Source organism: Lactuca virosa, chromosome 8 (genome assembly GCF_052849685.1).
Source record: "Lactuca virosa cultivar CGN04683 chromosome 8, Lactuca_virosa_CGN04683_v6, whole genome shotgun sequence".
NCBI lineage: Eukaryota > Viridiplantae > Streptophyta > Magnoliopsida > Asterales > Asteraceae > Lactuca > Lactuca virosa.
Window position 1 is genome coordinate 243,816,132 of NC_136433.1, and position 72,089 is coordinate 243,888,220.

General features: G+C 40.1%; 2 protein-coding genes across 2 annotated transcripts in view; both read right to left on the minus strand.

Annotated features, from left to right (window-relative positions):
* Nucleotides 1–45,999: 45,999 nt before the first annotated feature.
* On the minus strand, nt 46,000–49,414 carry LOC145133200 (disease resistance protein At4g27190-like). Its single transcript, XM_079068134.1, has one exon. It carries the CDS (start codon nt 49,394–49,396, stop codon nt 46,490–46,492), a length of 2,907 nt encoding a protein of 968 aa, XP_078924260.1. The 5' UTR covers nt 49,397–49,414; the 3' UTR covers nt 46,000–46,489.
* A 21,118-nt stretch (nt 49,415–70,532) lies between these two features.
* The window catches only part of LOC145131375 (disease resistance protein At4g27190-like), a 2,907-nt gene continuing 1,350 nt past the window's right edge, over nt 70,533–72,089 (minus strand). The window contains exon 1 of the mRNA XM_079066066.1: nt 70,533–72,089. This exon is cut by the window's right edge and continues 1,350 nt beyond it. Within this exon, the coding sequence (XP_078922192.1) occupies nt 70,533–72,089 (1,557 nt within the window).

Sequence of the window (72,089 nt, forward strand, 5' to 3'; positions counted from 1 at the left end):
CTCCAAGTCACCTTCTCAAACTGATACCGTACATGCTCTCTAACAACGCAACCAAATCCACTAAATCACTTCCTAGGCTATCCCAGGTTCCCGAACCCACCCAGTCCTCAGCTGTTGAAGGACTTCTCACTAATGTCAACTAGCTACCTCATGAATATAGCCACATGCGGCAGAGATCAGATAATCCTTCGAGTAACATACTCAATCCTAGAACGGTTAGACTCAAACGAGAGCTGCGCAATAGGCCAAGTCCATCACTATAAGATTATCCAGCCTGTGCCACATGTGGCTTAGCATATTCACTTAGTGGCTAGCTCACATTACTAAGAGTCCCACAAAGCACAAAGCAAGCAGCATTCAGACAATGGAAAATCTAACCAACATATTCCAATCAATCATTCTATCCTCTTATCAGGGATCTATACATGCATGAGATTGTAAGGCTCATACAATCATGCATAACCTAAACAATCTATCCTATCACTAACTAATCGATACTACATGCGGCTCAACAAGCACATACAGCAGGCATATAAGGCATCTTCCTAGATCCTTAGCCCCAGTCTAGCATGTAGTTCTTATTCACATATAATAGGCATATAAGACATCCTTCCTAGATCCTTAGCCCTAATCTAGCATGCAGTTCTCATAATCATATCATATCATAACATAACATGTATGCGTATCTTGGGGAAAACTTACTTAAGCTCGGCTGATTGCACGCATCACACACATTGCTCTTTTCAAAGTTCTTTTCTCTTTCCAAATTCTTTTTCAAATTCTTTTTATAAAAATGATTTTCTTTTGAAAATTTTCATACCAAGTCCTTAGTTTGAGTTCAGACACACCCGAGAGTGTGTCCGAATCCCTCAAACCAAGGCTCAGATACCAACTTGTAACATCCCAAAATTCAAGACCAAAAATTTCTTTTTTAATTAAGTTATTATAAAACCAATTAGTATAGAAACATTCATAACACCATCCTATGTCAAAACCAAAGTGTAAATAATCAAACATATCATAAAGCAATATCAGAGTGTAATCCCAAAGATCTCAGGTGCGGAAAACATGGTGTGATGCGTTGCGATCGAGCCAACTCCTTTCCTTTGAAAACAAGTACCTGAAACCAAAACTGAAAACCGTAAGCACGAAGCTTAGTGAGTTCCCCCATCATACCACACACCACATAGTGAACATACCGCCAGGAAATTATGGGGTGTCTGGCCTACCCAGGTCGAGCCATTATGGGGTGCTCAACTTACCCAGCTCAAGCTATTCTAGGGGTGCTTGACTTACCCATGTCGAGCCATTCTGGGGTGCTCGACTTACCCAGGTCAAGCCATTCTGGGGTGTTATCGGTTTATCTCAACCGACTACCGAGGACTATTTTACCCCTACCATTACCACCTATAACATAACATAAACATACTGCTAGGCATACATGGGTACTGACTACCCTTTGGTATCTTTCAACCGGTATCCGGAGACTATTTCACCCCTACTACTAACACATATAACAGAGCATCCTAGCACATAAAGCATATCAGATTGTAGCAAACCAGACAATTATCACAATGACAATCATCTCATACATAATCACCTACTGGAGGGCCGACATTGGTGCCTTAGACCCACCTCTACTGGAAGGTAACTCACCTCACACTGCTGAAGTCCCGCAGACAAAACCCTAGCTACTGGATGACAGCTTCCTAAACTATCAATATCAAAACAATACCCAATTAATAATTGGGTTCCATCACATAACCATAAGTCCATGCTTGGGGTAAAAGACTGTTTTACCCCTATCTTAACTTGATTCAAGCCCAAGGCCCAAACCAAAGGCCCAAAAGTCAACTATGAGTCAAAGCCCAACATATGGCCCAATTTTCCAAATTGGGCCCAAACCTCTACCTGGTCTTCCTATAAGGCCCCACCATGTAGTCCATTCCGAACATTTGGAATTTCTAATGGCCCAATATCTCATAATCATAAAGGCCCAATTATGGCCCACTTATGGCCCAATTTTCCAAATTGGGCCCAAACCCTCACATGGGCTTACCCTAAAGCCCGTTAAAGTATTCTAGTCCATTTGATTGTTCTTGGATGGCCCATTATTGGCCCAATCACCAAAACCCAATAGAAAGGCCCAACTCAAGGCCCAAGTGAAAATAGGGTTTCACATAAAATGACAATTAGGATTAAGGGTTTCTTATTCAACCCATGGACTTAATCCATTAAGTCCATCACTCTACTAGGTAAGTTATATGGTGTGATTGGGTGTAATTCACAATTCCATTCCAATGGCCCAAATGTGGGTCCCGATAAGTCCAAGGCCCATATTGTGACATCCCCATTTTCACGGCCAGAAAATACCGTTTTTGTTTATGCTTTATAAAAATCAGAGTACCTCTTTTAATAAAAATGTTGCGGAATTTGTTCCCTGTAAAACATGATAAATACGTTATCAAAGCATTTCCGAAGAAAAATATTTTTATTTATTTTAAAACATTTGGGATGTCATCGTCAATACAGAAACATAAGCATAAACAAAACTTACATTCGTTATCACTAGTGATTTATATCTCCTTAATCTCTCAGTGTAATATGACTTCATATCAACACTTGTGATATAAATAAACTGAGTGGGTCAGGTTGGGAAACCTGGTGAGTACATAAGGTTTTCAACCCACAATAAATAAGTTTATTAACTTTATCAAACCAAACAAACCCGATTACCCGTTCCCGTTATTTTCACTTTACGTCCCTAAAACATCTAACACAAGGGACCTAGTCTAAGGACTTCCATCGGGGTGACAACACATGCTTCAGGGGTTCCTCGGCAATTCATGTCAAATAAGGCAACTATGTGGGGGATGGAGTACTGCTGGTGAGCACACAGTTCAAATAAACACCTACAGGTTGCGAGCCTGCTAGCGTTCCACTGGACTGTCTAGAATAGTCCGTGGTCGTCATCTATCCTCCACTAGATGACTGGATCATCAATAACATCTATATCGAGGCCTCTCTTTATTTTAATTGGTCACACAACAACTATTACATCTACCCATGTTTTACCCAACACATTTTGTAGATATAAAATACATATACAGTTTAAATCATTTAAAACGTGTATAAAAATATTTCACCCAGCATAGACAGCAAGTATTCAGATAATATGCACACATAACACGTAATTTATATTAAATACTTCATATCTATGTGTAAGATGAAAGGGACCACGCACTCACTTGAAAAGGTGGTGATTCCGAACTCAGACAGCGCTTCGCTTCTTAAAAATAATTTCCTTCGACGAAACCTAGTATTATTACCACTAGAGTTTAGTCTATTATTCACCGAGACTAATTAATAGTCTAGCTATTATTATTATTATATAAGCGTTAAACAATACTTATATAACCCATAATAATAGCCCAAGTACTTATTATAAGTTCCTAATAACGTTACTATAATTAAATAAAAGCTATATTAAAAGTAGCGTATGCGTAGCTCACTTACAGCGGGTTTTATAGAAAATCGGGCTTTGCTTGGAGCAGCGTTCCCGAGCCGAAAAGCTCTTCTTCTCGGAGCCGTCGATCACTCTGGGGCTTCCGCCTCGTGCTAGGGAGGTTCCCTAGGCTTTTCGGGGGGTTTCGGGGCTAGAGAGAGGTTCTAGAGAGAGAGTAAAGAGAAGAAAGAATGGGAAAGGTGTAAAGAAAATGAGGGTTAGAGAGGTTCTATTTATAGGGTGAAATATGGCTGAACTTGGTGCCACATGTCACCATCTGGTGGCAAGACTTGGGGAGAAAGCAATGGCCAAGATTGTGCCACGTCACCCATTTTCGCACAGCACACTTCCGACTTCCAAAATCCGTAACTTTCACATACGAGCTCCGTTTTAACGTTCTTTATATCCACGCGTAGGTAAAAATAAGATCTACAACTTTTATTTTGACTCCGTCGGCTAATTCTCGACCGATCTTAAATTTAACAGTACGAGGAGATTATACTGTTAAATGTCCGCGTAAAATTCATAACTTCTACATACGGACTCTGTTTTCGTATGTCTTTTTACCATTGAGTTCCTATTAATGAGATCTTCAATTCTCATTTAGGTCGCGTAGGCCAAAAACCGCTCGATCTAAAATTCAAGTTTCGGGCTGTGCACTGCTAAGCCAAATCTTAGAAAATTCATAACTTCCTCATACGAAGTCAGATTTGGGCGTTCTTTTTCTGTATGTTCTCGGTTTAACGTATACTACAACTTTTGTTTAGATTTCTAAGGCTAAAAAGTCCTCCATCGTAAATTCACTATTTACGTCTCCCAATGTCGTGCCGGTTTTGCCGTAAAACTTCGACGGGCCATAACTTCTTCGTTATAACTCGGATTTCGGCGTTCTTTATATGTACGAAACCCTTGAGATGTATTCTACAACTTGGTTAAGCTTATTTATTCTAAATAATCTTTTGTCGAAAAGTTGTTTTCGACCCCAATTATCTCTAAATTGACTAGCCCGGATCTACGGGCGTTACAATTATCTCCCCCTTAGGATGATTACGTCCCTTAATCTTGTTGGCAACTCTTCCCTTAATCATATCCTCCACAGACTTGGCAGCCCAGATAGCTGCCTCCAGAGTAGGTGCCTGACGCACTGGCACCGCGTACTCCCATGGAAGTCCCTTTGCGTACTTGTCAATTTTCGTCAGCTCATCCGGAACAAGACGCAAGGCGAACTCCATCTTCTCTGTGAAGTTGTTGGTGTATTCATCGATTGACATGCTTCCTTTCTTCAAGGTCATGAACTGGTTCTCTAGCTCGAGCAGGTTTTGGGCTGAGCAGTACTTGCGTTTGAACTGCACCAAAAACTTTGCCCATGTCAGTTGCAGGGGCTCATTGGGGCTCAGAGTCTTCCCCAGGGTATTCCACCAGCGCACAGCACCTCCTCGGAATTGACGTACTGCAAAGGTGGTCTGTAACTTACCTCTGCAACCACACGTCATGAAAGCTAACTCCATCTCCGAGATCCAATCCATGACTTCGATCGGATCTTCCTTTCCAGTGAAAGTCGATGGCTTGCAAGTCAGAAAATCCTTGTACTTGCATCCATTCATCTCGACTCCGTCATACTGGTTGTTTTTTCGAACTATTGGTGGGTTGGCTTGACCAACGGTCCCACTGTAGTTCCCTCCTTTTGACTGCCCATCGTTCAATTCGGGCTGTTCAACTGGCATTGTAGGTTCGTCCCTGTTTTCATGCAACATCTGCCTCATCTCTTCCCGTTGTTCAGCCAACATAGCTCGTATCATGGCTGTACTCCGGCCATTGTAATTGGCTCAGGACCATCTGCTACAACAGGTATTTGTTCAATCACTGGTGGTTGATTCCTGTTCCCATTTGCATTCCCGGCTTCTGTAACAACCCGATATTTTTAAATCAATGTAACATTCAAAAAGTCAAATGTAATGAACTATTTGGAATCAACAAAATTAGCGTCAAAAAAATGAAGTGTTCTAAAATCTAAATTGGGATGCATGAAGCATTAGACATCGTGCCAAGGTTTCCAAAAACATAAAGAATACTCAAATCCGAGTTATAATGAAGAAGTTATGACCAATCGAAAATCCACGACACACCCGGTAAAACACTGCTAAACGTAAAAAAATGAAACTTCGATAAAATACTTTTTAGCCTTAGGTATCTAAACGAAAGTCGTAGATTTCGTTAAACCATGAGCATACATAAAAAGAACGTCCAAATCTGACTTCGTATGAGGAAGTTATGATTTTTCTAGGTTTCGGAACAGCGGTAGACAGCTAAAAACTCGAAATAAAGATCGAGCAATTGTTAGCTGACGCAACCTAAACGAGAGTTCAAGGTCTTTACAATAGTAGCACAATGGTAAAAAGACAAACGAAAACGGACGTCGGATAAAGAAGTTATGGATTTTTAACGGAATTATCGTGTCCCGGCCTATTAAATAAAATATAATTAAAAATAAAGTCAAAATTAGCCAACGAAGTCTAAATGAAAGTTGTAGAGTATTTTCTCACCTTCGCGTGCATATAAAGAACGTAAAAATCGGAGTTCGTATGCGAAAGTTACGGATTTTACAAGTTCGAAGTGCACAAACCGAGACGATTTACGCCCAGCGTACCCTCGTACGCCCAGCATACTCGGATGCTAGGCTTCGGATCGTCCATGTCGCCCCCTACGCCTCTACGCCGTCCCTTCCGAAGTCCGGCAGTCGAAGATGCGGTCATGCATGACGCACGGGTACGCCCCGCGTAACCTCGTACGCCCAGCGTACCGAGGGTCTTCAGCCCCTATAAAAGGGATGCGAGGGTTCCGGGCATTTGTGCTCATTTTCTCTCATTTTCTTGCGTTTTTACTCTGTTTTGCGTGCAAGAAATATACCGAAGCCCCGGTCTTCACACCCAAGTTCCGAAGGAAGGATTTACACCCCCGAGATTCCCGATAACCCCGAGAAATCCGCTTTCTCCTATCAAAGTTCTGCTCGGTTTTCGTCTCACTTTCTTCAATCTATCAGGTGAGTTCATACCCCTACTTTTTACGTCTTTTTCATATTTTAGGGGGGGAATACAAGTGCAATACGGGAAAAACTTATCATTTTATACGGATTCAAATACACCATCTACATTTTATAAATGTTAGAATAACTTTTATATCAACGTTATACTTTACATGCAAAGTTAATATTACATCGAGTTTTTATCACCAAACGGAACACACTTTCGGAAAAACTATAATGGGTATAGTTTGCGGGTTATTCATTACATCTTTACGTAAACATTGTGAAAAATGAAATACTTTCATCTACATGAGTTATAGACTTTCTTTTCGTAAATCTATTAATACTAAGTGTTGTGAGACATTCAACTTCAACGTACTCACAAGTACGCATTTCAAGTCCTGTATTATATACCATAATCTCTTGGAGGGAGAGCGTGATACTTGTGTATAGATCTATACGGGATTGACAATCCCGCACCTTAACTGTTAGCTACAGTTAGACCGGCAGGTCTGGGGTGACAAACGTCATAACACTACAACGCCTGAAGAACGTTGTTACAGGCAGTCTGGGTCAATAGCATGGTTATAAAACTCACACGGAAGTATTAATATAAGTTTGATTTACGAGACCTTTTTGATGCATACACATTGTTTGATTTTAAATACACTTTCACCATTTGAATACGAAGGATACTATTGCAATACCAGTCTTTGGAACTTTTTCAGACTACATGTAGAAAATATTGGATTTTCTGGAAAACACGTTCGGTTATTTTTACTAAAGGACATACAAATTTTTCAGTACAAAACTCTTATGAACTCACCAACTTAATTGTTGACACTTTTTCAAAACTACTTGTATTTCTCAGGGAATCAGTAATACAGGTAACCATCAGCTTCTGGAGAAGGAACGCTAAGGAGTCTATTATCAAAACATTTTAAATCATCATATTTGTAATATTCTTTTGAAACATGTATTACACGCAACAATGTTAGTTTTTATTATATTTATGATGGTTGTGTTTACTTTCTTTACAATATTCAACTGTTATGATACTACGTGAAGTCATCCGCCCCCGAATGTTTCCGCCATTCTGGTTTGGGGGTGTGACAGATTGGTATCAGAGCATTGTTTATAGTGAACTAAGTATATCGAACCACATAAGATATACAAATTATAAATGCAAAGGGACCAAAAACCCTCTGACGGAACGTTTTCATAAACGATACTTTTAATAAATTAAAATGATATATATATATATATATATATATATATATATATATATATATATATTTAAAAGTATAAGTACACGCATGCATCGGCCTCGTATCATAGCAACAATTTTATAAAAGTATTAAGACAAGTTGCGACACTACGACTAGGCCTCGGGGTATGTAATCAAATCGAGAATAAATATAGCCTGATCAACTATATTTATCCTGGAGATGACCAACGTATGTCGAGGAATGGTCGTAGTAAGCAACAAGTCGAAAACTTACCAAATTAAATACTAGAATCAAACTCACAAATTTGAAATACTATAGGAGTATTTTGTAAAAACTAAAAGAACTGTTATAATCATGCGAATCTCGGTATTTAATTAGAAATAGAAATCGTCGAATAAAATTTATCCTTATCGAAAAATTACCCTTCTTTTAAAATTCTCTTGCCCCTATTCTCGATCAGACGAAATGGCAGGTTTTCACATTCCCGGGGATCCCTACTACCCCAACCAGGGTAATGGAGGCTGGATTGAAGAAGACCCAGAAGAGGATTCCGAAGAGGAAATTCCTGAGGAAGAACCCAAAGAAGAATCCGAAGAGGATCCTGAGGAAGACCCAGACGAAGATACAGAAGAGGAAGGAGACGGTGGGAGCACAGACTCGGAGCCTGAGATCTACAATCCTCCCCGAGGAGCAGCCAATCCCCCAAGGAACTTTCAGGGCCCGGCGCCCCGCTGGGCTGTGGATCTGAAGCGATGGAGAAGGGAACAAGGGCAACGCCCACCCTACGGCATGGCCCGAGGCTTTTATAACCTCCGCAACGGGGGTTCAGCTGACAGGGCACTCCCTGTCATGGTCCGCCGCATTGCCAACCAAGGTGAGCAAGCAAGAGCAAATGCCAACCAACTCTTGGACATTGGGGCCACCGCTGTTGTCACCGCGGTACGTCTTCGTCGTCTGGACGAAGAGCATGAGCGAACAATAGAGCACACCTTTTCCCTGCAGAAGGACATCACTGCTACTAGAACCGAAGTGAGGGAGCTCCGTAGGAGCCAAGCCGCAATGGAGAGGCGCGTCATCGAGGACGAACGTCAAGCAGCCCGAGCTCAGGCCTCCACAACCACATACCATGGTCCGCAGCGTGCCACCCGCTCAGAGTAGAGCGCGTACTTCTGGCGCTATGTATATACCTAACAAATAAGTGTTGGTGCTAATCTTTCCTTTAAGAATGTAAACCCGACGAATTGTGAGAACACAGTTCGGGGGTCGGAATGCGGTCAAATTTTCCCATTTTCATTGATGTACCCTAGACCTATATAAGGTCAAATTTTCCTGATTGTTGTATCATATACTAATATCAATGAAATTTACACGCGTTTTGTAACAACCCAATTTTCACGCCCAAAAATTTCATTTTTAAATCAATGCTTTGGAAAACATTTGTAAATAAACGTCATCCGATCATATCATTTCGTAAAAACATATCTCGTGTCTGAAAGCCAAATCATAAAAATATAATAATGTCAGAGTACAATCCCAGAACATCTCATAATGCGGAAAATCAATGCGTGTGTGTATGATGTGCCGCTACCGCGCCAGCTCTTTCCCCTTCGCTGAAGAGGTACCTGAAAACAAAACTGTAAACCGTAAGCACAAAGCTTAGTGAGTTCCCCCATCGTCCACATACCATACAATCATATAGCATACATACTGCCAGGCATTTCTGGGGTGCCCGACCTACCCGGTACGGCTATTCTGGGGTGCCGACCTACCCGTACGACCATTCTGGGGTGTCGACCTACCCATGCGGCCATTCTGGGGTGTCGTCCTACCCGTGTCAAGCCATTCTGGGGTGCTGACCTACCCATGTCGAGCCATTCTGGGGTGCTGACTACCCTTCGGTCATAACAACCGAACCTCGGGGACTATTTCACCCCCTACTACTACTATCACATATATCATAGCATAATCTATTGTCAGACATATCTGGGGTGTCCGACCTACCCTTCGGTCCTAACAACCGAATCTCAGGGACTATTCCCCCTCCTACTACCTCTATCTCATATAACATATCATGCTAGCAGCTAAACATATCATAACATACTGTTAGGCATATCTGGGGTGCCTAACCTACCCTTCGGTCCTAACAACCGAACTCTATCACTAACACATATCATATCATGCTAGCATATAACATATCAGGTAGTAGCAATACAAATGAATATCACAAAGACAAACATCTCACATACGATCCCTACTGGTGGGCCGGCATTGTGGCCGTAGACCCACCGCTACTGGAAGGTAACTCACCTCGTAGTAGCTGCTGATCTGTGCGGGAACTCTCTATCTGCTGCTGCTGCTCCGGAAATCCTCCAGCTATAAATCCCACAAAACACACCATCAGAATCTGATATCTACTCTTTGGGTAAAATGACCATTTTACCCCTGATGAAGTAAAGTCAAAGTCAAAGTCAACTTCCAGTTGACCCGACTCGCCGAGTTGGGTCGTCAACTCGCCGAGTCCCTCACTCTCTACTCGTCCTCATCCGTGACCCTACTCGTCGAGTTGGGCCGTCAACTCGACGAGTTCTTCTCTCATTCGAACGCCACATGAAAACTCATCCGACTCACCGAGTTGATGAACAACTCGTCGAGTTTACCTTCATCTGATGAACAAGATCTGTCCTCAACTCGCCGAGTTCTAAGGAGATTGCCTTGGACTCGCCGAGTCCGTTCATGCACTCGCCGAGTCCCATGAACTTCTAGAATAATGGCTTAGTCCAGAACGTTGGGTCACTCCCTGGGAACCCCTTAAAACCTTTCCACACTCAACTGGGTTCTTTTGACACTCAACAGAAAGGGGCAAAACCCTTAGACTCGCCGAGTCCAATAATGGACTCGCCGAGTTGGTCACGTCCATACCCTAAATCTTTGCTTTCTGATGTACATCCTTTGATCAAAAGATAGATCCAAGCTTCTACAATCGATCTAGCACGTAAAGTTACAACCTTTACGTGCTTGCATGGGACTTTGAGCTCAAATGGACATAAAACAAGCTCATATGGCACATGGAACCTTTCATGGGTGCAAAAGCAACCCAAATCTGCCTAGTGACTTCTTCAATGATGTGATTCAGAAGCTTAAACCCCCAACCATGTTTGCAAACATGGTTGGCTACCAAAATGGCTCATAAAAGCCCTAAACCTCCCCAAAGAGGGATCTAACAAATGAATGAGCAAGGTTACAACCTTTTACCTTCAATGAGCTGTAGAAGGTGCACAAACTCAGATTCTCTTGATCTCTACTTGCTTCCTCAAGCTTCTCTCCTTCCTTTTAAGATCACAAGCACCAAATCCACCAACAAGGCTTAGATTACTTCAAAAACGGCCAGGGTTTCAGTGAGGGGTGTTTGGGAGCATAAAGGGGCGATGGAGGCTGCATAAGGTCGTTTAAATAGGGTGCAAACCCCTGGATTAGGGTTTTTGTCCTGACAGCGGCTACTCGTCGAGTCCGGGGACCCGACTCGGCGAGTCCATTACTTAAACCCCGCGTTCCTTTCTGCTTCTACTCGGCGAGTTGGTCCTTCAACTCGCCGAGTCCAAGGCCAAAATTGCATAATACTTAAAGAATTAAATAAAAGAATACGTACCGAGAACCAGGTGCTACAAATCTCCCCCACTTATTTTAGACTTCGTCCTCGAAGTCTGCCGCTCGATCCTGGAACAGCTCTGGGTAATGCTCCATCATCTCATCCACCGGCTCCCAAGTCCATTCTGAGCCCTTCCGGTGCTGCCATTGCACCTTTACCAGCTCAACCCTCTTGTTCCTCAGATCCTTCGACTTCCGGTCGAGGATCGCCACTGGCCGCTCAATATAATTCAGGCTGTCATCAACCTGAATATCCTCCAAGGGTACCACTGCTGAGTCGTCCACCAGGCACTTCCGTAGCTGGGAGACGTGGAAAGTGCTGTGGATCTGACTGAGTTCGACTGGCAGATCCAGCCGGTACGCCACCTTGCCCACCCGGGCTACAACCCTGAACGGTCCGATATACCTGGGACCCAACTTGCCCCGCTTCCTGAATCGGATGACGCCCTTCTAAGGTGACACCTTCAGGAGGACCATATTCCCGACCTGGAACTCTAGGTCTGATCGACGCTTATCGACATAACTTTTCTGCCGACTCTGAGCAGTCTGAAGCCTGCTCCGGACCTGCTGAATCTTCTCTGTCGTCTTAAGCACTACTTCGGTGCTCCCCATGACCCTCTGGCCAACCTCGCCCCAGCATATCTGGGTCCTGCACCTCCTCCCATACAACATCTCGAAGGGAGGACGGTCGATACTCGCATGATAGCTATTATTATACGAGAACTCCGCCAACAGAAGGTAGGTATCCCAGCTACCTCCGAAGTATAAAACACATGCCCGCAGCATATCCTCCAGAGTCTGGATGGTCCGCTCGCTCTGGCCATCCGTCTGCGGGTGAAAGGCGGTGCTGAAATGCAGACGAGTACCCAACTCGTCGTGGAATTTCTTCCAAAACCTGGAAGTGAACCGCACATCCCTATCCGAAATCACCAAAACTGGCACTCCGTGCCGCGCCACCACCTCCCTGATATAGATATCGGCCAATTTCTCGGCCGAGATGCTCTCCTGAATCGAGATAAAGTGGGTGCTCTTGGTCAATCGATCGACGATGACCCAGATCGATTCCACTCCCCGCGCGGTCCTGGGAAGCTTGGTGATAAAATCCATCGTGATATCCTCCCATTTCCACAGCGGAATATCCAACAGCTGCATCTTGCCGTGTGGTCTCTGATGCTCAGCCTTGACCTTCCTGCAGGTCAAGCACCGCTCTACGTACCATGCCACATCCCGCTTCATGCAGGGCCACCAATAATCCAGACGAAGATCCCTATACATCTTCGTCGCCCCGGGATGAATGGAGAATCGGGATTTGTGTGCCTCCTCCATCAGGATCTGGCGCACACCTCCATGATAAGGGACCCACACCCTACGGTGAAGGGTCAATAACCCTCGGCTATCATAGTCGAAGGAGGAAACCTGTCCCACAATCCGCTCACTCTTCCGATGTTCCTCCTTCATGGCCTCCTGTTGGGCCTCCCGAATCCGCTCCAAAAGCGGAGTCACCACTGTCATCCTCAGACAGATCTCCCTGATCGGCGCTGCCTTGCGGCTAAGTGCATCGGCCACGACATTGGCCTTCCCCGGGTGGTAAAGGATCTCGCAATCGTAATCCTTCACCACGTCCATCCACCTACGATGCCTCATGTTTAGATTCTGCTGATCCATGAGGTACCTCAAACTCTTGTGGTCCGTGTAAATGGTACAGCGAACCCCATAGAGGTAATGACGCCAAATCTTGAGGGCGAAAACAACGGCCCCCAACTCCAAATCATGCGTCGGGTAGTTCGCCTCGTGAGGCTTCAGCTGCCTCGACGCGTAGGCGATGACATGCCCTCTCTGCATCAATACTGCGCCCAAACCTAAGATGGGCGCATCGCAGTACACAACAAAATCCTCCATGCCCTCTGGCTGGGCTAAGATTGGCGCGTCGCACAATCTCTGTCTCAATGTCTCGAATGCAGCCTGCTGCTCAGGCCCCCAACGAAAAACCACGGCCTTCCTCGTTAGCCTTGTCAGGGGTAAGGCTATCTTGGAGAAATCCTGGATGAATCTCCGATAGTAGCCAGCTAATCCCAGGAAACTCCGAATCTCAGATGGAGACCTCAGAACCTCCCATCTCATCACGGCCTTAACCTTGGCCGGATCTACCGAAATCCCGTTCTGGTTGACAAGGTGCCCAAGAAACTGCACCTCGCGCAACCAGAACTCACACTTGGAGAACTTGGCATACAAGTTCTCCCTCCTCAAAATCTCCAGAACCTCTCGCAAATGCTCCTCATGCTGCTCTCGCGTCTTGGAGTAAACCAAGATATCGTCGATAAACACTATCACAGACCGGTCTAACATCGGTCTACACACGCGGTTCATGAGGTCCATGAACGCAGCAGGAGCATTGGTGAGCCCGAAGGCATCACCACGAACTCGTAGTGGCCATAACGCGTCCGAAACGCCGTCTTCTGCACATCCTCCTCTCTGACCCTCATCTGATGATACCCTGAATGCAAATCGATCTTGGAGAACCAAGATGCTCCCTGTAGCTGGTCAAAGAGGTCATCAATCCTTGGGAGTGGGTAACGGTTCTTCACCATTACCTTATTTAGCTCCCTATAGTCTATACACATCCGATGCGACCCGTCCTTCTTCTTCACAAACAGAATCGGGGCTCCCCAGGGTGAACTACTCGGTCTAATAAAACCCTTGTCTAACAGCTCCTGCAGCTGTGTAGACAACTCCTGCATCTCAGGAGGAGCCAACCGATACGGTGCCTTGGCTATCGGAGCCGCACCAGGAACTAGGTCGATCCTGAACTCTACCTGTCGCTCCGGAGGTATCCCTGGCAACTCCTCGGGGAATACATCCGCGAACTCTCGTACTACGGGCACATCGCCCACCGTCGTTGTACCTGCCTCCCGGGTATCCATAACATAAGCGACATAACCTGCGCAACCCTGCTGGAGGTAACGCCTAGCTCTCACTGCTGAACATAAAGCTGGTCCTCGTTGTGGCCTCTCGCCCTGAACCACCAGCTCTCCCCCACTTGGGGTCCTGATCCGCACCAACTGCTGCGCACAGTCAATCACTGCCCCATTGGGGCTCAGCCAATCCATGCCTATGATCACCTTGTTCCCTCTCAACGGAATAGGAACCAGGTCTACCAGATAACGCTCCTCGAACAATCTCAAAACACAATCTCGGAAGACCTCAGATGCTCGTACTGACCGGTCGTCCGCAATCTCGACCTCTAGAGGGCAATCCAACATGCCCGAGGACTCAAAAAACTTCTTGCTAAGCGCAAGAGAGACAAATGATCGGGTAGCACCCGAATCAAACAATACCTGAACTGGGATACCGTTCACATGGAACGATCCTAAACAGAGCACATACATATCATATCAAAATCACAGCAGCATATCATAGGTATATAAACAAGAGGTCATACCCGTCACCACATCGGATGCAGCGCGTGCCTCCTCGGTAGTCAGCTGAAATGCCCGAATCCTCACCACCGGAGCCTCTGCCTTGCCCTGCCGACCATCTGTAATCTGCAGGGTTGCTGGAGCTGGCGCCTTCACTGGCGCTGCTGCTGTCAACTGGGGGCAATTGGCCTTCTTGTGGCCCCTCTGGTTGCAGTGGAAACACAGCAACTCAGACGTCTGAATAACCGGTGTAGGGGCGATACAATCTCTGCTGAAGTGCCCCGTCTTGCCGCACTTGTAGCAGCCCGACGATCCCAATCTACACGCCCCCTCATGTGGCCTGCCGCATTTCCTGCAGCGACCCGGTCCCGACTGGCCTTTCGGCCTACCATATGATCCCTTGGGCTTCTTCCCCGAAGCCCCAATCGTCTGCCCCTCCTCTACCTTCCTCTTCCGGACATGCTCCAAATCGATCTGCCTCTCCCTTGCCCTGGCAATCATAGAATCCAGGGTAGGGCAAGCTGAAAAACTGACATGCTCTCGAATGTCGGCTCGCAGCATGTCATGATAGCGGGTCCTCCTCATATCCTCATCACCCGCATACTGGGGCACCAACAACGCCCTCTCCCGGAACTTGGCGGTGATCTCCGCCACAGTCTCTGTAGTCTGCCTCATGTCCAAAAACTCCCTGGCCAGCTGCTGAAGCTCTACAGCTGGCGCAAACTCTGCTCTGAACCGGGTCACAAAGTCCGGCCATGTCATAGCCTCAACAGCCGAGGCTCCCAATGAGTCACCAACAGACTCCCACCAATCTCTAGCTCTGTCTCTCAAACACCCTGCTGCATATCTCACCTTCGACCCCTCGGGGCAGAAGCTGGTCAGCTGCGCAGACTCAATGTCTGCGATCCATCGTCTGGCTACAATGGGGTCCTTCGCCCCATGGAAATCCGTCGTATCACTGCCCCTGAAGTCCTTAAAGGACAGTGTGCGAGATCCTGACTGGCCAGACACCATGTCACTCCTGAACGCCCTGAGGCGGTCCTCCATCAGTTCAACTATCCCTTCCTTGATCGACCCGAAAATGATGGGGGTCGACTCAAGGATGCCTCTGGTGATCTCTGACGCGATGAACTCGCGTAGCCTCTCATCCACTGGTTCGGAACCTGAACCCAAACCCGATCCCTCTCCTGAACTGCCAACTACTGGCCTCTGACGAAGTACCACCATTCTGCAATACATAACGACAACCGTCAGTGGTACTGATACATCTAGAGGGATCACATCTACTACAAGGTTCCTGGTCTCGCCTCGACCTTCCTTAATTCGGGTACAGATCCTCTGCTTTCAGTAGTACGGGCCCATACTACCTTCCACATCTATCCGTACCTTCCTCAAGGTCTGCCTTGACTCCACCAAGTACCTTTTACTATAGCTAATTCTCTGCTATTCCCATTCTAGGCTTGCCCTAGGGAAAATCTCTGACTCCACCCAAACCGGTCCTCAGCTGCTGAAGGCCTCCTTGTAATGCCAATTAGCCATTACTTGAATACCATCACATGTGGCGAGGCTCAGATATTCCTTTGAGTAAAAGACTCACCCCTACAACGGTTAGACTCAAACGAGAGCTGCGCAATAGGGCCAAATCCAGCACTTTGAGATTATTCAATCCTGATCACGTGTGACGTGACGTATTCACCTAATGGCTAACTCCCATCACTCCGAGTCTTACAAAGCACGAAGCAAGCAGCATTCGGACACAGGAACTACTCAAGAAAATCTATCCTCATAACGAGAAACTGTACTAGCATACAATGCTAAGCTCATACTATCAGGCATAACCTAAATAGGCTATCCTACTGCTGTCTACTCAATACTAGCATGCAATTCTCATAAAGATGGAACACATAAAGCAGGCACATAAGGCATCCTCCTAGATCCTTAGTCCTATTCTAGCATGCTGTTCTACTGAAACTGAAACTGATAATCATAACATAAACTTGTATGGGTACTCTGGGGAATACTTACTTGAGCACGGCCGGTCGCGCACATCACACACCTTGTTCTTTCTCAAAACTATTTTACTTAGCTTTTAGAAAATCATTTCTTTATAAAAATCCTTTAATCCCTCGATTTGAGTCCAGACACCCCCGAAGGTGTGTCCGAATCCCTCAAACCAGGGCTCTGATACCAACTTGTAACAACCCAATTTTCACGCCCAAAAATTTCATTTTTAAATCAATACTTTGGAAAACATTTGTGAATAAACGTCATCCGATCATATCATTTCGTAAAAACATATCTCGTGTCTGAAAGCCAAATCATAAAAATATAATAATGTCAGAGTATAATCCCAGAACATCTCATAATGCGAAAAATCAATGCGTGTGTGTATGATGTGTCGCTACCGCGCCAACTCTTTCCCCTTCGCTGAAGAGGTACCTGAAAACAAAACTGTAAACCGTAAGCACAAAGCTTAGTGAGTTCCCCCATCGTCCACATACCATACAATCATATAGCATACATACTGCCAGGCATTTCTGGGGTGCCCGACCTACCCGGTACGGCTATTCTGGGGTGCCGACCTACCCGTACGGCCATTCTGGGGTGTCGACCTACCCATGCGGCCATTCTGGGGTGCCGTCCTACCCGTGTCAAGCCATTCTGGGGTGCTGACCTACCCATGTCGAGCCATTCTGGGGTGCTGACTACCCTTCGGTCCTAACAACCGAACCTCGGGGACTATTTCACCCCCTACTACTACTATCACATATATCATAGCATAATCTATTGTCAGACATATCTGGGGTGTCCGACCTACCCTTCGGTCCTAACAACCGAATCTCGGGGACTATTCCCCCTCCTACTACCTCTATCTCATATAACATATCATGCTAGCAGCTAAACATATCATAACATACTGTTAGGCATATCTGGGGTGCCTAACCTACCCTTCGGTCCTAACAACCGAACTCTATCACTAACACATATCATATCATGCTAGCATATAACATATCAAGTAATAGCAACACAGATGAATATCACAAAGACAAACATCTCACATACGATCCCTACTGGTGGGCCGGCATTGTGGCCGTAGACCCACCGCTACTGGAAGGTAACTCACCTCGTAGTAGCTGCTGATCTGTGCGGGAACTCTCTATCTGCTGCTGCTGCTCCGGAAATCCTCCGGCTATAAATCACACAAAACACACCATCAGAATCTGATATCTACTCTTTGGGTAAAATGACCATTTTACCCCTGATGAAGTAAAGTCAAAGTCAAAGTCAACTTCCAGTTGACCCGACTCGCCGAGTTGGGTCGTCAACTCGCCGAGTCCCTCACTCTCTACTCGTCCTCATCCGTGACCCTACTCGTCGAGTTGGGCCGTCAACTCGATGAGTTCTTCTCTCATTCGAATGCCACATGAAAACTCATTCGACTCGCCGAGTTGATGAACAACTCGTCGAGTTTACCTTCATCTGATGAACAAGATCTGTCCTCAACTCGCCGAGTTGATGAACAACTCGCCGAGTTCTAAGGAGATTGCCTTGGACTCGCCGAGTCCGTTCATGCACTCGCCGAGTCCGTTCATGCACTCGCCGAGTCCCATGAACTTCTAGAATAATGGCTTAGTCCAGAACGTTGGGTCACTCCCTGGGACCCCCTTAAAACCTTTCCACACTCAACTGGGTTCTTTTGACCCTCAACAGAAAGGGGCAAAACCCTTAGACTCGCCGAGTCCAATAATGGACTCGCCGAGTTGGTCACGTCCATACCCTAAATCTTTGCTTTCTGATGTACATCCTTTGATCAAAAGATAGATCCAAGCTTCTACAATCGATCTAGCACGTAAAGTTACAACCTTTACGTGCTTGCATGGGACTTTGAGCTCAAATGGACATAAAACAAGCTCATATGGCACATGGAACCTTTCATGGGTGCAAAAGCAACCCAAATCTGCCTAGTGACTTCTTCAATGATGTGATTCAGAAGCTTAAACCCCCAACCATGTTTGCAAACATGGCTGGCTACCAAAATGGCTCATAAAAGCCCTAAACCTCCCCAAAGAGGGATCTAACAAATGAATGAGCAAGGTTACAGCTTTTTACCTTCAATGAGCTGTAGAAGGTGCACAAACTCAGATTCTCTTAATCTCTACTTGCTTCCTCAAGCTTCTCTCCTTCCTTCTAAGATCACAAGCACCAAAATCCACCAACAAGGCTTAGATTACTTCAAAAACGGCTAGGGTTTCAGTGAGGGGTGTTTGGGAGCATAAAGGGGCGATGGAGGCTGCATAAGGTCGTTTAAATAGGAAGCAAACCCCTGGATTAGTGTTTTTTTCCTGACAGCGGCTACTCGCCGAGTCCGGGGACCCGACTCGGCGAGTCCATTACTTAAACCCCGCGTTCCTTTTTGCTTCTACTCGGCGAGTTGGTCCTTCAACTCGCCGAGTCCAAGGCCAAAATTGCATAATACTTAAAGAATTAAATAAAATAATACGTACTGAGAACCAGGTGCTACACGTTTATTATTTCCTTGAGTATTCCATTAAATTCTTAAAAGAATCATACACTTATTTTTGAAGGTTTCCATTAACATGCAAAAACCAGAAATGTTCGGAACCAAAACTTATAATACTAAAACCTTCCATAATCAATGACTTATCAAGAATTCGTCTCTTAACTTGTGGCAGAATTATGCCACCAAGGAGAAATCCCCGACGTTTCAATACAAACGGAGCACCAGCACCACCTCCACCACCCCCTCCATCGATGGATGTTGCTACCTTTCAGGCTGCTGTAACTGCTGCCGTAACCGCAACAATGGCAAAAATGAGTAACAACGGATCAGGAGGAGGAATAAATAGCTCTACTAATGGTCAAAACCATGGTCGATCCGGGGAATGTACCTATAAGGACTTCTCCAACAGCAAACCCATCCCCTTTAATGGAACTGGGGGAGTGATGGCTCTATCCCAATGGATAGAGAAAACGGAAGCTGTGTTTGAGATATGCTCATGCCCCGAAGAAAGCAAAGTAAAATTTGCCGCCTGTACTTTCTCCGAACGAGCCCTGACGTGGTGGAATGGCCACATCAAGTCACTAACTCTGGTGGTGGCAAACTCCATGGGTTGGGAAAACCTGAAGCAAATGCTACTGCGAGAGTACTGCCCAAGGGGCGAGATCCAGAAACTCGAACAGGAACTTTGGGAATTGACAATGGTAGGCTCGGACATCATAACCTATACGAATAGGTTCAGTGATTTGACAATACTTTGCCCAGGGATGATGGCCCTAGAAAGCAAGAAGGTGGAAAGGTATATCTGGGGGCTGTCTCCCCAGCTTCGAGGAAGTGTGCTAGCTTCCAAACCCACGACGTTCGACAGTGCCAAACAACTGGCACAGTCCCTCGTCGATCATGGGGTCTGCAAAGATGTCACGACCATCGTCCCGGAACCAACCAAAGGAAACAACAACAATAACAACAATGCCAACAACAACAACAACAAGAAGTTTTGGAACAAAACGAAAGGTCAAACTTCGCAAGAACCTTCAAAGAAACAAATAGTGGCGGTCCATGCTGCTACTGCCCCCACTGCTGTCCCTGTTACCCCTACGCCGGTAAAACAATATGATGGGAACCTACCAAAGTGCAACAAATGCAATTACCATCACAACGGGAATTGCCGGGAGATGCACTGTAAAAACTGCGACAGGAAAGGGCACACTGCCCGTTTCTGTAGGGCACCGGCGCGACCAATCACCTAAGTTCCTGGTGCTGGAGTGAGACAGGCATGTTATGAGTGTGGGGAGACTGGGCACTACAAGAGGGATTGCCCTAAGGCAAAGAATGCTGGCGGTGTAGGAAGAGTGCTGGCAATAGGGCAGAACGAGGCAATAGCCGATCCCACGGTGGTTACAGGTACGTTTCTCCTCAACGACATTTATGCATGCATACTCTTTGACTGTGGTGCGGAGAGAAGTTTCGTGAGTCATAAGTTCAAGCACTTACGTAATCAAAAACCCCAAGCACTCAATAAAACATTTACAGTAGAAATGGCAAACGGTAAAACAAAAAACACAAATGACTTGTATGTAGGCTGCACACTAGCTCTAAATGAACACTTTTTCCAAATCGATCTTATGCCGATTACTATAAGAAGTTTTGATGTCATCATCGGTATGGACTGGTTAAGCCTTCACCATGCTGATATACTTTGTCACGAAAGGGCCGTTCGCCTCAATCTGCCAAGCGGCAAAACTCTTGTCATTTATGGTGACAAACCCAGTGCAAATTTACAAATCATCTCTTGCGTCAAAGCCCAAAAATACCTTCGCAAGGAATATCATGCCTTTCTAGCCCACGTGGTAGACAAGAAACGAGAAGTGAAGGACATTAAAGACATTCAGGAAGTCTGCAATTTCCCAGATGTTTTCCCAGAAGATCTTCCAGGGGTTCCACCAGAACGTCAAGTCGAGTTCAGGATCGACTTGATTCCCGGAGCAACCCCAGTAGCAAAATCGCCATACCGTCTAGCACCGGCTGAAATGCAGGAGTTATCCAGCCAGCTGAACGAACTTCTAAGCAAAGGATTCATTAGACCGAGCTTCTCACCATGGGGAGCACCAGTTCTGTTCGTAAAGAAAAAGGACGGATCTTTTCGCATGTGCATCGATTACCGAGAGCTGAACAAACTCACGATCAAGAACCGATATCCCTTACCGCACATATACGATTTGTTCGACCAACTACAAGGAGCGAGCTACTTCTCAAAGATCGATTTAAGATCTGGATCTTATGCCGATTACTATAAGAAGTTTTGATGTCATCATCGGTATGGACTGGTTAAGCCTTCACCATGCCGATATACTTTGTCACGAAAGGGCCGTTCGCCTCAATCTGCCAAGCGGCAAAACTCTTGTCATTTATGGTGACAAACCCAGTGCAAATTTACAAATCATCTCTTGCGTCAAAGCCCAAAAATACCTTCGCAAGGAATATCATGCCTTTCTAGCCCACGTGGTAGACAAGAAACGAGAAGTGAAGGACATTAAAGACATTCCGGAAGTCTGCAATTTCCCAGATGTTTTCCCAGAAGATCTTCCAGGGGTTCCACCAGAACGTCAAGTCGAGTTCAGGATCGACTTGATTCCCGGAGCAACCCCAGTAGCAAAATCGCCATACCGTCTAGCACCGGCTGAAATGCAGGAGTTATCCAGCCAGCTGAACGAACTTCTAAGCAAAGGATTCATTAGACCGACCTTCTCACCATGGGGAGCACCAGTTCTGTTCGTAAAGAAAAAGGACGGATCTTTTCGCATGTGCATCGATTACCGAGAGCTGAACAAACTCACGATCAAGAACCGATATCCCTTACCGCGCATATACGATTTGTTCGACCAACTACAAGGAGCGAGCTACTTCTCAAAGATCGATTTAAGATCTGGATCTTATGCCGATTACTATAAGAAGTTTTGATGTCATCATCGGTATGGACTGGTTAAGCCTTCACCATGCCGATATACTTTGTCACGAAAGGGCCGTTCGCCTCAATCTGCCAAGCGGCAAAACTCTTGTCATTTATGGTGACAAACCCAGTGCAAATTTACAAATCATCTCTTGCGTCAAAGCCCAAAAATACCTTCGCAAGGAATATCATGCCTTTCTAGCCCACGTGGTAGACAAGAAACGAGAAGTGAAGGACATTAAAGACATTCCGGAAGTCTGCAATTTCCCAGATGTTTTCCCAGAAGATCTTCCAGGGGTTCCACCAGAACGTCAAGTCGAGTTCAGGATCGACTTGATTCCCGGAGCAACCCCAGTAGCAAAATCGCCATACCGTCTAGCACCGGCTGAAATGCAGGAGTTATCCAGCCAGCTGAACGAACTTCTAAGCAAAGGATTCATTAGACCGACCTTCTCACCATGGGGAGCACCAGTTCTGTTCGTAAAGAAAAAGGACGGATCTTTTCGCATGTGCATCGATTACCGAGAGCTGAACAAACTCACGATCAAGAACCGATATCCCTTACCGCGCATAGACGATTTGTTCGACCAACTACAAGGAGCGAGCTACTTCTCAAAGATCGATTTAAGATCTGGGTATCACCAGCTGCGAGTCCTGGAAGGAGACATTCCCAAAACGGCATTCCGAACTCGCTATGGTCACTACGAGTTTGTAGTAATGCCCTTTGGATTGACAAATGCACCGGCGGTATTCATGGAGTTGATGAACCGAGTATGTCGTCCCTTCCTGGATAAATTTGTGATCGTGTTCATAGATGGCATACTCATCTATTCTCGGAGCAAGGAGGATCATAGTCAACACCTTCGACAAGTCTTGGAAACATTAAGGACAGAGAAGCTATACGCAAAGTTCTCAAAGTGCGAATTTTGGATTCGGAAAGTAGATTTCCTAGGTCACGTGGTCAGCAAGGAGGGGATACACGTGGACCCTTCCAAAATCAAGGCAATCGAGAACTGGACAACTCCAAGGACTCCAACGGAAATCCGGCAATTCTTGGGCCTCGCCGGGTATTACCGAAGGTTCATACAAAACTTCTCAAAGATTTCTAAGCCACTTACCACCCTGACTCAGAAGGGTGTAACCTTCAGCTGGGGAGAGAATCAAGACGTTGCATTCCAAACATTAAAGCGAGCCCTATGTAGTGCACCTATATTATCTTTGCCAGAAGGAACAGAAGACTTCGTGGTCTACTGTGATGCGTCAAACCAAGGACTTGGATGTGTCCTGATGCAACGAGGGAAGGTCATCACATACGCCTCGAGACAACTCAAGACGCACGAGGTCAATTATACCACGCACGATCTCAAACTAGGAGCAGTCGTTTTCGCCCTAAAGATCTGGAGGCACTATCTCTACGGCACGAAATGTACAATCTTTACCGATCATAAAAGCCTTCAACACATCCTCAGTCAAAAGGAACTCAACATGAGACAAAGGCGGTGGGTAGAACTGCTAAGCGATTACGAATGCGAAATTCGTTATCACCCCGGAAAAGCCAACGTGGTTACAAACGCTTTGAGCAGAAAGGAGTACTCAGGCCGCCGAGTAAGAGCATTAACCATGACCATCCACTCACACCTGTCCGCACAAATCAAAGAAGCACAGGAAGAAGCCTTGAGGCCAGAGAACGTGACAGGTGAAGCATTGAGAGGAATGGACAAAAACCTTGAAGTCAGGGATGACGGAGTTCGTTGTCTCATGAACCGGATCTGGACACCAAAATTTGGTGGATTCAGGGATGTTGTCATGAACGAAGCTCATAAAACTCGCTACTCCGTACATCCCGGCTCAGACAAGATGTACTTAGACCTCAAGAAGTTGTATTGGTGGCCAAACATGAAAGCCGAAATAGCTACCTATGTAGGCAAATGTTTGACTTGCGCCACGGTCAAGGTGGAATACCAAAAGCCCTCGGGATTGTTGCAACAACCGGAAATACCCGAATGGAAGTGGGAGCGGATAACCATGGACTTCATAACCAAGTTACCCAAGACGGCAAGCGGACTCGACACCATCTGGGTGATCGTCGACAGGTTAACCAAATCCGCGCACTTCCTACCAATCAAGGAAACGGATAAACTGGAGAAACTAACTAGGACATACATCAGGGAGATTGTACGACTGCATGGTGTGCCAATATCCATTATCTAGGACCGAGATAGTAGATTCACCTCGAGGTTCTGGCAGTCGCTACAAAAATCTCTAGGAACAAGGTTAGACATGAGTACCGCCTACCACCCACAGACCGACGGCCAGAGTGAGAGAACCATTCAAACCTTAGAAGATATGCTAAGAGCTTGTGTGATCGATTTTGGTAGGGCATGGGACACCCATTTACCATTGGTCGAATTCTCGTACAACAATAGTTATCACACTAACATCAAGGTTGCCCCATTCGAAGCCCTCTACGGCCGTAAGTGCAGGTCGCCTCTGTGCTGGGCTGAAGTGGGTGACACGCAATGGCAAGAGGTCAGGTACCCGACAGCACTCTCACTGGACTGGAAATCATAAGGGAAACAATGGAGAAGATTGTTCAAATCCGAGAACGACTGAAAGCTTCAAGAGACAGACAAAAGAGTTATACGGATAAAAGACGGAAATCCTTGGAATTCCAGGTTCGAGACCGGGTACTACTAAAAGTCTCACCCTGGAAGGGATTAATACGTTTCGGAAAACGTGGGAAACTAAACCCAAGATATATCGGACCATTCGAGATCTTTGCCAGGATCGGACCAGTGGCGTACAAACTTCGATTACCGCAGGAGCTAAATAACGTGCACCCTACCTTTCACATATCGAACCTAAAGAAGTGCTTATCCGATGAGACCCTCGTTATCCCTCTAGACGAAATTGAAATCAACGAGAGTTTCCAATTCGTGGAAGAGCCAGTAGAGATCATGGATCGGGAAATTAAAAGAACTAAACAAAGCCGCATACCCATTGTGAAGGTCCGTTGGAACGCCAAGCGAGGACCTGAATACACCTGGGAACGCGAGGATCAGATGAAACAAAAGTACCCACATCTTTTTTCCTAATCCATAAAATCTGTCTTAGATTAAATTTCGGGACGAAATTCCCTCTAACAGGGGGATGATGTAATAACCCGATATTTTTAAATCAATGTAACATTCAAAAAGTCAAATGTAATGAACTATTTGGAATCAACGAAATTAGCGTCAAAAAAATGAAGTGTTCTAAAATCTAAATTAGGATGCATAAAGCATTAGACATCGTGCCAAGGTTTCGAAAAACATAAAGAATACTCAAATCCGAGTTATAACGAAGAAGTTATAACCAATCGAATATCCACGACACACCCGGTAAAACACTACTAAACGTAAAAAAATGAAACTTGGATAAAATACTTTTTAGCCTTAGGTATCTAAACGAAAGTCGTAGATTTCGTTAAACCATGAGCATAGATAAAAAGAACGCCCAAATCTGACTTCGTATGAGGAAGTTATGATTTTTCTAGGTTTCGGAACAGCGGTAGACAGCTAAAAACTCGAAATAAAGATCGAGCGATTTTTAGCCGACGCAACCTAAACGAGAGTTCAAGGTCTCTACAATAGTAGCACAATGGTAAAAAGACAAACGAAAACGGACGTCGGATAAAGAAGTTATGGATTTTTAACGGAATTATCGTGTCCCGGCCTATTAAATAAAATATAATTAAAAATAAAGTCAAAATTAGCCAACAAAGTCTAAATGAAAGTTGTAGAGTATTTTCTCACCTTCGTGTGCATATAAAGAATGTAAAAATTGGAGTTCGTATGCGAAAGTTACGAATTTTACAAGTTCGAAGTGCACAAACCGAGAAGATTTACGCCCAGCGTACCCTCGTACGCCCAGCGTACTCGGATTCTAGGCTCCGGATCGTCCACGTCTCCCCCTACGCCTCTACGCCGTCCCTCCCGAAGTCCGGCAGTCGAAGATGCGGTCATGCATGACGCACGGGTACGCCCCGCATAACCTCGTACGCCCAGCGTACCGAGGGTCTTCAGCCCCTATAAAAGGGATGCGAGGGTTCCGGGCATTTGTGCTCATTTTCTCTCTTTTTCTTGCGTTTTTACTCCGTTTTGCGTGCAAGAAATATACCGAAGCCCCGGTCTTCACACCCAAGTTCCGAAGGAAGGATTTACACCCCCGAGATTCCCGATAACCCCGAGAAATCCGCTTTCTCCTATCAAAGTTCTGCTCGGTTTTCGTCTCACTTTCTTCAATCTATCAGGTGAGTTCATACCCCTACTTTTTACGTCTTTTCATATTTTAGGGGGGGAATACAAGTGCAATACGGGAAAAACTTATCATTTTATACGGAGTCAAATACACCATCTACATTTTATAAATGTTAGAATAACTTTTATATCAACGTTATACTTTACATGCAAAGTTAATATTACATCGAGTTTTTATCACCAAACGGAACACACTTTCGGAAAAACTATAATGGGTATAGTTTGCGGGTTATTCATTACATCTTTACGTAAACATTGTGAAAAATGAAATACTTTCATCTACATGAGTTATAGACTTTCTTTTCATAAATCTATTAATACTAAGTGTTGTGAGACATTCAACTTCAACGTACTCACAAGTACGCATTTCAAGTCCTGTATTATAAACCATAATCTCTTGGAGGGAGAGCGTGATACTTGTGTATAGATCTATACGGGATTGACAATCCCGCACCTAAACTGTTAGCTACAGTTAGACCGGCATGTCTGGGGTGACAAACGTCATAACACTACAACGCCTGAAGAACGTTGTTACAGGCAGTCTGGGTCAATAACGTGGTTATAAAACTCACACGGAAGTATTAATATAAGTTTGATTTACGAGACCTTTTTGATGCATACACATTGTTTGATTTTAAATACACTTTCACCATTTGAATACGAAGGATACAATTGCAATACCAGTCTTTGGAACTTTTTCAGACTACATGTAGAAAATATTGGATTTTCTGGAAAACACGTTCGGTTATTTTTAGTAAAGGACATACAAATTTTTCAGTACAAAACTCTTATGAACTCACCAACTTAATTGTTGACACTTTTTCAAAACTACTTGTATTTCTCAGGGAATCAGTAATACAGGTAACCATCAGCTTTTGGAGAAGGAACGCTAAGGCGTCTATTATCAAAACATTTTAAATCATCATATTTGTAATATTCTTTTGAAACATGTATTACACGCAACAATGTAAGTTTTTATTATATTTATGATGGCTGTGTTTACTTTCTGAACAATATTCAACTGTTATGATACTACGTGAAATCATCCACCCTCGAATGTTTCCGCCATTCTGGTTTGGGGGTGTGACAGCTTCACTACGGGTTCTTGCCATTTCGATCTATACACCGAATAAGGTGAATTTAGATCTTTATTTAGGATGGTCGTTTAAATCATCCTTATCCCTCCTAAACGTTTACATGTTAGTTCTAATATCGTAGTCGTACGTTTAGAATCCTAAACACATAAGGTTTCCAGATCCGGTCGGCAATAGACCATAAACCCGGACAAATAACAGCATATCAGGCACAAAGCATTTAACACATAAAAGCATGTTAGGCATTTTCCCTAAATTAGCTAGTGCTTGTGTCTATTCAGGTGCTTTACCTAAATTTTATTAGACACACTCCTCACAATCCTTGCTTAGCATTCTAAGTTTAAGTCTAGAAATAAATCCATATTCCTAGTTCGCTTAAACTAATGCTCTGATACCAACTGTGACATCCCCATTTTCACGGCCAGAAAAGACCGTTTTTGTTTATGCTTTATAAAAATCAGAGTACCTCTTTTAATAAAAGTGTTGCGGAATTTGTTCGCAGTAAAACATAATAAATACGTTATCAAAGCATTTCCGAAGAAAAGTATTTTTATTTATTTTAAAACATTTGGGATGTCATCGTCAATACAGAAACATAAGCATAAACAAAACTTACATTCGTTATCACTAGTGATTTATATCTCCTTAATCTCTCAGTGTAATGTAACTTCATATCAACACCTGTGATATAAATAAACTGAGTGGGTCAGGTTGGGAAACCTGGTGAGTACATTGGGTTTTCAACCCACAATAAATAAGTTTATTAACTTTATCAAACCAAACAAACCCGATTACCCGTTCCCGTTATCCTCACTTTACGTCCCTAAAACATCTAACACAAGGGACCTAGTCTAAGGACTTCCATCGGGGTGACAACACATGCTTCGGGGGTTCCTCAGCAATTCATGTCAAATAAGGCAACCATGTGGGGGATGGAGTACTGCTGGTGAGCACACAGTTCAAATAAACACCTACAGGTTGCGAGCCTGCTAGCGTTCCACTGGACTGTCTAGAATAGTCCGTGGTCGTCATCTATACTCCGCTAGATGACTGGATCATCAATAACATCTATATCGAGGCCTCTCATTATTTTAATTGGTCACACAGCAACTATTACATCTACCCATGTTTTACCCAACACATTTTGTAGATATAAAATACATATACAGTTTAAATCATTTAAAACGTGTATAAAAATATTTCACCCAGCATAGACAACAAGTATTCAGACAATATGCACACATAGCACGTAATTTATATTAAATACTTCATATCTATGTGTAAGATGAAAGAGACCATGCACTCACTTGAAAAGGTGGTGATTCCGAACTCAGACAGCGCTTCGCTTCTTAAAAATAATTTCCTTCGACGAAACCTAGTATTATTACCACTAGAGTTTAGTCTATTATTCGCCGAGACTAATTAATAGTCTAGCTATTATTACTATTATATAAGCGTTAAACAATACTTATATAACCCATAATAATAGCCCAAGTACTTATTATAAGTTCTTAATAACGTTACTATAATTAAATAAAAGCTATATTAAAAGTAGCGTAGGCGTAGCTCACTTGCAGCGGGTTTTATAGAAAACCGGGCTTTGCTTGGAGCAGCGTTCTCGAGCCGAAAAGCTCTTCTTCTCGGAGCCGTCGATCACTCCGGGGCTTCCGCCTCGTGCTAGGGAGGTTCCCTAGGCTTTTCGGGGGGTTTCGGGGCTAGAGAGAGGTTCTAGAGAGAGAGTAAAGAGAAGAAAGAATGGGAAAGGTGTGAAGAAAATGAGGGTGAGAGAGGTTCTATTTATAGGGTGAAATATGGCTGAACTTGGTGCCACATGTCACCATCTGGTGGCAAGACTTGGGGAGAAAGCAATAGCCAAGATTGTGCCACGTCACCCATTTTCGCACAGCACACTTCCGACTTCTAAAATCCGTAACTTTCACATAAGAGCTCCGTTTTAACGTTCTTTATATCCACACGTAGGTAAAAATAAGATCTACAACTTTCATTTTGACTCCGTCGGCTAATTCTCGACCGATCTTAAATTTAATAGTACGAGGAGATTATACTGTTAAATGTCCGCGTAAAATTCATAACTTCTACATACGGACTCTGTTTTCGTATGTCTTTTTACCGTTGAGTTCCTATTAATGAGATCTTCAATTCTCATTTAGGTCGCGTAGGCCAAAAACCGCTCGATCTAAAATTCAAGTTTCGGGCTGTGCACTGCTAAGCCAAATCTTAGAAAATTCATAACTTCCTCATACGAAGTCAGATTTGGGCGTTTTTTTTTGTATGTTCTCGGTTTAACGTATACTACAACTTTTGTTTAGATTGCTAAGGCTAAAAATTCCTCCATCGTAAATTCACTATTTACGTCTCCCAATGTCGTGCCGGTTTTGCCGTAAAATTTCGACTTATAACTCGGATTTCGGCGTTCTTTATATGTACGGAACCCTTGAGACGTATTCTACAACTTGGTTAAGATTATTTATTCTAAATAATATTTTGTCGAAAAGTCATTTTCGACCCCTATTATCTCTAAATTGACTAGCCCGGATCTACGGGCGTTACACATATATCCAAAATTAGGGTTTCTAAACCCTAATTAGGGTTTTCAACCCATTCATAGCCCAATAGGTCCAAAACCAAGTCCTTAGATCAATTAGGGTTTATTAGGCCCATTAGGATTTTAGTCCATTTGTCCAAGCATCCCAACGAATCAAACACAACAAGCACACCGCCACCCAACACGGCGGCTGGTGGCGGCAGCCACCACCTCACGGTGGTGGTTTTGAGTTCTCTTTTCATTAAACTAGCACCAAATACAATTTAATACACCATCCCAATAACACACACACACTCTCTAACGTAAACACACACACACACAGCCACCCTTGTGGTGGCTGGTGGTGGTACACGGTGGTAGCCACCACCTCACGTTGGTGGTGGTGGCCTTCCTCGATTTTCCGATCAAACACAACCACACACAACACACACTACTCAACAGAAAGAACACCCACACTTGGATTTCAACCTTGAAGGGGGAAGACGGTGGTGGCAGCGACACAGCGGCACAACGACGACAGTCAGCGGCGGCAGCAATTGGCGGCGGATGGAGCTGGGGGGTGACACCGATGAAGCGACGACAGGCGGAAGGAGGATGGAGGAAGTCCGGCGGCACTGTAGCCGGCTGGGGATGGCAGCAGCAACGTTTTGGGATGACAACCACCACCTCACGGTGGTGATGGTGGTTTGTGACCTTGACAGCGAGGTAGCGAGCGGCGGAAGATGGCGAAGTAGCAGTGACCAGGTATCGATCGTGTCACCAAGGCGGCGGCTGGAGGGTCACGGTGGTTCTTCCCCATCTACGTGCGACGTCCGACGATGCAGCAGCAGAAACGGTGGCTGAGGAGGACTCCTATGGTGGTGATGGCGACCGGAGGTGAAGAAGTGGGAGTGGCGGCCGGTGAGGGAGGCATAAGGAGGGTGACGGCTGATAGCTTCTATTAGGGTTAGGGTTTGTATGGGCTTTATACCCAAGCCCTACAAACTTATTGCCATAATGGCAAAAATGGTCCCTCCCTCCAGAAATCACTTTGAAACAGACCCCAAATTTACCCTTTAAACCCTTCCTTCTAAAGTCCTTTACAAATTAAGTTCAGAATTTATTCTTTAGCCCCTTACTCCATAAAATCTTTTCAACTTTATCCAATATTTACCTTTCAGCCCCTGACTTCAAAAATCCTTTATAAACTAATCCGAAAATTATATTTTAACCCCCTAAACTTTCAATTATAACTTTTTTAACCCCCAAAGCTAACTCCTTGCTACACCATTCCGCTTTTAGGGCTATTATACATTTATTTATTTATTTAATAAACGGGGTGTTACACAACATGGACTGTTGACCTTGACCGATTGACTTTGCTTTCACCATGGTTGACCAAGTTTGACTTCTGAGGGTATTTTGGGATTTTGATGGAGATAGTCACATTGTGGTTGTAGGTGGTGGAGTTCGGAGATGTGATTTAAGAGTTTGATCTTGTCAGTCAGTGCTGCTTGTGAGGTGAGTTTTCCTCACTATACTTAGGGGTCGACGACACTAAGGTCGGCCCAGTGGATTTGATATCCTAGTAGTTGTTGATATGCTGAGTATAAATTAGATATGCATGCTAGTTTGATATCATAGTCTGGTAGATCTGTAGGATTACCTGTGACACTGTCTGGTTATCTATATGTGTATTTATGTGTTACGTGTCGACATATCGTGTGGGTTGGGTTGAGGTTGTACTGCTCCGTGTTGTAGCCAACAAACCTTGGAGTATGCCAGATATGAGCTGGGGGCCAGGGAGGGCATGCCAGACTCATATTGAGGACTCATAAGCATTCTAGATACGAGCTGAGGGTCGGACAGGGCATGCCAGACTTGTACTTAGGGCTAATCATTTGTATTCCAGTCCGAGGACTGAAAGAGCAAGCCAGGCATAAGTTGTGGGCCCGAGAGCAAGCCAGAATTATGCTGTGGGCTCGAGAGCAAGCCAAATATGAGCTGAGGGCCAGGGAGGGCATGCTAGACTCATACTGTGGCCTCAGGAGTAATCAAGTATGTAAGGTTATGGACCCATTACATGCTGACATTATGTGTATTATTTATTATGTATCGATATTTTGGGGGAACTCACTAAGCTTCGTGCTTACAGTTTTGGTTTATGGTTTCAGGTACTTCAATGAATCGTGGGAAGGTGAAGGCGTGACTGTACACATCCTCGCGTTTTGGACTTATGATTTCTGGGAAACTCTAATAATGTGAATGTTTTGAAAACTATGTTGAAAGAGATTCTGATTTTTAAATAATGTTTTGGGAATATCGGTTTTTGCAAACACTTCTATTGAAAAAGGGCTGTTTTGAAAAGTTTTAAATTTTTATGAACTTTATGGATGTCACAAGTTGGTGTCATAGCCTTGGTTTGAGTGAATTGGAGGAACAATTATGTGAATCCAGTCTCAAACTAAGAAAAGATTTTCAAAATGATTTTCAAATGGTTTTCAAAATACAAAAGAGGATGTAAGGTGTACGATTAGCTAGAGCCAGTAAGTAGACCCCAAAATACCATACTGTTATTTGATATTGTGATATGTTAGAACAACATGCTAGTGATAGGCTAGGGATCCTCAGGAATTGCATGGTAGAATTGTCTGATTATATGATGCCTGATAGCCTAGGGTCCTGCTTTTATGGAATTGACATCATTAATGTAGTTGCTTAGTGTATGCATCATAGTTGTATATAACTAATATCTTATAGCCTGAGAATGTTTGCTTAGTGTAAGCATGAACACCACACCCAATTTCTCCTTCAATTGTTATTATAGCAATCTACTTTCGTTTCTTTCTATTACAACATTGTGCCTATATACTCTATAAATGATTACAATAATAGGAAGAAGATTATGTGTACTTGTCTCTACATTACAATAAAGAAAATCCCTATTGATGGGAAAACATCGAACCTTAATTGACGAATTAATTGAAAGTAGGATGCCAAAATACACAAATAAATTGAAGTACATTATTATTTCTTGTAATTGGAAGTTTTTAGATCGGTGAAATGCAAGAAACAACAATACATGTCCATGTATTTGTGTATTATAACATTAAATCTAATCAATTATAAGAATGTCATTGAAATACAAAGCAATTTGTACTACTTTAAATAGGTAAACATTTTAAAAGTTTAATATCCTAATTGGGTAGGTTTTTTCAAAACTACAATACCTTAATAATAAAAAAACAAATGTGCAATCTTGCAAATAGGAAAAAAAATAAAGTGTGATCTATAATACAAAAAAACAAAAAAAAAATGATAAGGGAAATCTTAAATTTCTTTGTTTAGTTTAGCATCCTACTTTAGACGGCTAATAACATCTTATTTTGGACAATTCTTGTAACACGTGATCTAGGTATTATTGGGTTTGGTTGAATTTTTTGGGTTTGTGGTGCTTGGACTCGGCGAGTTGGGAGTCCAACTCGTCGAGTGGGGGCATCTAATCACCGTCACGGATCGGGACCGACTCGGCGAGTCGGAAGGCCTGACTCGGCGAGTCAGTGCTGTAAGGAGAAAACCCTAATTTTGGGGTTTCCCCCTATATAAACATCATTGTCCACCCTAGTGGCCTCCCTTAACACCATAGGAGAACGTTCACGGCCGCAAACCCTCTTGTGTGTGAAGAAAGAACATTGGGAGCTTATCTTTGGGATTTTGGGGAGGATTTCAAGATTGAAGAGGAAACATCAAGGGAGGAGCACTAGATCGAGTATCTATTTCGTGTTGGGCACCTTATTGAGGTACTGATTCGTTACTTTAAGTCTTAGACTCTTAGATCTCACTCCTTTCGAGTAAAGGACCATTATTTGGGGCAAATGGAGTTCAAACCGAGATCTGGACGTATCCCTAGGATATGGTTCCAGATCTGCACCTTTCTGGGTCCTCAATATCATAAAGTTGTATCCTTTTCTAGTTTAACTCCTCACCATGCATGAAAACCTTGTTTAAAGGTTAGTTTTGGGTACTACGACCATGTGAGGCCTTGCATGCACGTAAAGTTTGCAACTTTACGTGACATCTATGTTAGGAGATTATGGATCTGAAGTTGGAGACCTTAAATCCCTCTGGGAAGGACCGAATACGTGTCAAATCGTCGAGTCGCTCTCGTGACTCGGCGAGTATGGAGGATTTTCTCATTCACGGTCAAGGGTTCACGACCAAGGGTTCATGGCCAAGGGTTCGCGGTCAAGGGTGTTCGGTTGGGAGTTTATGACCGTAAACATTAGGGAACTCGACGAATCACTCAAGTGACTCGACGAGTTGGCGAGCCATGCAAGTAACTCGACGAGTGGCTGGTTATACTCGACGACTTGAGGTCAACATGGACTGTTGACCTTGACCATGGACCTTGACTTTGTCCGGGGTTGACCTGAGGGTATTTATGGGTTTGTGTCAAATAAATCAGATGATGATTATGGGCAGTTGAGAAGGAGCAACGTGTGGGATATGTCTGATTTCATCTTATCAGTTCAGCATTCGAGAGATGAGTCTTCTTACCATACCAATAGGTCTAAGGTACCAAGGTCGGCCCATTTTATGATAGTTGGTATACTTGCTTTGTAGAGGTGTGTGATATGTATGTATGCATGATATGCGGTAGAGATAGCCTTTGTGGCTAACGGTAGAGATAGCCTTCCGGCTAGTGGTAGAGATAGCCTTCGGGCTAATGGTAGAGATAGCCTTCTGGTTAATGGTAAAGACAACCTTTATGGCTGATGGTAGAGATAGCCTTGTGGCTAATGGTAGAGATAGCCTTTGTGGCTAACGGTAGAGATAGTTTGTATAGCTAATTGATATGTGCTAATGGTAGAGATAGCTTTTATAGCTATTTGATATGTGATATGTGGTTGAAGTAGCTTTTATAGCTGATTGATATGTGAAAATGGTAGAGATAGCTTTTATAGCTAAATGATACGCGATATGTGGTAGAGGTAGCTGTTATAGCCACTTGCTCTGTATTATGCGGTAGAGATAACTATTACAGCTAATACGATATGTGTTATGTGGATTGAGTGTGGGGTATGCTCTGGGGGACTCACTAAGCTTCGTGCTTACGGTTTACAGTTTTGGTTTCAGGTATCTTCGATTTGGAAAAGAAGGGCTCGGACTGATCCCAGTGCACACACCTATGCAAGGTTGTAGAACTTGTTACTCGGTACCTGTTCGACCGACTACCGAGTAGCGAGTAGTCGGGAGTACTTGGAAGTACTCAGGGAGTACTCGGATTTGATAATTCATGTAGAAATATTTTTAGGGAAATTATATATGTCAAAATCATAAGTTAAAACCATAAATTGATTGAAATATATAACAAAATTAGATAAATATGAATACACAAAAATTAAAAAACACATAATGGTCTCACTTCATGAGTAATTACTGAAAATTTAAGATATATATGTAGTAATAATCACATGTGTTTGTGTTAAATAATAAATCATTAAGTATATTATACATATTAATCACTGGGTTGACCGAGTTTTACAACATGGCTCAGTTCAGTAAGGGGCCGATCGGGGAGTACTCGGGATTCTGTAACTCGCCTCGGTAAGGGGCCGAGTAGCGAGTACTCGGAGGAGTAATCGGCCAACTCGGCGAGTTTTACAACAATGCACCTATGAATTCCGCAATGATTGATTTTTGGACGAACTCTGATATATGATTTCATTAACATTGTTGTGGATGTTTGGAATAACCGATATTTATGTTCTGACTATATTAAAAACGAAATTTTTACCATGGATTTTTGGGTCGTTACAAGTTGGTATCAGAGCCTTGTTTTGAGGGATTCGGACATACTTTCGGGTGAGTCTGAACTCAAACTGAGGATCTGTAAAGTTTTCAAAGGAAAAATGTTTTAAGTAAAGAATTTATAAGACAAGAAAAGGTGTGGTGCATGCAATCATCCGAGCTCAAGTAAGTTTCCCCAGGATACCCACATATGTTATCTGTTATAACTTGGTTTATGAATCTGTGAATCGCATGCTAGCTAGGGCTAGGGGAGATGCCTGTATATGTTGTATGAGCTGGTACACTTGCATGTTAGTGCTGAGTAGTCAGCAATAGATCGGCCTGATATGTGATGCTTGTAGCCTTGGGAATATTTAATGCCATGCTAGAATGAGAATGATTATTAGTATTAGTAAGTGCTACGTGTATGCTTTTAAAATTTTATACGGTTAGGATCTTATAGCCTTAGAATAATTGATTTGGCCTTATTTCCTGTTCCTTGTTTGGTTGTGGTCCTAGGGTAGAGTCAATTATTCGACATTCTATTAGATCCTGTTCTGTGTATAATTTGCATGCATAAGGCAGCCGACAGTGAGGATGGATGAATGTGGATAGTGCGAGTTGCGATGTGTGGGTGGAATGTTCTATGGTAGTTCTTTGGATCGGAGTGCTACTGCACGAATGCTGCATGCTTTGTTCTTTGTGGAACTCTTGAGTGATGGGAGTCAGCTACTAAGTGGATATGACGATATCCAAGAGGTGGATGGCTGGCATCATGGGGAGTTCCTCAGCAGCTGATGGCAGGGTGAGGTTGGGAACCTAGGAAAGCCTAGGTTATGCTCCAGTGAGTTAGTGGGGCGGTTAGTAGAGGTTGGGAGTTCTATGTGGGTGGAATGTTCTATGGTAGTTCTTTGGATCGGAGTGCTACTGCACGAATGCTGCATGCTTTGTTCTTTGTGGAACTCTTGAGTGATGGGAGTCAGCTACTAAGTGGATATAACGATATCCAAGAGGTGGATGGCTGGCATCATGGGGAGTTCCTCAGCAGCTGATGGCAGGGTGAGGTTGGGAACCTAGGAAAGCCTAGGTTATGCTCCAGTGAGTTAGTGGGGCGGTTAGTAGAGGTTGGGAGCCTAGGAGTTGTTTCGGTGAGTATCGTGTCGTTGTTGAGAGGGTATCTAGTACATCATGGGAGTAGGTGACTTAGAAGATCCGAGATGATTTCGGAGGAAAGTATGGATAGGTGTGGAAGGTAGTATCGGGCGCGTACTACTGAATGCACAAGATCCATACTCGAATCGGGGAAAGTCTTGGAGAATCTAAGAAGCCTATGAAGGAGAATTCTAGGTTATGATTGGACCGTGAGGATAGCTGCGGTGCAGAATGCGGATGAGCACGTAAGGGAAAGGACCAGGGTTTGGTCCCGACTCCGGTGGAGAGCCAGTTGGCGGAAGGACTGCTAGGACTTTAAGTTCGCTTTGGACCTCTTGTATTACGCAGAAAGGATTGATTGTGCGGTCTATTGCATTTTCAGGATTGGAGACTATGTCTTGGGAACAGTTTATAGGCGGCTTAGAGCAGAAGTTGCTCCAGCTACTGTAGTTCAGCCGTTGGTGATTGAACTGGCAAGGGTGTCGGGGTGTGAGACCCTGAATGGTATGGATCACAGAGCCGAGGACGGAAGACTGATTAAGAGTACCTCAATAGGAGAGGTTCAGGTAAGGTGAATTTATTGGAGGGTCTTAGGTTGAGACCCAAGAGTTTGGATCAGCATTTGAGTGGCCAGCAGGGTCGGATCCAGTGCAACGTTTGCAGAAACTGCGCGATGAAGTTTCGTTCCAAGGGTTTGGACTGTCATCGGGATCGGAATGAGGAAGTTACACCATTTTCTCAGGGTGGTAGAGGTATCACAAGAGGAGGTGGTCAGGATTCCTTCAGATGTTTGTGGATATGCTAACTTCAGCCATTTCCGGTGGATATTGGGTAATTGTATCGCTTGGGTATTGTGATAAGTTGGATCTCAGATCGGTATTCTGCTATTGTCTGGGTTAGCAAGGGATGTCAGATGCCATCCAGCATGACGATGAATCTTTGAGAGATCTTCAGGCGGATGTATCTCCCGGAGCGGAACCCGCGTGTACTGTGATTGGTCCGAGTCGTTGTCGGAATCTGTTCAGTGATCTGGGTTGCTACGGGTGTATCAGGTTTGGTCGCGTTTCCAAGGATTGACCACGAGGGGCAAGCCCGTTATATTTCCTACGATCAGAAGGGTAACAAGGAAGTCGACCGTTTGAGAATCAGAGAGGAGCGGTGAGAGCATCCGTTCCGGCTATTTTGAGGATCACCATTGGACGAGAGGGTGGAGTCGGAGCCTAGCGGGGAGGGGCCCCACTTTGCAGGGTTAGACTGGGGAGGTCGGAACTCCTGCAGGCAAGGGTGCGAGGTATGTACCCTTTTGCCTCCCCACCAGCGTTGCCTGTATTTAGTAGCATTTATTTTTCATCAGCATGGGAAGGCGTATCATTAATTGTTATCTTTAGTAGTGGTTGATTTATACACACCTTCAAGAAGAGCTATATGCCATCTGCATATTGTGAAATTGGATGGAATAGTACGGGATCATCTCCGAATATATCGCGGATTTTCCAGCAATTGAGTGTCATTTTGAGTATGGTCGGGGTGGTTCAAGGGTTCGTACGGGGGAGCCGTAGCATTCACTAGCAGTAGAGAGTGTTGTAAGACTACGGGGGAGTCGTAGCATCCACTAGCAGTAGAGAGTGTTGTAAGACAACGGGGGAGTCGTAGCATTCACTAGCAGTAGAGAGTGTTGTAAGACTACGGGGGAGTCGTAACAATCACTAGCGGTAGAGAGTGTTGTAAGATTGCGGAAGGTGCCGTAGAGTTCACGTATTCTTTCAGGTGATCTGGACTAGGGTAGGCTAGTTTGCAGGGTTGTGGGAGAGCCACAGCTTAGTTAGGATCAGGACCAGAGGTGATTGATCGATTAGTTATCCGGGGGCGAGCCGGGTGGTTATGGGAATTCAGGTTGGAACCGGTAGAGACTGCTGAGCTAAGGGTTGGACTTTGTGATATACAAGGTCTTGTGGTCGAGTAGTGCATGTTTCTGGAGGGTTACAACTGGGTAGCCCTGTTATGGGATCTCATAAGAACCTGGTGGTGGGATCGTGTGCAAGATTGGAAGTCTCAGGGAATCGGCTAAGGGTATTTATTAATCGGTCAAGTAAAGGATGACGGGAAGTCATGGGGCATTATGCAAATGCCGATTCGAGGATCTCTGGGTAGGAACGGAGTAACAATTCGGATTTGGACAGGAACCCTAATCGGAATTCGTGTCGGATTCTGTTTCAGTGAGATGGGATGTGGGGCACCTTTATGCTAAGGGCATCGAGGGAAGAATTCCAGGGTGGTGAACGGGTTGGTTTGATGGTAGTTTAAGCCATTGTGATGTGTCTCGGGTGGCTCTATCTGTAATAGAGTCATGACATGTCAGAATTAGGAAACGGTAGGTCGGAGGAAACCGGGTATGATGTAAGACTACAACTATTCTGGTAGTATTCACCTTTTGCGTCGGATTCAGTGGCGACAGGTTATCAGCCTATCACGATCGGATGGATCAATCGGATGGAAGGAGATAGGGCAGTTATGGTTAGACGAGGTATCCTTCGGAGGTCGCAGGGGACTGTTGAGTGTGTTTTGGCTCAGCAATCGGGTATGTGCATGTGTTCTTGGCAGTTGGCAGACAGGGAGGTCCCCGATTGTTCTTCATGAAAGCAGTCATGTGGCAGCAAGAGGAGTAGGAGCAACTTCAATAATTTGGGGTCTGGGTGTGGAATTGTTTGATAATCGTTAGCCGCAGTTGATCGGTAACTTTGTTCTTTAGGAAGCCTCAAGGCATGGTGAGCGGGAAGTATTCTATTTAGGCTGGTTTTCTTGTGGACCCCGTTCGATGATGATTCGATGTGGGCAGTCTGTTAAGGAGACAGACCATCTCGAGACTTCAGATTCCGGATGCAGCAGATGTGATCAAATTGCAAGGAATTCGTTCTTTTTCGGAATTTCGTGATTGCTGAAGGTGACGCCATGAAAAGGGATTACCAAGTTTCAGAAGAGGGGCAAGCTGTGGCCTCGGTATATAGGCCCGTTTAGGATCTCGGCCCGGATGGGCAAGGAGGCATATCGCTTGGATATATCAGAGGAGCTTAGACAGATTCACAACACCTTCCATGTGTTTCAACTTCGGAAGTGTGTCACTGACGAGACCGCTTTCGTCTCGCTGGATGACATCCAGGTGGACGAGAGCCTGATCTACATTGAGAGCCCGTTGCGATTCTGGATAAGAAGACCAAGGTTCTTCGGAATAAGGAAGTAAGGTTGGTAAAAGTACAATGGCAGAGTCGGAGAGGCTCCGAATGGACTTGGGAGCCGGAAGAGGACATGGGAGAGCATTACCCGGATTTGGGTGGGTCAGCAGACTTCGAGGATGAAGTCTAGTTCAAGTGGAGGGAGACTTGTAACACCTGATCCAGGTATTATTGGGTTTGGTTGAATTTTTAGGGTTTGTGGTGCATGGACTCGGCAAGTTGGGAGTCCAACTCGTCGAGTGGGGGCATTTAATCATCGTCACGGATCGGGACCGACTCGGCGAGTCGGAAGGCCTGACTCGGCGAATCAGTGCTGTAAGGAGAAAACCCTAAGTTTGGGGTTTGCCCCCTATATAAACATCATTGTCCGCCCTAGTGGCCTCCTTTAACACCATAGGAGAACATTCACGGCGGCAAACCCTCTGGTGTGTGAAGAAAGAACATTGGGAGCTTATCTTTGGGATTTTGGGGAGGATTTCAAGCTTGAAGAGGAAGCATCAAGGGAGGAGCACTAGATCGAGTATCTATTTCGTGTTGGGCACCTTATTGAGGTACTGATTCGTTACCTTAAGTCTTAGACTCTTAGATCTCACTCTTTTCACGTAAAGGACCATTATTTGGGGCAAATGGAGTTCAAATCGAGATCTGGACGTATCCCTAGGATATGGTTCCAGATCTGGACCTTTCTGGGTCCTCAATATCATAAAGTTGTATCTTTTTCTAGTTTAACTCCTCACCATGCATGAAAACCTTGTTTGAAGGTTAGTTTGGGTATTACGGTCATGTGAGGCCTTGCATGCACGTAAAGTTTGCAACTTTACGTGACATCTATGTTAGGAGATTATGGATCTGAATTTGGAGGCCTTAAATCCCTCTGGGAAGGACCGAATACGTGGGAAATCATTAAGCCGCTCTGGTGACTCGGAGAGTCGGGAGGGTTTTCTCATTCACGGTCAAGGGTTCACGGCCAAGGGTTCGCGGTCAAGGGTGTTCGGTTGGGAGTTTACGACCGTAAACATTAGGGAACTCGACGAGTCACTCAAGTGACTCGGTGAGTAGGCGAGCCATGCAAGGAACTCGACAAGTGGCTGGTTGTACTCGACGAGTTGAGGTCAACATGGACTGTTGACTTTGACGGTGGACCATGACTTTGTCCGGGGTTGACCTGAGGGTATTTATGGGTTTGTGTCAAATTAATCACCTGATGATTATGGGCAGTTGAGAAGGAGCAGCGTGTGGGATATGTTTGATTTCAGCTTATCAGTTCAGCATTCGAGGGGTGAGTCTTCTCACCATACCAATGGCTCTAAGGCACCAAGGCCTGCCCATTTTATGATAGTTGGTATACTTGCTATGTAGAGGTGTGTGATATGTATGTATGCATGATATGCGGTAGAGATAGCCTTTGTGGCTAACGGTAGAGATAGCCTTCCGGCTAGTGGTAGAGATAGCCTTCTGGCTAATGGTAGAGACAACCTTTATGGCTGATGGTAGAGATAGCCTTTGTGGCTAACGGTAGAGATATCTTGTATAGCTAATTGATATGTGTTAATGGTAGAGATAGCTTTTATAGCTATTTGATATGTGATATGTGGTAGAAGTAGCTTTTATAGCTGATTGATATGTGATAATGGTAGAGATAGCTTTTATAGCTAAATGATACGCGGTATGTGGTAGAGGTAGCTGTTATAGCCACTTGCTCTGTATTATGCGGTAGAGATAACTATTACAGCTAATACAATATATGTTATGTGGATTGAGTGTGGGGTATGCTCTGGGGGACTCACTAACTTCGTGCTTACGGTTTACAGTTTTGGTTTAAGGTATCTTCGATTTGGAAAAGAAGGGCTCGGACTGATCGCAGTGCACACACCTATGAATTCCGTAATGAATGATTTTGGGACGAACTCTGATAAATGATTTCATTAGCATTGTTGTGGATGTTTGAAATAACCAATATTTATGTTCTGACTATATTAAAAACGAAAATTTTACCCTGGATTTTTGGGTCGTTACAATTCTTTTTCTTGGGACAAAAAGATTAAGACGTTAACATTTAAATAAAGAACTGTTTGGTCACCTGTGTTGTTGTTTAACAGCCAAAGAATTTAAAAAGATACATGAAATAACATTGTACTTTCATTTTTTGTTATCAATCAAAATCATGAAAATTTTAAAATATTTCTCATAAAATAAACTTATAAATAAAATGCCTTATCTTACAAATTCCAATTGCATTCTATGATGAAAATGAAAAAAGAAACACCCACCACTTAAGGTATGAAAATTAAGAAAAATTAAGAAATTCGAGTCCTTCATGAATGATCTATTCCATTCCCTTCTCAGATGATCCTTTCCTTTCTCAGATGCTTCATTAAACTCAAAGTGTCCCATTGAGTTCCAAGTGTTCCATTGAACCCAAATGCTCCATAAGAATCTCCAAATGCCCAAGTCACATTTAACAAAATATAAAATAATACTAGAATTTTTTTCCCATACTCGAAAGAAGATTTATAATATTTGTAGAATTCCCAAACCCTTCATCAATTTTTTTGTCTCACATTTACAAGATTGATTATGATTTTTAAGTTTATATTAAATAATATATAAGGGTATATTTGGAAATTATGTGAAAAAAGCTACATGAGCTTATCAATAAACAATCTCAAATAGTATTTTTAAAATCCAATTTACAAGCTATTTTATTAGTCTCACCAAATGCTACACAGTTTCATTCAAGAAAACCTCCAAAATCTTTAAGCATACCCATTATTTCTCAATCGAATTCCCCTCTCCAACTATCAATGGCCATAGCCGGTTCTACCCCCGATTAGTCATAACAAAATCAAAGGTGCTTAGCAACACCAAAGCAACCCTTGGTGACTGGAACCTCGTCGGAAAGCATGAACACCACACCCAATTTCTCCTTCAATTGTTATTATAGCAATCTACTTTTGTTTCTTTCTATTACAACATTGTGCTTATATACTCTTTAAATGATTACAATAATAGGAAGAAGATTATGTGTACTTGTCTCTACATTATGACAAAGAAAATCCCTATTGATGGGAAAACATCGAACCTTAATTGACGAATTAATTGAAAGTAGGATGCCAAAATACACAAATAAATTGAAGTACATTATTATTTCTTGTAATTGGAAGTTTTTAGATCGGTGAAATGCAAGAAACAACAATACATGTCCATGTATTTGTGTATTATAACATTAAATCTAATCAATTATAAGAATGTCATTGAAATACAAAGCAATTTGTACTACTTTAAATAGGTAAACATTTTAAAAGTTTAATATCCTAATTGGGTAGGTTTTTTCAAAACTACAATACCTTAATAATAAAAAAACAAATGTGCAATCTTGCAAATAGGAAAAAAAATAAAGTGTGATCTATAATACAAAAAAACAAAAAAAAAATGATAAGGGAAATCTTAAATTTCTTTGTTTAGTTTAGCATCCTACTTTAGACGGCTAATAACATCCTATTTTGGACAATTCTTTTTCCTGGAACAGAAAGATTAAGAAGTTAACATTTAAATAAATAAATGTTTGGTCACCTGTGTTGTTGTTCAACAGCCAAAGAATTTAAAAAGATACATGAAATAACATTGTACTTTCATTTTTTGTTATCAATCAAAATCATGAAAATTTTAAAATATTTCTCATAAATAAAAATATAAATAAAAATGGCTTATCTTACAAATTCCAACTTCATTCTATGATGAAAATGAAAAAAAGAAACACCTCCCACTTAAGGTATGAAAATTAAGAAAAATGAAGAAATTCGAGTCCTTCATGAATGATCTATTCCATTCGACCAGGAAAAAACAAACAATTCTTTTTATTCCACTGGAATAACCAATTCAATTCTTTATCCGATTTTACCATTCCAAATAGTAAAAAGAAATATTATATGAGAAGAAGCAACTAAGAATTTTTAAAACGATATTTTTCAATTAAATATTAACTGAAATGAGGAATTAGTTGTTACTTTAAGTAATAAGAGATATATGACACAAACAATACAAAATTTTGATAATGTATTCGACACGAGCATTATACTTGTAACTTGTAACTTATAGGAGAAAATCCCTAGCTTAGATTATGTATGCAGAAGTTTCTTCATAAAAAATGAATACACAAGTCTAGGTAATCACATATTAAAACTTCAATTTACAAAGACCGAAGAAAAGAGACACCGGTCTGGTACCAGTTAATCAGTTTTTGCGGTTAAGGTTTGGATTTTTTTTGGGTTAGGTTATGGCCAGCCGAAATACTCTTGACTGCTTTTTCATAATATCCACCAATATCAATTGATCATTTGATCCAACTTGTGTAGCTGTGTAGCCTCAGATGTCTTCATTTGTCTTTTCTTGACCATTGTCTGCACATTAAAGAAACTTTCAAAATGGATACAATAATATGCTAACATCCATAATTTCCTTTAACAATTTCCTAACTTTTTGTGTATCAATTTCTACTTAATGTTCCATTTATCAACATGTTTGGTATCTACCTATATTTCTCATCTAAACCAACACCCTTAGCTCGCTAGTCCCATCATATTTGCATACTCCTAACCCACTTTCTTACAAAAAGAAAAAATGGTACAAAAAGGACATTAAATGGATGAATTTCAATTAACAAAGATATAAAATAAGTAAGACAACATACTTCAAATCCTCACCACTCAAATCATTGATTTCACTTTGGACTTTCTGTCAGATTGAAAGAGAAATAAAGGTTAGTCAGAACCGAACCAAAAGGAGAATAGTTAAGGGGATCAAGAAACCCATACCATGACTAAAATCCAAAAGATAGTCGTTGTCTAGTTAGGGTTGAGTAAATTATTAACTCAAATCAGATAAACACATGATTTATTATACACACAAAAAAACTTGAGACAAAAAAAATACAATAGAGTAGTAGAAAGATAGAGCACCTGGGTAAATTACAATATTTGGGTTGTATCGCAATTTGCGGTTTGTAAAAACTTTCAATTCACTCATTTTCAGAACACCTAAAGTCATATCCTACAACAAACAATCTTTAGAATCAAAAAGTGGCTAACTCTCATCCCACACCCAATTACAAAAATAAATAATCAATCTTTATAATCATAATTCATAAAGGTGGTACTTATAATTCTTTATGTTATTTAGAGACGATTGAAAGGAGAAACAGTGTCGTTGATGAAGTTGGGATGAGAAAGACAATCCGAGACAATCAAAAAGAAATGAAGCCCTATATTTGACAAAGTCGAAGAAATATCAAATTTGTTTGCTGATTTTTAAAAAGGGAGATTTTATAGGGTTTTGTGGTAGTTCAATTTGAAGATATTTTACTGGAATTTGATGAAAAACCCCTACGCCGACTACCAAGTCTCTCACTCAGGTGCATTGAAATTTGATCAATGTTTAGAATCATGTCCGTTATGAATTGGGAAAGGTGCTAATAGGCAAATGATAAAATGTTGATGCTTACCAATTTTTTGATGAATTGCCATGGCGATATTATGAGGAAAAAAAGCTAAAGAGCATATGCTGTCTCCTCTGTGCTTCTCTCTATTGTAACCAAATTGAGCGAGCCATAAGAATTCAATATAAAATCTTTGAGGAAAAGCTTCACATCTATAGTAGACATGGATGACAGGATGAGGATGAGGATGATGATGATGAGACTTGGGAGTTGGGAAGATGAGATTGCTGATGGAGAAGAAGAGGAAGATGATGACATAGAACCACTCTGTTTTTTTGCAATTAATTCTAAATATTCTTCAAGTAATTCACTCTTTGAACACTGTTGGTTGTTGGAGCCATAATTTTAAATTTGGAAGCATCAAAACTACAATAAACCTGGATTCTATGGTTGTTTCAACGTAGCTCCTAAACTATACAATAAACCTTGATTTTGTGTTAATCTTCGGTAGAGCATGAAATCTTGAGGGGGAAAAAGAAGAAAGATGAGTCTTTGAAACATATAAATTGGTCTCCGTCTCCTTGGCTGTATATTACTCATCTTTTCATATATATACCCGTCTTCTCATACCTCTCATGGTACATGTACTTGCTGAAAAGATCATGAATGGAACAACTTAAGGATCTCTTCATCATCACCAAATTTGATGTTGGGCATATCGTGGTCTCCGGAACCCCATCTCTTCATGGTACCACAATTTCTCACCTTGATAAACTCCAAAGAAGGATATCTGACTGTAGAATCCCCAGAGTCGAAGCTCTTTAGTTGGGGCAAATCCATAAGGGAAATATGGGTAAGTCTAGGGAACTCAATGTCATTATGAGTTGTTTGCTCATCTCCACCAGAAATCACTACCATCATACTTTTACACCCCCGAATTGATATACGTCTCAGATTGGAAAGTCCTTGTGCTACACTTAACGGGAATACCATCAACAAGGAAGGACAACCAAAAATTTGAATGACTTGTAGATTACACAAGCTTATATATTGAAATGAACAATCAAAAAGAAGCTTCAGGTTATCAAGGCCAATCAGACAGATTTTTTCCACGTGGGAGAAATACTTTTCCTTTGTTGTTTTCCTTTGACCAAGCATCAGGTCATTGGGTGCAACAAAAGTTTGTGTTGCATCCTCATCCTCATCCGTTCTCTTCACCAAGCATGAAACTTTGTCACATTCCTCCAATTCAATAGACTTTAATTCATCAATAGTACTTTCTCCATAAAGGTCTGGTATGATGTCATCCAAATCGTTTATCCTCCGTAGTACTATACCATCACTTACCTGAAACAGTTTCTTGATTGGCATCTTGAACGGGAAGTTAGACTCTGAAATGTGTAGTCGACGTTTTAAATATGATTTTGATTCTATCTCAAATAAAGACCTTTTGCCGTTCCAAAATCGAAAATAGAATTCTTTCAACTTTTCGAAGTAGGTGCCTTCCGGAAAAATATGACAATCATCTGGGACCATCCATAAATGCAGAGCTCTAAAGGATTTCAACTTACTTATTTCCATAAGACCAAAGCGAGACACTGCGTTCTTGTCATTGATAAAGGTTCCAAAATACAACTCTTCCAACCAAGTGAGCTTTGATATGACACCAGGTGTTACATGAGATAGATAGGGACAGTGGCGCGCATCCAACAGCCTTAAGTTGGTCAATTGACCGATCTCTTCAGGAATCACTTCAATTCTGGTCGCTCTAACCTGTAGAATCTCCAGGTCCTTTAGCTCCCCAACTATAGAAATATCATTGAGAGATCCATTGCCACTTAGATCGAGCGAGATGAGTTTTGTGAGCAGCTTCAGTGATTGTGGGAGGGATGTGATGTTATTACCAGAGATATCTAAAACTTTAACTTCTTTCATGCCTCCAAAGAATTCATCAGGAATAATCGAAAGACCATTGTTCCGTATAAGGAAAGTATCAAGGAGTGGGAAATGAAGCTGATGATCTGGAAGCTTACCAATTCGATTATCAATGAGTGAGATCTTGGTGTAGCTTTCTAAGGTTTTGTTTCTTGGTTGCCATTCTGTCAAATCTTTTCCCGCCTCCACTAAAAACTTCTCCTTCTCTTCACCTTCAGAAAAAGAAGTTATTAACAAAGCCACCTCACGGACAACGTCATGCATTTTTACCTTGTCTCCCTTGTTTCCCACCGACAATAACAAGCCAGAGGATGTGAGAGTGTCAACTGCCATTTCGACTCTTTTTTTGGCATCGTTAATGCTATCCAGATTATCAAATATCCGCAGACCCACCCCATATTCTACTAAACGTAAAGTATATATGATATCATCTTCCTTGAACAAACTAGACAGTAAGAAGCATGATTTAGCTTCTTTGCTTTCAAGTAAGTCATAGCTCAGCTTCAGATGTGTAAATGCTTTCCTTATCTCTGGAGCAATCTCAAGAGGGGCATGCTTTCTTAGTCGGTCAAGTGCCGCCTCCCATATATCAATTTTTTTATTTTTTAAAGCATTTCCCACCGCTTGAATGATGAGGGGCAATCCACCACATTCTTCAGTCACCTCTTTTGCAACTTTCTCCAGACTAGAATTATTCGCTAACTTTTCATCACCAACTATACGTTTGAAGAGTACCCACGCTTCTTCCTTCTTCAAAGCGTTTACGCATATATTCCTATCAACGTTCATCCCTTCACATACATTTCTGTTTCTAGACGTCAACAAGATCTTGCAATTCATGTGGTCATTCCCACATGGAATACCCACATCAGAGAGGACTAGCTTTCCCCATATGTCATCTAAAATAATTAGAACCTTCTCCTTATTAATCATTATCCGCTTTGAAGCTACTTCAACGTTCTTCTTAATCTTTTCAACGTCTACAGTCTGTGAGACAGTTATAAACACAATGTCTGCAAATTGATTCTTCACTTCTGCAGCAACTTCATTGGCTAATGTAGTTTTCCCTACACCTCCTGATCCATAAATTCCAACCATCTGTATGCTCTCATCTTTGATAGCTTCAATGATTTCCCTCAACGCCAACTTGTGGGTATCAATATCATCAAGATTCTTTGTTTGGTAGAGGTCTACAAATTTTGGGGTGGGAGTGGGAATGGAGACACAAGATTCGTAAGTTTGACCATCTTCTTGATGCTGCAGAAGAAAAGGGGTTTTGTTTATCGACATCTTACTGTAATGGTGGAGGCTGCTCAAATTGACACAAGGTCGTAAGTTGAAGCACGTCTTCATGGCGTTGGCTTCTTCTTCAAGAAACTCTCCCACTTTGGATATTTCATCGTCTGCCTTGTCCATCCAGTTCTGCACACCAGCTAAGAGAGCTTCTCCTTTTTCTTTTGCTGCATCGATTCGTTGTTGAATCCTACCCCTCATATCCTTGAGCTTTTGAGTTTCACTCTTCAACTTGTCAACATTTTTAGTGCAATTTCGGACATAATCAATCTCCCGTTTAGCCGAACTAAACAATAAGTCCATTATTTTCCCAACCACAGTATTAGTGACCTCTCCCATTCTACCGAGGTTGCTTCTTTTCTGATTGTTTGGATTCTTTAGATATGAAAAAAAAGATTTATGATTACCCAAAAACCGAAGGCCCTGACTATCAATTGCACAAAAGTAAAGATAACAGTGTTTGTTTGGCTAACAAAAGAAGAGTATGATAAAGCAAGAATGGAAGACGGTAGCTGCATAAAGAAAAGCAGTGACGATAAGAGTGAATATTATTCAACACTTTCGGAGTGTATGATTGGTTTACAAAAGAAGATAAGATAAGAGTTATTGTACACAAAATGATAGGTACCTTTTTTATAGATCACAACGCTAAACGTTAAAGTACAAATTTGGTCATTCATTATATTTTTTAAATTCTATTGTTAAAATAATAACTTATTATATCATCATCGGATTTAGGTTTAATAAAGAACAGAAAAAAAAAAAAAAAAAAAAACTAATGCGTGAGTAACTGGGCATCGGAATGCATAGTATCAATGTAGGAAACAATGATGTATATTTCTTAGACCTTATTTGAAAAATGCACTGAATTATAAGAAAAATCTTATTTCAATTTTTATTATTTTTTTAAAGTCGTAGGGACTGAACCTGGTAGCTTGTAATACTAAGAGGTTGAAAATGATATTTTCTGTACTGGATGGTATCCAAGTGAACTCTTTCAAAATGGAACTATATACTTGACATTTGCCCCGCCGAAGTGCTTATCAGTCGATGGATTTTTCTGACTATTTTTTAAATAATTCTTTGATGTACTCTTTTTTTTTTTTTTTTTGACTATTTTTAGGAATTGATTTATTATTTTTTTCTTTTCAAAAAAAAAAAACATAAACATTCTAGGATAAATATTTTTGAAAAAAGAAAAAAACATATCGTTAACAGAATACATTTTCATTCTTGAAAGAATATGATTTATTTTTGGAACAAAACATTCCTAAAAGAATATCAATTGCAAATAAATGAAATCTACCAAAAAAAAGATACATTCATTGAATAATATGAATATATTTTTTAAAAAAATGTTCTTATGAGAATGAAATACAAGAAACCATGATTTTAAACTAAAAATTACATTAAAATTAAAAAATTATTCTGGAATCATGCTAATGTCATACAAAAACTGAAATTCTATTAAGGATGAAATAGTTAAAAGGAAAAAACAAAAAAAACAAAAAAAACAAAAAAACAAAAATTACAAGCATAATTCTGAAAAAAAAATCGATCATTATTCTTACGAATCAGATTCATTCTTGTAAGAATTGAATATAGTGCATGTAAAAAAGACATTACAGGAGAATTCTTTTTAACAACCCTAAACATGTTTTCCCGTTCCTTCACTCTTCTCCAAAATCGCACTAAGGCTGGAGGGAGTGGTGTCACACTCCCTCATTTTGTCACACTGCCACGTAAGCGCCACATCAACATTTAACACAAAAGTGTGGTTTCTTGCCACACCCAAGGAGTGGTGCCACATTTTTTTTAATAATTTTTTTTGAAAAAAAAAAGCTTCATTTTTATAAAAACATTTCATTACTTAAAAAAACATTACATTACATTACTTAAAAAAATATGTCATGACATTAAAAAACATACATTAAACGACTAAAATAACTAAAAACATAACATGACATTAAAAAAATCTTAAAAACTTAGAAAAAAAACTAGATAACTTAAACCTACAACCTTAAAAAAACATAAATGACACGTTTAAATTACTAAAAATTTTAAAACTACTTAGCATATAGGTACATATAGATAAAAAATTTAAAAAAAAAAGATGGGTTATATATAGGTAAATATGAAAAATTTTGAGTGATGTTTGGTAAAAAAAGATGGGTTATATATAGCTAAATATAAAGATAAATTAAAAAAATAATAATACAATAAAAAAAAATTGAAAATTGACATTTCCAACGGTTATTTTTCAATCCACCAATCAGATTTCACGGCCAAAATGGGGAGAGGTGCGGCCAAACCGCACCCAAGACCGCATAGGGGGCGGTGTTCCCCTGCCTATGTGACAAAAAGTGCGGTCTCTACCGCGTCACTCCTCCAAGTCTAACATCCCTGTTACAAAAAATAAATAAATAAAAAATAACCATAAAAAAGATGAAACCATATTCAAATCTTCAAAAATACTCATGCCATTTACCATACCTTACATGCTTTCTCTCACAAACTCCATTAAAATTCTCCAAGAAATTGAAATTCGACAAACCAATTAACAAGTTTAAATAAACACATGATCATTCATTAAGATAATTTATGGGTAAAAGAGACAACAAACTTGCAATCCTACAATATAAAACCCTACAAAACACAAAATCTTAGCATTCATATAATCAAGACCAATGATCTAGCCATTACCCACCAAAATTGTGGCAAAATAAAGGCACATAGCTAAGATCTCATACAAACAGATTGTCTGCACACATTTGGATTGTTTAATTAAAAAACGAATTTATAACGGAATCTAAATCTACTTTGTGAGATGGAATATATTTTGGTTCATATAACAAAAGAATACTAAAAGTTGTAGTTTCTAGAAATTGATCTTTATTTGAAATTTGAACAAGATCTTATTGTTTTAATTTTTTACAACAAAACATACATTTTATTTATATATTTCGAACAAATAATGAACTATTAAGAAAAGATAAGGGTGCGATTTTGAAACTTTTATCCAAATGGAATAAAAAAAGATTTGAAATAAACTCGGACGTGAATGGTGAAGATTCTCCCACAGCCAGATTCAAGCAACCTTCTCTTCTCCTCTTGTTACGCCATTAACGAGCTTAAGGTAGCGAGCCCCTTAGCGAAAGCTAGGGGCGGTGTTCTTTCTTCCTAGCGAGCGCGTAACGAGCTCCTTAGCACCTTCACTCCTATCAGCCGAAAATGACCTAAGAGATTGAGTTTGGAGGAGAACAGAGAAGTCGGTGGTCCGACACTGATGATTGTGGTCCAATGGTGTGTGTAGACTTTGAAGAACTTGGTAGTGGCCGGTAAAAATGGTGGAACAGTGGAGGCGGTAGTCAAAGTGATGGTGATTGGTGATTGTTTTGAATGTAATATTGTTACAAAACAAATTCATTTGTGGTTTAAAAAAATAAAATTTGTTTAATATTTACGCACAAAAAATGTTTCTTTATTAAAATAAAGTAATTTAATTAAATTAGAAAAAGAAAAATCAAAAAATAATGGAGTGCTAGGACTATTACCACTCCCTACCAAATGCTAAGATTAAATACTAAATGTTCAAAAATGAGGTAGCACTTCAAAATCTTACGTGAAAAGGTGTTAGAGTGTTACCACTCCCTATAACATTAGGATAGAAGGCTTCAAATTAAAACAGTTTGCTATAACCATATGATAATATTTAAATTTTATTTATTTACTAGGTTATGGAACCACGGGAAAAAGATTTATAAAACATATATACTATTAATAAGATTAAAGTTTTTTTTTGTATTGATTATTTAAAATTAATATATATTTTTATTTGAATATCATTGTCGTTACGTATGTAAAGACAATGATGATTTATAAAACAGAATATAAATTCAAATCGAGTGTAATAAAATCGCAATCAATAATGGAAATAACATTGATATAAGAAACAATAAAAATAAAATAAATGTAATAAATATAAAAATAACGCAATACAATAAATTACAAATTAAAGACTACAAATTGTTATAAATTTCTAAAACATCCTTATACACAACATTGGAAATTTTGTTTGTAAATCTACTATCCTTATCTAAAATTAACAATTTTAATCATTATTTACCTTCAACTAGGGATGTCAAAAAGTCTTGTGGGGCCCCGATCCCATATAGGGATATTTGTTAAAAAAATCGGGGGCAGGGACGGGGTGGGGGCAATGTTAACCTCCGTTTTAATTTTGGGGGCGAGGGCGGGGACAAGGGTAGGTAGTCTCGTCCCGAAACCCCATGCACGGGCCCCGTTAAAATTATATATATATATATATATATATATATATATATATATATATATATATATATATATATATATATATATATATATATATAACAAAAAAAAAGATATGGCTTAGACACACCATTTGGAGAAGATTGGCGTTTTTATTTTTGAAAAATGATGAGTTGATTATGAGTTCGTTAGTTCACACGTTTTTTTTAGTTCTCACAGTAACTCAGCCATATATATATATATATATATATATATATATATATATATATATATATATATATATATATATATATATATATATATATATATATATATATATATATATATATGTGTGTGTGTGTGTGTGTGTGTGTGTGTGTGTGTGTGAGTAGGATCAAATGAGAACACCAAAAAGGTTGAGAACACGAGAACAAATCTAAGCTCTTCAAATATTACGATCTAAGGCTAATATAATTTATAAAAATCATGAGATGAAGTTGTAAATTTCTAAAAGTCATGGGATGAGATTGTAAATTTTTAATACTCTAAAGGGTAATATGGTCATTACAAGTTAACCTATTTTTGTCAAGTTGTTGGAATCTCTCTCTGCCGCTCTCTCTATCTCTCACTCGTGTATCCTTCTTCCTCTCACTCTCTAAATACAAATTTCAAACCTTTAAACCCTAATTGAGCCGTCACCACCATACACTTCCAAAACCATCACCCCAACCTTCATCTTTTATCCTTTAGTGCATCTACAAAACCTGCAACTTGTTATCAAGACTTGTAAATCAATCTACAATCGATCTCCTGCTGCTCATTCTTTTTTCATAAATTTTATTTTGAGATTCTAGACTTGCAAATCGATTTTAATCAAAAATGATTGTTCTCGATTTTTCTTAAATGTGCTAATGTGAAGGTCTCGATTAATGGAGAAGAACAAGAGGCTCAAGGTGTTGAATCAATTTTCAGGGCCAAAGTGAGCACCATTTTTGCGTTGTGTCGCTACCTCATCTCCGCCCTGATGCTCTTTTTCATCACAACCTACTTATGTCGCCTCATTCTTCTTCTTTCTTCGTGTGTTGTTGTTGCTGCCTCTCTTTCTCCCTAATTTGTATTTCATGATGCTGTGAATCTGAGTTTGTTGTTTGATCACGATATGCTTTTTTCTGATTTGTGAATTATTTTCTTGTAGTTTGACTAATACTGTAATTCAATTCAGCAAGAAAAGGGAGAAGTTTGTTGCGATTTTTGGTGAGTCTTGATTGGAATTTGAGAAAAGAAAAAGAAATGGGATACCGTGGGAAGGGAATACATAACACAATCGTTCAAAAATAAAAAAAAACCATTGTTTCAAGGTGTGTTATTATTTTCTTAATGTTTGAGTTTTTTTACTGACTTTTGCGTCATTCTCTTTTAGGCATCTATTACATTCATTCGGCTTTGTTTTTATTATTTCACCACAAATGCTTGATTTTAACATTAATATTGAAATTGCAAGAGATTTTGACTTGGTTTCGATTATATATTGTGGTAGTTTGGTGCCTATTTAACGAATCTTTGATGGAATTTTTACTAAATGTTAAGTACTTGGATACATTGTATTCATTTTTTATTGTTGTAAGATTGATTTTCAACTTTCAATTTTTTTATTTTTATAAAATTTTATTCACTAATGATAATCTATTTTCCTGTTTATGACATTTTGATTTAATAATGCAATTTAGAAAACAAATTGGCTAATGAGTTAAGCACTTTGTGGAAAAATAATACAAAAAAAATTCTTTGATTTCTTGTAGATTGACCGAGTTAATACGGATGGGCTAAAGGATTATAAGGATGAAGGATGAATGCACATGTACAACAACTTGGAAGGAACCAAAATTTATTTATATTAAGACATTGTAAATTTTTATTTGTGATTATAATTGTATTCATATATGATTGTAAATGTGTTTTGTTTATTTATTTTTTTGCAAAGTTGATGTTTTATCTCTAATTTGTGTTCTATTCATTTAAGATTACAAATGTATTGATTTTTTTTATTTTTATAATGTTCTTTATTCAATTATGATTATATTTGTATTCATTAAAAAACTATAATATTTTATATTTATGAATAAAAATGTGCATTCATATATGAGTACATGGTCTCAAAGTGATTTTAATCATTAAGTACAATTGTGTCAATTTAAATGTACAAAGTCCAATTATAATATAATCATTTATGATTGATAGTTTAGTTTTTTATTCATTTACGATTGACGTATAATTTACGTGAAATCGGAGAAAAAATGTTTTTTAAGAACTTTTTTTCAGTTTTAAAATAAATTTTGGCAAAAATGTTTTTTATATTCCATTAATAAGAAAAATAAAAAATAGAGTATTTCTTTGTTTTTTGGTAACTGATCCTAAATTTAAGGGAATTTGACTGAATTTTATTTTATTTTAATTTAATTAAGATATACAAAAATTACTAATATGCTTTTATATATTGATTGGTCCAAAACTGTTCTTGCGTTCTCAACCTTTTAGGTGTGCTCATTTGATCCTTACCCTATATATATATATATATATATATATATATATATATATATATATATATATATATATATATAAGATAATAACAATGATTTTGAGCTTCCAAAAGTTAACAAAAAATTATTTTTTTTAAGTTGTTAGTATAAAGTTTTTGAGATGTGATAACATTTTTGTTTTTAACATGTAAAATTAAGTTATAAGTAACTATTTTTAATCCCAAAAAATAGTTTCATTAAGCCCAAAAAAGAACTTCTTTTTAGCCCAATAAAAATATCTCAAAATCAATCGGGGACGGGGAAACGGGGGCGGGGGCGGGGGTAATCCATGAATTCGGGGAAGGGGTGAGGGTAGGGAGGCTGGAAATTTTGGGGGTGGGGGCGGGGGCGGAGGAATGGGTAAAATTTGGGGGTGGGGCGGGTGTGACATCCCCAATTTCACGTCCAGAAAAGACTGATTTGTTTATGCTTTATTTAAAAATCAGAGTATCCTTTTGAAGAATAATATTGCAGAATTTGTTCCCAAAATATGATAAAGATATTATCAAAGTATTTCCAAAGAAATGTATTTTAATTATATTAAAAACGATGGGATGTCGTCGTCAATATATTACATATGCATAAACGGAAATAACATAGGCCTTACAAACATCTATTATTCTACTGGCCTATAATCCATAAATCTCTCATCTGATCATCGCACATGTGCTCTTATGCCACTACTAGTAATACAAGAAATTGAGTGGGTCAGGCTTGGGAACCTAGTGAGCACATAGGGTTTTCAACCCACAATAATTAAATTCTTTATTATCATCAAATCATTCAACCCGTTACCTGTTCTTGTTATCCTCACTTTCTGTCCCTAAAGCATCTAATTTAAGGGACCTAGCCTAAGGATTATCTTCGAGATTGAAAATAATGCTTAGGGGATTCCTCAACAATATATGTTAGTAAGGCAACCATGAGGGGGATGGTGTACACTTGGTGAACATGTCGTTCAAAAACACCTACAGGTTGTGAGTCTGCCAGCGTTCCAGTAGACTGTCTAGAATAGTCTGTGGTCGTCATCTCTAGATGACTGAATCAGCTTTAAAGTCAAGGCTTCTCATCATTTATTTCATCTTTCATCATCTATGTCATCTTTCATCTACCCATCTTTACCCAACATATTTATAGGTATAAAATACATATACAGTTTAAATTAAGTAAAACATGTATAAATCATTCATCCAACACAGATATCAAGAACACAAATAATATAGGAACATATAGCACGTAATTTATATTAAATACTTCATATCTATGTGTAAGATGAAAGTAACTATGCACTCACTTTTTAAAGTGACGATTTGTAATTCGGACAACGCTTCGCTTCTAGTAACTGTCTTTTATGTTAACGTAACCTAGTATCATTATCACTAAGTTTTAGTCTAATATTTATTGCAACTAATTATTAGTCTAGATTCATCATTAATTCAAATTCTACTTCTTGATCTATTAAGTAAGGATCAGCCAGGTAGGACAGTTGGGAGGCAGGACCATTTGGGCCTTTCTGAAATCCAACAACCAAGCCAACGTGACCGTTCTAAACACCTCTCCCGTAAGTAGATCAATCAGTATAACGAATTGGAATCACTGATAACTCTTGTTTCTAGTTTCATAATAACGATAATGAATTTAAACATAAGTTACACTTAAAGTGTAATAGGGGTAGCTCAACCTACAGGGTTTCTAGCGAAAACTTAGAACTCCGTGGTCAGAACTTCATCACTGAATCCTTTTTCTAAAAAGATTCTTGTAGTGCTTCAACGCTCACCTTACTATACGAAAACTATAGAAAGAGAAGTCGAATCACGAGGGACCGAAATGCTCGGGGATAAGAAGAGAAAAACTCTTGAATCAAGAAATGGTGCAAGAAATATGAGAGCCTAGAGCTTCTTATTTATAGTAATTGAATTTTCAAAAACTATCATTTATAGTTACTTAAATATCCTTATAGTTATTTAAACGACTAAACACCTCTTTATAATACTATTTTAAATAGATTTAACGATATTTGTACTAAACTAATGTCGAAAGCACTCAATACTAGTATTATAATGACCGCATCGTCGATACCTTTCTAATGATATATACATATGTATATGTGTGTGTGTGTATATATATATATATATATATATATATATATATATATATATATATATATATGTATGTATATACGTATATGTAATTTATACTTTATTTTAATACGTAAATATGCTATTATAAATCATAACTCGTTCATACGAACTCCGTTTTTGACGTTATTTATATCCACCCGTAGCTATCGACAAGATCTACAACTTCCGTTTAGACTCCGTCGGCTAATTTTCACTTTATTTTTCGTCCATATTCTTATAAAATTAAATGATTTTGCTAAAATCATAACACTCTCGTACGGACTCCATTTTTTGACATTCTTTTTCTTAAAATTCTTATTTTAAAGAGTACTACAATTTTCTTTTTGGTGGCTTTAGCTAAAATTCAATCATTCTCTTACTAGCTTTTTACGTCATACATTTATTGTGCGCGGCTCACTTTTATATCTAATAAAAATCATATCTAATTCATACAGAGTCGGATTTCTACGAAATTTATATTTCGTGATCGGGACGACATGTACTTTCTAAATATATAATAATATATATGTTTTGTCAAACTTATTTTTACGATTTACGGGCGATTCGGCTGATTTTTCCTATTTTATTATATTATAGAAATCATGAAACACATAATATTCACATAATTCTTATTTATTACATCAAATAGGTTACAATTGTTGACCCTAACTATTACATCATCTTATTAATGCTTACTGAGAAATACGGACGTTACAGCGGGAGATGCAATCCCCGTCCCGTTTGCCCCCGTTGACATCTCTACCTTGAAGTCTAATTAAGGCAACATACAATTGCCCATGCAAAATAACAGGATCTTTAAGATACAGACCAACCTAAGGTAACGAAGGCCCTTGGCTCTTATTTAATGTCATTGCCAAACATTCATAAACTACATGTGACAACCGTTAATTTTGGTCAAACAAAGTCAACAAAAGTCAACCAGGTCAACTCAACTCGTATTCGAATTTTAGGAGGAATGAGATATTCCCTAATGTTTCTAATGTACTATTAACAAGTTATAATACAAAGCACCTCTCTTGTTTCCATATATTAAATATAAACCCTAATCAGTAACATAAAAATTCGATAATTCAATTATATATTATTTAGGTATAAATAATATTCATAACACAATGTAGTTGAGTTCATAAACTTTATGCTATATGGAAAATTCATAACAAGGGTTACATATTCAGATTTTTGGTGAATTCGTCACCAAATGCGACAAATTCTTTATCAAGCTTAAACACTCAAACTTTAAGGAAAAGAATTAAGAATCATCCTAACTTTCATGTAAGGTGTTATTATTTTTTGATGATAATGATTTTTATAAAGATTTGAATTTATATGATTCAAACTAAGTAATTATACATCATTTTTACCATACTTTTTATAAAAATCACAAACTCTTATAAAAATTACCCAATTTATATACAAATACACTACAAAGACAACATTTGTCTTATATGGTGATTACACCTTTAATAAAGAATTGTTATTTTAATAAAAAAAATCAACTTGAATTTTTTATTCAAAAAGCCACACCCTACCCCCTATACCCACCCCACCTCACCCCCCCCCCTCACCCCTCCCTCTCTTCCTTAAACTCGGCCGAACCCTCCCCCCCCTATTCATTCTATTTTCTTCATTTCTTCATCTTCTTCAAGAACAAGTCATTTCTCTCAAGATTAATATCCATAAGTTGGTTCTTGATCTTTTGGTAAGTTTTTCCTTACTAATCTAGTGATTCTATACAAATATATACTAGTTTTGTTATTGTTACACACAGTAATATGTGTTAATATCCATAGGATATTTCGAACTTCAAATGTTCTTCAAGTGTTCTTCGAGTGTTCTTATCTTGAAACCTTCATCTTCACCTCTTTATCCACCAAGAAACACACTCAAAGTGAGTTCATATCCCTCATTTTCATTTTTATCCAACTTTTAGGGGGGGGGGGGGAGGGAAATACAAGTAAACTTGTATAATTATACAAGTTGTTATACATGCTTTATCTTCATGTTGTGTAAAAATGTTATCTATATGAAATAATGTTATTACCTAGTATTATGAACATTTATGTGTGGTATGTTGTTTAAACTGCAAATCTATGAAAAATGAGTATAAATATGCTATATGTTCTTAAGAAAAGTCATATAAACAAAGGTAACTAGCGTTTTTATGAACATAATATGACTTTTCTAGCAAAAAAATGGTTTTTAACCAAGTTATTCTCCCATTTTTGTGGGATATAAACCAAAATATATTATTTTGGACATATGTTATGAAACTAGTTATAAATACCAAGGATTTGGTTTTACAAAAAGAAAACCCAAAAATCCACCATTTTTATGTAAAAATTAGGGTTTTCTAGTAAAAATGGTCATAACCCGGTTATGGTACCATTTTTGTGAGTTTTAACCTAAAATATGTTGTTTTAAACATATAAGGTTAGCTTGACATAAACTTCACAAAAAGGTAAAAATAATTTTTACAAAGTTTATAATTTAATATTTACCGTTTGGTGATGTAAAAAGGCCAAAAACTAGAAAACTGGCCTTATCATACTAAAAGTTCATATACTCGTGTTAGATGTATAATATATGTTATTTATGAAACATTTATAACATTTTGGGTACAACGAAACATTTATAATAAACTATAATAGGTATAGTTTATGGGTCATTAACACTATTATAACGTTTTGGGACAAGACGAATAATTATATAAAAGTATATAATTATTATACGCTACATTAATACTATGGAAAAGTGATATTTACACTTACAAAGGGTTTTCATTACACAAAACGTAAACTTGTTGAAATAATTATGTGACCGTAAACATTAGGGAACTCGACGAATCACTCAAGTGACTCGACGAGTTGGCGAGCCATGCAAGTAACTCGACGAGTGGCTGGTTATACTCGACGAGTTGAGGTCAACATGGACTGTTGACCTTGACCATGGACCTTGACTTTGTCCGGGGTTGACCTGAGGGTATTTATGGGTTTGTGTCAAATAAATCAGATGATGATTATGGGCAGTTGAGAAGGAGCAACGTGTGGGATATGTCTGATTTCATCTTATCAGTTCAGCATTCGAGAGATGAGTCTTCTTACCATACCAATAGGTCTAAGGTACCAAGGCCGGCCCATTTTATGATAGTTGGTATACTTGCTTTGTAGAGGTGTGTGATATGTATGTATGCATGATATGCGGTAGAGATAGCCTTTGTGGCTAACAGTAGAGATAGCCTTCCGGCTAGTGGTAGAGATAGCCTTCGGGCTAATGGTAGAGATAGCCTTCTGGTTAATGGTAAAGACAACCTTTATGGCTGATGGTAGAGATAGCCTTGTGGCTAATGGTAGAGATAGCCTTTGTGGCTAACGGTAGAGATAGTTTGTATAGCTAATTGATATGTGCTAATGGTAGAGATAGCTTTTATAGCTATTTGATATGTGATATGTGGTTGAAGTAGCTTTTATAGCTGATTGATATGTGAAAATGGTAGAGATAGCTTTTATAGCTAAATGATACGCGATATGTGGTAGAGGTAGCTGTTATAGCCACTTGCTCTGTATTATGCGGTAGAGATAACTATTACAGCTAATACGATATGTGTTATGTGGATTGAGTGTGGGGTATGCTCTGGGGGACTCACTAAGCTTCGTGCTTACGGTTTACAGTTTTGGTTTCAGGTATCTTCGATTTGGAAAAGAAGGGCTCGGACTGATCCCAGTGCACACACCTATGCAAGGTTGTAGAACTCGTTACTCGGTACCTGTTCGACCGACTACCGAGTAGCGAGTAGTCGGGAGTACTTGGAAGTACTCAGGGAGTACTCGGATTTGATAATTCATATAGAAATATTTTTAGGGAAATTATATATGTCAAAATCATAAGTTAAAACCATAAATTGATTGAAATATATAACAAAATTAGATAAATATGAATACACACAAACTAAAAAACACATAATGGTCTCACTTCATGAGTAATTACTGAAAATTTAAGATATATATGTAGTAATAATCACATGTGTTTGTGTTAAATAATAAATCATTAAGTATATTATACATATTAATCACTGGGTTGACCGAGTTTTACAACATGGCTCAGTTCAGTAAGGGGCCGATCGGGGAGTACTCGGGATTCTGTAACTCGCCTCGGTAAGGGGCCGAGTAGCGAGTACTCGGAGGAGTAATCGGCCAACTCGGCGAGTTTTACAACAATGCACCTATGAATTCCGCAATGAATGATTTTGGGACGAACTCTGATATATGATTTCATTAACATTGTTGTGGATGTTTGGAATAACCGATATTTATGTTATGACTATATTAAAAACGAAATTTTTACCATGGATTTTTGGGTCGTTACAAGTTGGTATCAGAGCCTTGTTTTGAGGGATTCGGACATACTTTCGGGTGAGTCTGAACTCAAACTGAGGATCTGTAAAGTTTTCAAAGGAAAAATGTTTTAAGTAAAGAATTTATAAGACAAGAAAAGGTGTGGTGCATGCAATCATCCGAGCTCAAGTAAGTTTCCCCAGGATACCCACATATGTTATCTGTTATAACTTGGTTTATGAATCTGTGAATCGCATGCTAGCTAGGGCTAGGGGAGATGCATGTATATGTTGTATGAGCTGGTAGACTTGCATGTTAGTGCTGAGTAGTCAGCAATAGATCGGCCTGATATGTGATACTTGTAGCCTTGGGAATATTTGATGCCATGCTAGAATGAGAATGATTATTAGTATTAGTAAGTGCTACGTGTATGCTTTTAAAGTTTTATACGGTTAGGATCTTATAGCCTTAGAATAATTGATTTGGCCTTATTTCCTGTTCCTTGTTTGGTTGTGGTCCTAGGGTAGAGTCAATTATTCGACATTCTATTAGATCCTGTTCTGTGTATAATTTGCATGCATAAGGCAGCCGACAGTGAGGATGGATGGATGTGGATAGTGCGAGTTGCGATGTGTGGGTGGAATGTTCTATGGTAGTTCTTTGGATCGGAGTGCTACTGCACGAATGCTGCATGCTTTGTTCTTTGTGGAACTCTTGAGTGATGGGAGTTAGCTACTAAGTGGATATGACGATATCCAAGAGGTGGATGGCTGGCATCATGGGGAGTTCCTCAGCAGCTGATGGCAGGGTGAGGTTGGGAACCTAGGAAAGCCTAGGTTATGCTCCAGTGAGTTAGTGGGGCGGTTAGTAGAGGTTGGGAGCCTAGGAGTTGTTTCGGTGAGTATCGTGTCGTTGTTGAGAGGGTATCTAGTACATCATGGGAGTAGGTGACTTAGAAGATCCGAGATGATTTCGGAGGAAAGTATGGATAGGTGTGGAAGGTAGTATCGGGCGCGTACTACTGAATGCACAAGATCCATACTCGAATCGGGGAAAGTCTTGGAGAATCTAAGAAGCCTATGAAGGAGAATTCTAGGTTATGATTGGACCGTGAGGATAGCTGCTGTGCAGAATGCGGATGAGCACGTAAGGGAAAGGACCAGGGTTTGGTCCCGACTCCGGTGGAGAGCCAGTTGGCGGAAGGACTGCTAGGACTTTAAGTTCGCTTTGGACCTCTTGTATTACGCAGAAAGGATTGATTGTGCGGTCTATTGCATTTTCAGGATTGGAGACTATGTCTTGGGAACAGTTTATAGGCGGCTTAGAGCAGAAGTTGCTCCAGTTACTGTAGTTCAGCCGTTGGTGATTGAACTGGCAAGGGTGTCGGGGTGTGAGACCCTGAATGGTATGGATCACAGAGCCGAGGACGGAAGACTGATTAAGAGTACCTCAATAGGAGAGGTTCAGGTAAGGTGAATTTATTGGAGGGTCTCAGGTTGAGACCCAAGAGTTTGGATCAGCATTTGAGTGGCCAGCAGGGTCGGATCCAGTGCAACGTTTGCAGAAACTACGCGATGAAGTTTCGTTCCAAGGGTTTGGACTGTCATCGGGATCGGAATGAGGAAGTTACACCATTTTCTCAGGGTGGTAGAGGTATCACAAGAGGAGGTGGTCAGGATTCTTCAGATGTTTGTGGATATGCTAACTTCAGCCATTTCCGGTGGATATTGGGTAATTGTATCGCTTGGGTATTGTGATAAGTTGGATCTCAGATCGGTATTCTGCTATTGTCTGGGTTAGCAAGGGATGTCAGATGCCATCCAGCATGACGATGAATCTTTGAGAGATCTTCAGGCGGATGTATCTCCCGGAGCGGAACCCGCGTGTACTGTGATTGGTCCGAGTCGTTGTCGGAATCTGTTCAGTGATCTGGGTTGCTACGGGTGTATCAGGTTTGGTCGCGTTTCCAAGGATTAACCACGAGGGGCAAGCCCGTTATATTTCCTACGATCAGAAGGGTAACAAGGAAGTCGACCGTTTAAGAATCAGAGAGGAGCGGTGAGAGCATCCGTTCCGGCTATTTTGAGGATCACCATTAGACGAGAGGGTGGAGTCGGAGCCTAGCGGGGAGGGGCCCCACTTTGCAGGGTTAGACTGGGGAGGTCGGAACTCCTGCAGGCAAGGGTGCGAGGTATGTACCCTTTTGCCTCCCCACCAGCGTTGCCTGTATTTAGTAGCAGTTATTTTTCATCAGCATGGGAAGGCGTATCATTAATTGTTATCTTTAGTAGTGGTTGATTTATACACACCTTCAAGAAGAGCTATATGTCATCTGTATATTGTGAAATTGGATGGAATAGTACGGGATCATCTCCGAATATATCGGGGATTTTCCAGCAATTGAGTGTCATTTTGAGTATGGTCGGGGTGGTTCAAGGGTTCGTACGAGGGGATTTTGGCTAGGTTTCAGTAACCTTAGAAATTATGTTAAGAAAGCCCCTCGGAGTTGCTGAGAGAGAGAGAGAGATGTTGTCGCTGAAGTATTGTGGGATCATCCGACCTTGGACTCCGAGATCTGAATGTGATATCAGGGTGAACACCTTATTGAGGTACTGATTCGTTACCTTAAGTCTTAGACTCTTAGATCTCACTCTTGTCACGTAAAGGACCATTATTTGGGGCAAATGGAGTTCAAATCGAGATCTGGACGTATCCCTAGGATATGGTTCCAGATCTGGACCTTTCTGGGTCCTCAATATCATAAAGTTGTATCTTTTTCTAGTTTAACTCCTCACCATGCATGAAAACCTTGTTTGAAGGTTAGTTTGGGTATTACGGTCATGTGAGGCCTTGCATGCACGTAAAGTTTGCAACTTTACGTGACATCTATGTTAGGAGATTATGGATCTGAATTTGGAGGCCTTAAATCCCTCTGGGAAGGACCGAATACGTGGGAAATCATTGAGCCGCTCTGGTGACTCGGAGAGTCGGGAGGGTTTTCTCATTCACGGTCAAGGGTTCACGGCCAAGGGTTCGCGGTCAAGGGTGTTCGGTTAGGAGTTTACGACCGTAAACATTAGGGAACTCGACGAGTCACTCAAGTGACTCGGTGAGTAGGTGAGCCATGCAAGGAACCCGACAAGTGGCTGGTTGTACTCGACGAGTTGAGGTCAACATGGACTGTTGACCTTGACGGTGGACCATGACTTTGTCCGGGGTTGACCTGAGGGTATTTATGGGTTTGTGTCAAATTAATCACCTGATGATTATGGGCAGTTGAGAAGGAGCAGCGTGTGGGATATGTTTGATTTCAGCTTATCAGTTCAGCATTCGAGAGGTGAGTCTTCTCACCATACCAATGGCTCTAAGGCACCAAGGCCTGCCCATTTTATGATAGTTGGTATACTTGCTATGTAGAGGTGTGTGATATGTATGTATGCATGATATGCGGTAGAGATAGCCTTTGTGGCTAACGGTAGAGATAGCCTTCCGGCTAGTGGTAGAGATAGCCTTCTGGCTAATGGTAGAGACAACCTTTATGGCTGATGGTAGAGATAGCCTTTGTGGCTAACGGTAGAGATATCTTGTATAGCTAATTGATATGTGTTAATGGTAGAGATAGCTTTTATAGCTATTTGATATGTGATATGTGGTAGAAGTAGCTTTTATAGCTGATTGATATGTGATAATGGTAGAGATAGCTTTTATAGCTAAATGATACGCGGTATGTGGTAGAGGTAGCTGTTATAGCCACTTGCTCTGTATTATGCGGTAGAGATAACTATTACAGCTAATACAATATATGTTATGTGGATTGAGTGTGGGGTATGCTCTGGGGGACTCACTAACTTCGTGCTTACGGTTTACAGTTTTGGTTTCAGGTATCTTCGATTTGGAAAAGAAGGGCTCGGACTGATCGCAGTGCACACACCTATGAATTCCGTAATGAATGATTTTGGGACGAACTCTGATAAATGATTTCATTAGCATTGTTGTGGATGTTTGAAATAACCAATATTTATGTTCTGACTATATTAAAAACGAAAATTTTACCCTGAATTTTTGGGTCGTTACAATTCTTTTTCCTGGGACAAAAAGATTAAGACGTTAACATTTAAATAAAGAACTGTTTGGTCACCTGTGTTGTTGTTTAACAGCCAAAGAATTTAAAAAGATACATGAAATAACATTGTACTTTCATTTTTTGTTATCAATCAAAATCATGAAAATTTTAAAATATTTCTCATAAAATAAACTTATAAATAAAATGCCTTATCTTACAAATTCCAATTGCATTCTATGATGAAAATGAAAAAAGAAACACCCACCACCTAAGGTATGAAAATTAAGAAAAATTAAGAAATTCGAGTCCTTCATGAATGATCTATTCCATTCCCTTCTCAGATGATCCTTTCCTTTCTCAGATGCTTCATTAAATTCAAAGTGTCCCATTGAGTTCCAAGTGTTCCATTGAACCCAAATGCTCCATAAGAATCTCCAAATGCCCAAGTCACATTTAACAGAATATAAAATAATACTAGAATTTTTTTCCCATACTCGAAAGAAGATTTATAATATTTGTAGAATTCCCAAACCCTTCATCAATTTTTTTGTCTCGCATTTACAAGATTGATTATGATTTTTAAGTTTATATTAAATAATATATAAGGGTATATTTGGAAATTATGTGAAAAAAGCTACATGAGCTTATCAATAAACAATCTCAAATAGTATTTTTAAAATCCAATTTACAAGCTATTTTATTAGTCTCACCAAATGCTACACAGTTTCATTCAAGAAAACCTCCAAAATCTTTAAGCATACCCATTATTTCTCAATCGAATTCCCCTCTCCAACTATCAATGGCCATAGCCGGTTCTACCCCCGATTAGTCATAACAAAATCAAAGGTGCTTAGCAACACCAAAGCAACCCTTGGTGACTGGAACCTCGTCGGAAAGCATGAACACCACACCCAATTTCTCCTTCAATTGTTATTATAGCAATCTACTTTTGTTTCTTTCTATTACAACATTGTGCTTATATACTCTTTAAATGATTACAATAATAGGAAGAAGATTATGTGTACTTGTCTCTACATTATGACAAAGAAAATCCCTATTGATGGGAAAACATCGAACCTTAATTGACGAATTAATTGAAAGTAGGATGCCAAAATACACAAATAAATTGAAGTACATTATTATTTCTTGTAATTGGAAGTTTTTAGATCGGTGAAATGCAAGAAACAGCAAGACATGTCCATGTATTTGTGTATTATAACATTAAATCTAATCAATTATAAGAATGTCATTGAAATACAAAGCAATTTGTACTACTTTAAATGGGTAAACATTTTAAAAGTTTAATATCCTAATTTGGTAGGTTTTTTCAAACTACAATACCTTAATAATAATAAAAAAAAAACAAATGTACAATCTTGCAAATAGGAAAACAAATAAAGTGAGATCTATAATACAAAAAAAAAAAAAAAAAAAAAAACGATAAGGAAAATCTTAAATTTCTTTGTTTAGTTTAGCATCCTACTTTAGACGGCTAATAACATCCTATTTTGGACAATTCTTTTTCCTGGAACAGAAAGATTAAGAAGTTAACATTTAAATAAATAAATGTTTGGTCACCTGTGTTGTTGTTCAACAGCCAAAGAATTTAAAAAGATACATGAAATAACATTGTACTTTCATTTTTTGTTATCAATCAAAATCATGAAAATTTTAAAATATTTCTCATAAATAAAAATATAAATAAAAATGGCTTATCTTACAAATTCCAACTTCATTCTATGATGAAAATGAAAAAAAGAAACACCTCCCACTTAAGGTATGAAAATTAAGAAAAATGAAGAAATTCGAGTCCTTCATGAATGATCTATTCCATTCGACCAGGAAAAAACAAACAATTCTTTTTATTCCACTGGAATAACCAATTCAATTCTTTATCCGATTTTACCATTCCAAATAGTAAAAAGAAATATTATATGAGAAGAAGCAACTAAGAATTTTTAAAACGATATTTTTCAATTAAATATTAACTGAAATGAGGAATTAGTTGTTACTTTAAGTAATAAGAGATATATGACACAAACAATACAAAATTTTGATAATGTATTCGACACGAGCATTATACTTGTAACTTGTAACTTATAGGAGAAAATCCCTAACTTAGATTATGTATGCAGAAGTTTCTTCATAAAAAATGAATACACAAGTCTAGGTAATCACATATTAAAACTTCAATTTACAAAGACCGAAGAAAAGAGACACCGGTCTGGTACCAGTTAATCAGTTTTTGCGGTTAAGGTTTGGATTTTTTTTGGGTTAGGTTATGGCCAGCCGAAATACTCTTGACTGCTTTTTCATAATATCCACCAATATCAATTGATCATTTGATCCAACTTGTGTAGCTGTGTAGCCTCAGATGTCTTCATTTGTCTTTTCTTGACCATTGTCTGCACATTAAAGAAACTTTCAAAATGGATACAATAATATGCTAACATCCATAATTTCCTTTAACAATTTCCTAACTTTTTGTGTATCAATTTCTACTTAATGTTCCATTTATCAACATGTTTGGTATCTACCTATATTTCTCATCTAAACCAACACCCTTAGCTCGCTAGTCCCATCATATTTGCATACTCCTAACCCACTTTCTTACAAAAAGAAAAAATGGTACAAAAAGGACATTAAATGGATGAATTTCAATTAACAAAGATATAAAATAAGTAAGACAACATACTTCAAATCCTCACCACTCAAATCATTGATTTCACTTTGGACTTTCTGTCAGATTGAAAGAGAAATAAAGGTTAGTCAGAACCGAACCAAAAGGAGAATAGTTAAGGGGATCAAGAAACCCATACCATGACTAAAATCCAAAAGATAGTCGTTGTCTAGTTAGGGTTGAGTAAATTATTAACTCAAATCAGATAAACACATGATTTATTATACACACAAAAAAACTTGAGACAAAAAAAATACAATAGAGTAGTAGAAAGATAGAGCACCTGGGTAAATTACAATATTTGGGTTGTATCGCAATTTGCGGTTTGTAAAAACTTTCAATTCACTCATTTTCAGAACACCTAAAGTCATATCCTACAACAAACAATCTTTAGAATCAAAAAGTGGCTAACTCTCATCCCACACCCAATTACAAAAATAAATAATCAATCTTTATAATCATAATTCATAAAGGTGGTACTTATAATTCTTTATGTTATTTAGAGACGATTGAAAGGAGAAACAGTGTCGTTGATGAAGTTGGGATGAGAAAGACAATCCGAGACAATCAAAAAGAAATGAAGCCCTATATTTGACAAAGTCGAAGAAATATCAAATTTGTTTGCTGATTTTTAAAAAGGGAGATTTATAGGGTTTTGTGGTAGTTCAATTTGAAGATATTTTACTGGAATTTGATGAAAAACCCCTACGCCGACTACCAAGTCTCTCACTCAGGTGCATTGAAATTTGATCAATGTTTAGAATCATGTCCGTTATGAATTGGGAAAGGTGCTAATAGGCAAATGATAAAATGTTGATGCTTACCAATTTTTTGATGAATTGCCATGGCGATATTATGAGGAAAAAAAGCTAAAGAGCATATGCTGTCTCCTCTGTGCTTCTCTCTATTGTAACCAAATTGAGCGAGCCATAAGAATTCAATATAAAATCTTTGAGGAAAAGCTTCACATCTATAGTAGACATGGATGACAGGATGAGGATGAGGATGATGATGATGAGACTTGGGAGTTGGGAAGATGAGATTGCTGATGGAGAAGAAGAGGAAGATGATGACATAGAACCACTCTGTTTTTTTGCAATTAATTCTAAATATTCTTCAAGTAATTCACTCTTTGAACACTGTTGGTTGTTGGAGCCATAATTTTAAATTTGGAAGCATCAAAACTACAATAAACCTGGATTCTATGGTTGTTTCAACGTAGCTCCTAAACTATACAATAAACCTTGATTTTGTGTTAATCTTCGGTAGAGCATGAAATCTTGAGGGGGAAAAAGAAGAAAGATGAGTCTTTGAAACATATAAATTGGTCTCCGTCTCCTTGGCTGTATATTACTCATCTTTTCATATATATACCCGTCTTCTCATACCTCTCATGGTACATGTACTTGCTGAAAAGATCATGAATGGAACAACTTAAGGATCTCTTCATCATCACCAAATTTGATGTTGGGCATATCGTGGTCTCCGGAACCCCATCTCTTCATGGTACCACAATTTCTCACCTTGATAAACTCCAAAGAAGGATATCTGACTGTAGAATCCCCAGAGTCGAAGCTCTTTAGTTGGGGCAAATCCATAAGGGAAATATGGGTAAGTCTAGGGAACTCAATGTCATTATGAGTTGTTTGCTCATCTCCACCAGAAATCACTACCATCATACTTTTACACCCCCGAATTGATATACGTCTCAGATTGGAAAGTCCTTGTGCTACACTTAACGGGAATACCATCAACAAGGAAGGACAACCAAAAATTTGAATGACTTGTAGATTACACAAGCTTATATATTGAAATGAACAATCAAAAAGAAGCTTCAGGTTATCAAGGCCAATCAGACAGATTTTTTCCACGTGGGAGAAATACTTTTCCTTTGTTGTTTTCCTTTGACCAAGCATCAGGTCATTGGGTGCAACAAAAGTTTGTGTTGCATCCTCATCCTCATCCGTTCTCTTCACCAAGCATGAAACTTTGTCACATTCCTCCAATTCAATAGACTTTAATTCATCAATAGTACTTTCTCCATAAAGGTCTGGTATGATGTCATCCAAATCGTTTATCCTCCGTAGTACTATACCATCACTTACCTGAAACAGTTTCTTGATTGGCATCTTGAACGGGAAGTTAGACTCTGAAATGTGTAGTCGACGTTTTAAATATGATTTTGATTCTATCTCAAATAAAGACCTTTTGCCGTTCCAAAATCGAAAATAGAATTCTTTCAACTTTTCGAAGTAGGTGCCTTCCGGAAAAATATGACAATCATCTGGGACCATCCATAAATGCAGAGCTCTAAAGGATTTCAACTTACTTATTTCCATAAGACCAAAGCGAGACACTGCGTTCTTGTCATTGATAAAGGTTCCAAAATACAACTCTTCCAACCAAGTGAGCTTTGATATGACACCAGGTGTTACATGAGATAGATAGGGACAGTGGCGCGCATCCAACAGCCTTAAGTTGGTCAATTGACCGATCTCTTCAGGAATCACTTCAATTCTGGTCGCTCTAACCTGTAGAATCTCCAGGTCCTTTAGCTCCCCAACTATAGAAATATCATTGAGAGATCCATTGCCACTTAGATCGAGCGAGATGAGTTTTGTGAGCAGCTTCAGTGATTGTGGGAGGGATGTGATGTTATTACCAGAGATATCTAAAACTTTAACTTCTTTCATGCCTCCAAAGAATTCATCAGGAATAATCGAAAGACCATTGTTCCGTATAAGGAAAGTATCAAGGAGTGGGAAATGAAGCTGATGATCTGGAAGCTTACCAATTCGATTATCAATGAGTGAGATCTTGGTGTAGCTTTCTAAGGTTTTGTTTCTTGGTTGCCATTCTGTCAAATCTTTTCCCGCCTCCACTAAAAACTTCTCCTTCTCTTCACCTTCAGAAAAAGAAGTTATTAACAAAGCCACCTCACGGACAACGTCATGCATTTTTACCTTGTCTCCCTT

Bases quoted from the DNA above. Each gene is read 5' to 3' on its own strand.
- LOC145133200 (XM_079068134.1), bottom strand. From the start codon at position 49,396: ATGGGAGAGGTCACTAATACTGTGGTTGGGAAAATAATGGACTTATTG.